The sequence below is a fragment of the Eucalyptus grandis genome, chromosome 11, assembly GCF_016545825.1.
Source record: "Eucalyptus grandis isolate ANBG69807.140 chromosome 11, ASM1654582v1, whole genome shotgun sequence".
Taxonomy (NCBI): domain Eukaryota; kingdom Viridiplantae; phylum Streptophyta; class Magnoliopsida; order Myrtales; family Myrtaceae; genus Eucalyptus; species Eucalyptus grandis.
In genome coordinates, this window is record NC_052622.1 from 8,039,394 (window position 1) to 8,111,482 (window position 72,089).

Genomic DNA, 72,089 nt, shown 5'->3' on the forward strand with positions numbered 1-72,089 from the left:
CAAGCAGCCCATTCCAGCGAATTTGGTCCAGCGAAGCCCATCAAGTTTCTGTTTTCAGTCAAGCCCAGTCTCGGAAGCCCAGCGAATTCAGCCTGCGAATCAAGTGAAGCCCAGCCCAAGTTGAAAACAAATCTCAGTTGGGCTGGGATTTGTTGGGCCCGTTTTAGGCCCGGTCCGAGAGTTCGCTGACACAGCCGAAAATTAAGATTTCGGCCGCCATCGCGTCGTCGTCGCGGTGAGCCGGTTTTCGCGATACACTGGTGAGTTTATACTCTAAACTCTTCTTAGTAGGTTATTGATGCTAAGGGGTGTTTAGATTTATTTAATTAGGAATTAGGTGGTTAGTTAGATTAAATTAATGATTTAATTATTTAATTGAGCATGTTAGGTGGTTAGCATGGTTTAGCTAAGGCCTAATTAAATTGTATTATTTATCTAGAAAGGTTCGGGAATTTTTCGAGTCTATATTGGTTATTAATTTAATGATTACGGCCTAGGTTAGTGTTTTTAGAATTTAGATTGATTTATTTAATTAATTTCAGTAATTATTTAATTATTAAATATTTTCCGAAAATCACTTGGCAACGAAGTATTTACAACCCGCCGCTTTGGTTCATCTTGTGCTGGATAAAAGAATGAACCCCTCCCTTCTCAACCACGCACGCTTGGCTGTTGTCGACAGGGTTCCACATCACCCACCAAAAGGATTACGGCGGGTAAGTAACATGAACAGTCACTATTTTATTTATCAACTTACTGGAAATTTCCCTAGACTAATACCTTAGTTAGGTACAGATCTCGTATTCAAGTCATTAGTCTCATCGTCAACGGGATTGAGTGTCAATCGAATTTCTAGAATAGCCAAGACTCCTCTAGGATTAATATTGCACAAGTCTCTAATTTAGCCATAATAGGAAGTACTTAAATTTTGCCCATGAATATGTCCGGAGTTAGAAGCAACTGAATATCTCTGACAAATGCTGATATAATTTGCTACATGTCTCGATTAATTGAGCCTATAAATAAGATCAGGGGTTGTCAATGTTGCAATCTCCTTTTTGTAAAAATGCCAGGGGTCAAGGTGGCAAATTTGACCCCTCTAAACATGGCATAATCTTGTTACATTATCGGTAAGTCAACCCATGACAAAGGTGAACCATATACGTTTCATTCGTGCCTCTTTTCTCATTTGCAATGAACTTGTTACTATAGTGTTAATTCTTCAAAATGAGCAGATACTGCATCTTTAAAAATAACAGTTCCCCTTTAAATGAGAATTCCAGAGTCCGTTTCTGTTACCAATTCGCTAACAATTTGTTGTTTCTTTCCCTTCTCATATATTTTCTGATCTCAGCGCTTGGTACGCTCCCTGTTGAAGATCGTGTCAGCTGAGAGACCAGATCGATTCATAGTTAAGCCAGAAGCTCGAGACATAGTGTACAGGGGCAGAATTTTGAAAGGTCCTGCCAATTTGGAAGAGGCTATCAATACCTTGTTGGTGGTGGCGACGCTTGTGACCACTGTGACTTTCGCAGCTGGTTTCGCAGTTCCTGGAGGATTGAACAGCTCAGACATGGCATCCAAAGATGACAGGGGCGTGGCTACGATGCTGGGCAATAGAAAGTTCCAGGAATTCGTGATTTGCAACACCTTCGCGATGTTCTGCTCAATGACCTCGGTCGTTGTCTTGATGTTAGCATACCTGGCCAACTTAAAATTATTTTACTTCAAGCTTGCACTAAAGCTACTAGGAATGTCACTCCCGGCAATGTCCTACGCTTTCTTAATTGGTGTCAACTTGACCGTTGGCAAACTCCCTTGGCTTGCCACCACGATATCAATTATCGGATCTTTTTTCATCTTCATCATCATCATCACAGGTTCTTTATCTTGGTGGGTGGTTCATGAAATATTAATCTTTGACATAGTTATCCCCTGCCTTGCTCCTTTCCGCCCTATGATACTCTGTTATTTACGCCCTTACCTTCATGTTTTACGAGTTGCGACGACGCTCGATTCGGATGACTCAGAAGAAGACAGAACGGGGAGCAAGACCTCTGCTAGTCCGCCTCTGGGTGGTGGCGGTAAAGATTGATTTTTAGAAACAAATATATATTTGCCTTGGTGGATTTGGCTTATTCTATATTTGCTTTCCTATTGCATTACATTAATGATGACTGTTGAAGTATTTAAGTTCAACCATCTCTTCCTTCAATAGCTCATATTATTAGAATAGTTGGATATAATTCCACATATATCAAAGCATAAGATTCTTAATTCAAACCTTTTCAGACCTCCTGCGTTGTATATTCTCATATGTTAGACTTGCAGCAAACTCTGACCTACTCGCAAAGAGGAGTATTAAAGTATTTGAACTAAATTATGCTTTTGGCTAAATAGTTAGTTCAAGCTGTTAAAATAACTACATTGTAATCTAACGAAACATTATAGTGGTATGTGTGTCATGCGACATGCTATCTCAGTTGAATGGATGAGTGGGTCATTTCATCTGTTTTACCACTTGGAAATCAAATCTTTAATTTTGAACATGTAGAAGGTCGCCTCTTATGAAATCGCTTGTCTAGATTGCCTGCCGTCGTCCTTGTATAGTATACTCCATTTTCCCCAGCGTCCCAGTTGAGCCCAACCACCATGCCTCTGCTTTCATTTTTTTTTTTTTTCTGAGATGGCAGCCGTTTGCCGTTTTGACGACTCATCCATGGCCGTTGGGATATCGACCTCACCACTGAGACTCGCGGTGATGGACCAGCTGTGCCATCAGACCTATCGGCATGGCTCTCGATTTGGAAGCTTGACGTTCTCCATGGCAGCACTAGTGTTTTCTTTCATTTTTCAGTTTTTTCTTCTTTTTGTTTTAAAAAAAAAAAATCAATTTCCTTTTCTCCCAAACAAATATCAGTTTTTTATGGAATTATCTTTTGTTTTTTCCACTTATCTTCTAAAGCTTCAAATTGTACTTTGGTTCTTTTATATTTCCAAATCAACCCACTGATGTATTTATTTTATTTTATAATTTTTCTTTGATTTTTTTTTGAGAATATTACTTAATGAAATTCCAATCTAAAAGATTTATTCTATCGTTCTCAATTTTTTTATTATATAAAAATCAAATTTAGGGTTAGTAATTTGAATTCCATAATTTTATTGTCCAATGATACATTTAGTACCAATAATCTCTATCTTATTTTATATGCATTTCATTATCGTAGTCTTTGGAGAAGATGTCATGCTTACATTTTATTTGCCAAACCCCAACTAATAATGGTATTCACGTATATATGAAGTTATAAATTCAAAATATTATTTTGTGAGTAGGCTCTTACTTTGGCAGAATTGATTTTTTTCGATTGAATTAGTTTTTCTTATTAAATTATTTTTTTTGTTGATCAAATCATTGATAAACAATTAATTACTTTACAAAATCAGTTCATTTTATATTTTTATCGACTCGTAAAAGTTTCTTTTTTTCATGTGAGCATATCTTCTATCTAATCTTATTCACAACCATTCATCTTTCATTGTAATCAAATCATGATATACATAAATTATGTGCTTTGTTATCGTCAATAAAATATGGAAAATAAACACTCACTACAACTGAAAGTATTTAGATGCTGATAAGTGATATCAAGTGAATTGAAATAGTTGCATTTTCTTTATTGCAATGGACATACTTGAAATTTTAGAATGGGTTATTAGTTCATCATTTAATTGAAACGCATGTGAGAGGATACGTTCTATTATGTCAGCTTTTTAATTATATATATGCTAAACCTTAATTAGTGCACAGTTTTCAGCAAATATTGCAAGCTCTTGCTTTAATTAGATTGTTTTAGAGGCCTTCCTTTCTCTGCCATGCACCCTTCGTTGATGTGCGACGCAATGCTTGGATTTTTCATTTTACTAATAGAGCCATCGCAGTCGACTAGAATATGTAAGTTTGACATTCGGGCTCACTAATCTTGGGTTGTCAAGGAGTATTTTATTTGTGTCACCTTTTTGATACACTCATGAAAACCAATAACCAAATACATATTAGAGTAGGAGATAAGATTTGATTCAAATTATTCTAATTGTGAGTTAATTGATATGATTAATTAGTAAGATCAGATATTTGGAATATAGAATAGGAAACATTATTTCATATATCTTTCCTATTGTACATCTTTCTTGTATTGTAAATAGGCTTGTAATGCATGTACAAACTTTGAGATATACACAAAACAATTCTCTCCAATATTTTTTATGTTCTATTCAGAAACATGGCATCAAAGCACGGTCATCATTGAGCCTGTCTCTTGCCTTTGGTCATCCGATTTTGGCCGACGACCACTAGCCATCTGTTTGCTTCTTCTTTGGACCCATCGTCCTTCATTAGTTTGCTTTGATTGACTTTTCTGGGCACTATCTTTTCTTTTTTTTTCCTTTTTTACATTGGTTATCATGTCTGAACAAAGCTCCCAGACTGAGGAATCCTCCAGCTACACATTGGCTCATGAATGGACCGAGAATCCGTTCTTCCTCCATGCCTCGGATTGCCCTGGTTATAATTTAGTCAGCATGGTTTTGACGGGTGATAATTATGACAGCTGGTCACAAGCCATGACCATTGTTCTATCCGCAAAGAACAAACTAGGTTTCGTCATGGGAGATATTCCAAAACCTGAATCAACCGTTGCCACATATGCCCCATGGGTTTGCGTCAACAACATGATATTATCATGGGTCCTGAATTTCATACACCATGATCTTGTCCCAACCGTGTTAACCACGGAATTTATTGCGGACGTTTGTGCTGCTCTGTGTGAACGTTTTTCACCGTCAAATGGCCCTCCAATATTCCACCTCGAGCATAAAATATGCACTCTTGAACAAGGTGAAGACGACATCACTAAGTAATAAAATATTTTGCGGCGTTATTGGGATGAGCTAAACAATTTGGATCCCTTGCCGAACTGCTCCTGCGAAGCAAGGACATTGTTTGTGATGCAAGTTGAGAATCGACGTTTTTATCAATTCTTAATGGATTTAAACCCAAGGTATCCTAATGTGGTTATTCAAGTATTGCTCATGAATCCATTAGCCACTGTTGCGTGGGCTTACTCACTTATCTTTAGGACGAATCTCAATGCCACATTCACTCGACTTGGATCTCCACATAAAACATACTGTTGACATATGGCTCCATGCGAAACATCCCGCCTCAAATGGACTTGCCACTCTCGGCTCCATCCCATAAGCACACCGAGACCGCTTCTATTCACCTTGTAAAACGCGGCCCTGCATCACGTGCTCGTGAACGTTGTGCCCATTGCGGTATACCAGGCCATTCCCGTGATGTTTGCTTTCACATCCATGGATTTCTCGCTAATTATAAGGGACAGCGTCAGGACCAGCCTCCCACCAAGCCCTCGGATAGCAAGCTTGCCACCAATCCTAAGAACTCCTCTTCCACATCTCCGCCGCCATTTACTAGTGAGCAATATAAACAAATCATGCGATTATTCCAAGAGGTGAACATTTTCAAGGCAAATCTCACAGGTACTATTCTCGACTTGATTTCTAATTCATTAAATTCTTGCACTTAAGTTGTTGACATTGGAGCTACGAATTACATTACACATAACCTTCCTAAAATCTGTAACGAAAATCTCTAACATTGAGTCAAAACCAAGCTAAATCTCTAACAAAAATCGAATCAGATGCTTAAATACACTGATCCTCCTTCCTTGTCATGGATAATGCCAACATCTCTCTATTTTTCAGATTGGCTCTTTTCAGACGAATCTAGACATCTAAGTAAGTTTTTATATGATACAACCGCTAATGATTCCACAAACGCATTTAAGAAGTCTCTTGAACTTCGCCGTTTCCTCAAATCATCATGACCACAAAATGCACCTCCCAAACGAGCACACAAGAGGGAGGTGAGGGGTTCAAATCCCCACCTTCTCAGGGGGATGGGGATAGGGACGCGTAAGTTTGAGAGTGGGTTGCGACTCCCACGCCCTGCAAGAAGCAGGGCACAAGTCTGCGAATGAGTGTAGCGTAGGAATAGAGTAAGACTGACAAAAAAAACGAGCACACAAGAGGATGTTCTCGACAATCCGATCCAGTTCTCAAACTTCCGTAGCTCAATGCCGATGGAAACAAAATGATGCAGCCAAGCTTGCTCGGCAAACCGATTCGCCTCATTGCAAGCCGAAGAAAATTAGAGACATCGACCAAATTACTTGATTCGAGCAAAGGATAAACGAACTCAGACATGCACAAACAGAAGCTAAACTGCTCGAGGAGGTGGAAGATGCAGCGAGTACGGACTCCGGCGATCCAATCGGAAACGGCGACTGACAGAGACCTCGTGGAGGGTCGCTCAATCTTCTCTTGGAGTCGCACGAACAAAAGAAGAAGAATAAGAAGAATTCACGAGCGGTGAGCTTTAGGGGGAAAAAGGGGAATGCGAAGGATTTTGTGAATCGGAACGATAGAGGTCATGCTAATGTACTCAATCCTGCGCAATGCGCACTCGTGACGTATGCAAAAATTTACAAATTTGACAGTTTTCGTTTCGTTACCGCCAATTTGTTTTTTTTTTAAATTATCTGCTTTATGACGCTAATTGATATTTATGCAATTTTTTTTATTATAATGTGTTTGAGAGTTTTATTTGATTAGTGTGAATGATGGAGACGTGCGGCGATTGTTACATTCGGAGTGAATTGATATAAAATGTAAATATGGTATATGGAAGTTCTTTATTTTATTATGGAAGTACAGGGGTATGAAAAGTAAAGTACATTCTTTCACAAATTTAACTTCTATTTGTGCAAATAATGCTTCTATAGTCTTTGAGAAAAATTTTACAACAGTTTGGTAAAAACAAAAAAAGTCTTTTGCATGTGATGACATCTTAAATTTTTAAGCAGTAGTTATGTAAATATCATCACCGATTGTCCCTATATTTTTCCTTGAAATTCAAAATTGTTGATTTAAAAAAATAGTCTTTTAGCTTTAACTCAATATGCAATGTGATTCTTAATTTTAATTTATTCAATATGATTCCCAAGATTTAGCTAAATGCGCAATATAATCCATGAGTTAATTTGTTCAACATGGTCCATGGACTTTTCGGGATCATATGTGTCATTTTTCTATGAGAAATTAATAAACCAAAATGGGGTTGGTGTTTTTATGCTCAGTAAAGAAGTTAATGCAATAAATTCTAGCAAAAAAGCGATTGTATGTTATGGTACATGTAGAATTTATTTTGAAAATGAAAAATTTACAAATTTCGATGAGTGATATGTATCGCTCATGACAATTCGACATAATATTGTGCAATTTGTGGACATTTTGAAAATGACATTCGCCCGTGGCGCAATTACATCATCCACGGTGCAATCCCAATCATTGTCAAGTCCATACCCCTGTATGCCTCCTCGTCCTAATTTGACTGGATGAGTTCGGCCCTGTTTGGTAACACCAAACAAGGTTAAATTCTGATTTTTTGTTTTCAAAATCAATTTAGGCTAAAAATCGCGTTTGGTAAAATTTTTGTTTCCGAATAAAAATTTGTTCTGAATCAAGTTTTGGACAAGAATTGAGAATAAAAAAAATTATAATTCTTCGTCCGAGAATCAAAAATAAAATCAAAACTGCGGAGCCTTATCTCCTCTCTACTCTCTCTCTCGTCCTCTCGTCTCCTCTGCTCATCAGTCTCATTCTCTCCCCTCCCTCCTCAAGAACGGCGACTGCTGCTCCTCCCTCCTCAAGAACGGCGACGGCGACGGCGACGGCTGCTCCTCCCTCCGCAAGAACGGCGACGGCGACTGCTGCTTCTTCATCGTTGAAGGGCGTCGTTCAAGGTGAGTTCCCTTCTATGGGTCGCTCGGCGAGCGACCCCTGGGCCGTCTCGGCGGGCGCCCTCGCCGAGCTGGCTGAGGGCGAGCGACGCCGAGCTGGCCGAGGGGTCGCTCGCGAATTGTGAAGTTTGCGATTCCTGTTCCCTCGTTTCCGCTTCTTCTTCTTTTTGTTTCCTTTAATTTTTAATTTTTTTTCTCACTTTTTGATGATCCTGTCTTTTCCTCTGCATTTGCTATTGGATTATGGCGGACACCGTCTTCGCGACCTACTCCCGGCTTCCCCTTCTTCTTTTCCTAAATCTTGGGAGATGGCTCGTCCCATTCGGCTCACCGACTTCAACCTCTTTTCTTTTTTCGGTTTCTTGCAGGTCTCGTCCAGCAGCGTCAACCTTTCACGCTTTCCCTCCAGCTTCAACGGCACTCCTGTCCCCACCGGATCCATTTCCTTCCAGTTGAGTCTAATCTTTCCCTTGCTCCTGTTAAATTTGCCGCTCCCGGTTTTTGTGGCCTCTAGTAACTGTCGTTGACACTATCTTTTGTCCCGAAAAAACAAAAATTGATAGGAAATCCTCTGTCAGGAGCATTCAGCCCGTTAGAGCTACCGCTGTTGATGTGCGGCCTATTGTTCTAAGTAAGAATCCTTGTAGCACATCTCAATTGGTTTTTAAAAATGGTTTGATTGGACCGGAGTCTGAGGGGTGATGTTGTCGTGCATGATCAGATGGCAGCAACAAGACAAAGATTGGAATTAATGGTATGTTCCGGGGCTGATAGGAGTTATGCTAAGTGGTGACTGTGCTTTGCCTGTAATCTCATTCCATGTGAAGTTGTGTGCTGGTATATTTAGAGGGCATTCTGGAATTGTGTTTTAACAGATACCATAGGGATTGCAAGATAGGGGCTGTTTGCAGCTGTTCTGCATATATCGGCTCAAATAGAAGAATGTCTAGAAGAATATGTAGTTGTTGCACGAGGTGTACAGTTTAAATGAAATGGGTCTGGTGGAAGTGTTTTTTGAGCGTGGTGGCATTACATTCATGCAGGATTTGGTCGAATTGGAAGATTGGTGCTTCGGATAGCAACTGCTAGGGATGATATCGATGTAGTAGCTGTCAATGATCCTTTTATCGATGCTAAATACATGGTATGTGCAGTTACCTTTTTTTTTTAATGCAAATTACTTAGTCCTTCAAGGAAATGTCACGTGGCTTCCCTCCTTTACGTGATTGAGTGGTTCTGTTGGTTATAGCATTACTGTTGTGTCACTTATGTGGTATATGGATGTTTTAATCTCTTTTATGTCTGTTATTTGGTAGTGGACTTGGAATGTCCATTGCAGTATTCTAAAAATTTCTGATTTGCTGCTAGTCTTGTTTCTGCTTTAGCTTAGAATTGGAAAATGATTGACTTGACCATTTGTTTAAGCAAGCCAGATTATTGTTTTTCTTCAATAAATGTTTCATAATTTAAATTAAGCTACTGCTGACTCATCCACCACGCTTTGGTGAATGTTTAAATCAGCCTTCAACTTAAGACGCATGAGATTTATCTTTTCCCATGTCGGCTTTGCTACCATATTAATGTCTACTGCTCAGGGTTACCTCATTTTGCTTTGCCTTTTGAAAAATCATCCTAAGATAAAACTTATAGCTGACTCTTGTGGTATTTGTGTATAATTAGCGAGCCGAGAGAATTTATAAGATGTGACAGCTTTGGAATTTTTGATCGTTGGAGGGATATCGCAACACTTTATAGCAAGTCTGCTCCTTGAGGAGATACAGGAGATACTGACATTTCTTTTATCGATCTGTCCAGGCTTACATGTTAAAGTATGACTCTACTCATGGAGTTTTCACTGGAACGATCAATGTTGTAGACGATTCCACCTTGGAGATTAATGGAAAGCAAATTAAAGTTGAAAGCAAAAGGTGTTTTCTTACTCATCCGAAAGACTATGCTTGTAGAAAAACTTACAGCAGGAAGGGGTAAAGTTTGATATTTCTTTCTTCTCAGAAATCCAGAAGAGATTCCTTTGGGTTATGATGGGGCTGAGTATGTTGTTGAATCCTCTGGAGTATTCACTACATTGGACAAGGCTTCCGCACACCTGAAGGTCACTATAATCATTTAATTTGTTCTGTGCACGCATGCCCGCTGATTATTACTGCAGGCTGGCGCCAAGAAAGTGGTCATATCAGCTCCTTCAGCCGATGCACCTATGTTTGTGGTTGGAGTAAATGAAAAGTCATACAAGTCAAACATGGATGTAGCAGATGATATATCAAATGAGGAAGCAATGGAGATAAACATGCTTCGGAGAAGTAATGCAAATCAAATGGCAAGGGATTACAATATGCCAGAGATTCAATAACTTTATGTTTACGACCTTTGTAATATTGTTTTTAATTATTGACTTATCAAAGCCAATATTCAAAGTTGAACAATGGACTACGTTACTTCATTATTCATTCATTTATGGATAAGTTGTAGTGATGAGTTTCTCGTTAAAGCCTTTTCTTTGTTTCAAAGAGTCATATTGGTTTGAAGACTTTTATCTTCTTAAACGTTGGGTGTTCGGTTTTGGGGAAGGGAATGAGAGAGAGAGAGAGAGAGAGAGAAGTAAACCAAATCTAAAATAACAACAATTTTTGTTTTTATTTGAAATATATATTTGCTGTATACAGAATACATATTTAATTTTATATTATAATTTAGTATTTATATTTATTACATATTTTGGGGATATTAGTATAGTTTATACTATGGTTTATTATTTACTATTTAATAAAAATTGATTAGTTAATATTTTTATTACCTAGTATAAAAATATAATTAATCAGTGAATGGTTTATGAAAATTCAATATCAAATTTATATTAATATAAAAGGTAATTAAAAAAGAATTGGAATAAAATTTTTATACGATTCTCAAACATGTTTATGTTTTTTTTACATTCCGAATCAAAATTTTATTCGTTATCAAACGCATTAACTGCTCGGAATCGGTTTTTGGGAACGAATAAAAAATAATTATTTCTTGTCAATACATTAGAGCAGAATCGTTCTGAGACGTCTTGTAGAGTTCGTTTGAGGGGGACCATGAGGCAAGGGAATTGCAGTGCCCAAATGAAGCTCGCTCGTGCCCGAAATCAGCGCCCCAATTGAGGAAAGACGGGTTGCCCATCGACCATCTATGGCGGTGGCGATGACGGTAGTGGCGATGACATGGGGGCTAGACAGCCATAAGTGCTTTGCCAGAGTCCCGAATATGTCGGAATCAATCGGCTTCCAATATGTGAGGAGCATGTGAAGGATCGATACACAACCTTATTAGATTCATCGTATAGTTTAAATTCATTAAAAACTTGACTAAGAAAATGTGGCTTGATAGACTTAACACAGCATTTCTCAAAAATTTGGGACTGAACAAATTGGTATGTAATTACCGGCCGTGGTGGCTCCACTGGATAGGCTCCGGCTTCTGAAGGGAGAGGTCGTGAGTTCGAAGCCCTTGCAATGCAAGTTGTCGGGAGGCTGGTGGGTCATTAGGTGACTTACTTGGTGGCATAGGGTGGTGGTTTCCCCGTGTTGTCCTCAGGTTTTATCAGTTGGCTGTTAGCTTTCGGGGTTTCTTGGATCACCAAAAAAAAAAAAAAAAAAAAAAAATTGGTATGTACCGTGACACACTTGATTTAACCTTATGGTCGATTTTGCGATGACCATTGAATCGTATCAGATTAATCAATTCTTTGAATGAAAAAAAAAATGCCTTATTTTTAAACTATCAAAGTTAATGCTTTTAAATTTATTTTTTCCGCCCCTTTCGATATCCTCCATTTTCATTTCAAAGACATTGAAAAATTAGAGATCCTCTTTTGTAATAAAATTAAAGAAAATATTGTTATGGATCGTGCGTTTTGCTAAATTCCCCAATAAGCCCGAAAATGGCAGCGAGAGGCGAGAGGCGAGAGGCGAGAATGGCGGCAGTCGCGGTCCACCAGTTCGCTCCGTGCATCACTTGCCGCACCTGGAGTCCCGACCGCTCCAGTAATCCTGCTCTTCCCTCAATTTTGCATTTCGTTTCGGATTGTTTAATTGTTTTGGAAATGCGCTGTGAAATTAGATGAGTTCTTTGTTGCTTTTTTCTGTGATTGCAACTCGATATCTGCGAAAGAACGCCTCGGTGAGTTGATAGGCTGCTTGAGGGAGCGTGTTTTGATTTTTTGTGTACTTTTGGGACCTTGGCGTTAACGAGTCGATCGAACTCAACGAAAGCCTTTGCCTATGGTAATGATCGATGAAACGGAGGGCAATGTATGACGAAGTGCGCATTTTAGAGGGTGCAAATCTCTATATCTCTTTCCCCCGATTGCTGCAAATGTTCGCCTGGTGTGTTTCCTGGTGGTCCTGTCTTTCCTATCATTCAGTGTCTATCATGGTATTGTAGTCCTTGTATTCATCAACTGTTACGGGCCAAGAAGGGGTTCCGAATTCAGGTTTTTGAAGGCAGTTCTAACAAGTAACAAAGTAATAAATTGCAGTGTGAGAAGTTAAGTATAAGCTAAGCATTCTAACGACTATGGATAGATGAAATGCATTTTGAATGGCAGGTCTAACTTCTAACAGCTCATGAGGATCTCCACCTTAGATAGATAAATAGTGGGCCATGAAATGTCCCACTTGACCAGGTAAGACGCATATTGAACTCTGAATGGGTGACCAAAGGCAATGGTGTTTGTGCCAGGTGGTGAAGTATGAGGGAATAAATTTTGAAGAAAAATAGGTACAGCAGAAGGATGACGTTTAATTTGATTTTTCATCCTGGGATCCACCACAACTTCCTGTTCTTAATCTGCTTAGAGCAGATGAAATATGAACAACAGTTTTTCATGATTCTACTAAGATGTGTAATCACTTTGTAGTTAGTAAAAGTTATCATTACTTTTTAATGCTAATTATTGCCCTTTTTATGGTTATTGTTACTTTGTTGTCAATTAGGTGTTTAATGCATGTTAGTAATATTTAACACTATTGCCTTGCATATACTAATACTTGCTTGTTCTTTAAAGACTTAAATTGTTCTGGCTTAATCTAAATAAAGTTAACCTGGTAAGTATATGCCTTGATTGTTGTTGTCAATGGTTGACAGGCTTCTTGATTGTACACAAATCTCGCATTAGTTTTTCTTCTTGTCAATACCTTGACTTAGTGTATTCTCGATATCCTACTCTATTCTTTCTAGTTGATGATCTTTTCGAATTAGAATGTTTTTCAACCAATCTTTATGGATTTTTTTACATAGAATGCTACGTATTTTATCTGTCTTCTGCACCTTGCACCTTTTCAGTTTGATATCAAGCCCATACCTTTCACGGTCTCATTTTAAACGAGGAATTTGTTTCATGTCAATGGATGTAGTTCATTGCCTCATCATGTCATCAAACATGCAAAACTAGGCCTTGAGATTCTTCTGATTTTGGATTTTCTGTTTATCTTCTTCTACTGTAATTTCTTTGAACTGTAAAATCTCTTTATATGCTCCTGCCTCTAGAGTCTCTGCATATCAGTAGACTGTATTAATGATAACTATAACATCTGCTTTCTTGTAGTGGTTGTATTCTGTCCGAACAATAGTGAAGTTCACATTTACAAACTTTCAGAAGACAAGTGGGAGCAAGTGCATATTCTTTAAAATGTCATTATTTCAGTACTTCATCCTTAAAGAGTAATTGACTTTGAATTAAAATGACTGAAACACAGGGATGCCGATATACTAAACATTATTTATGTGAGCACAGAAATAAAAGCTATAAACTATATTTATTGAAAGATAAGCAAAACCGCATTTATGTTGAGCTCTCTGATTTCTTGTCTTCGGCATGATAATTCTCCTGCCATGTTTGTTTTTCTCCAAAACTAAAGAAATAGGACCAGAAGACACTCTATTTTAGTCTTCCCACTTTTCTATTGCTTGTCTCTTTATTGTTCTTTTCTCTCTCCAGTTTATGGTATTGATGACTTCTTTCTCCACAATGTCAACTGTCATTTCTAAACAGTGATTCGATGACCACGTATGACCTGCAAGCTGGAGTTCTAACTTAAGCTCTACAATGTCTTCTTTCCCCTTGGATGTCAAGGAAATGAACTGGTGAATGATGATGCACCTTTGAAATTTGATGTTGCTTGTTTTATCTTGCTAACAAAGCTTGTCTCATCGACTAACAGATTTCCAGCATTTAATGAAAGATTCTAGCATGCACCTCACTGATGTTTCATTGCCTTAAACATGTAATAAGTACATGATGGTTCATTTTGGTCTTATCTTTTGGTCTTATCTATGCTTGAGAATTTAATTTTCCATTCTACATAACAAGATTAAATGACTAAAGTCTATGTTATGCTAATTAATTAATAGTTTAAATGAATAATTTTGTTCTTGGTGCTCACAATGGGGAATGTATTGTCACAACATGACCAAATTGATTCTGGAATAGACTGGAGTGCTGGGTCAAACAGAATAGTGACAGTGTCCCATGATCGAAATTCGTGAGTACCTAATGCAGTCTTTGTTCTTATGTAAAATTACCTAATTGGAACCACCTTCTGTTGTACCTCCTTTCTGCATATTTTTGAGTATCTAATGCAATTTTTTTTTTCATATGTAGATATGTATGGAATCATGAAGGATCAGAGTGGGTACCTACCTTAGTTATCCTTAGGCTAAACTGAGCTGCACTTTGCGTTCAATGGAGCCCAAAAGGTATGCAGCATCATTGAGTTTGAAGACAGGATGATGTTGAATGTTGCCTGTCAAAGACTTCTTAGAGTATTTACATTGTATTGAAGGAGAATAAAATTCTGTTGAAATTGCTAGGAGAATTTGGTTCAGTCAGTTGTTCTTAAAATGGCACTTGAGCTGTTAGACTCCAGGGAGCCATTTACAAATGTGAAGTACCAATAACTTTCTGCATGAATTATAATTCCTCTAATAGGTTTATTCATCTTTCATAATTAGTTAAAAAATTGCACATAGTTTTATCTTACTCGTTTGGACCTTGCAGTTTAGCTGTTTGTGGTTCTTTTTTTCTCTATAAGTAAAGACAAATTCACAACGAAGCTTCAAGGGTGCTGACCTATATATAAAAAGAGCTGAAAGCAAAAAGAATGCTCATTTACCAAACTAGTGAGTTAGTTACGATCTCTGATTGTACTTCAAATTTGAGGTCTCCCTATATTTCCAACTCTGTAATGATCCTTCTAATCCTCTCTCCCCTCTTCCTTTACTCCTCCTTCACATGTTACAGATATTTTCACTGTGGACTGCTAATTTATTCTGCTTGGTTTCCTCTTGTCAAATGGACTGAGTATGATGAGCTAATAAATACTCTCATCATTTTCTTCTTTTCCCTGCAGAAAACAAATTTGCTGTTGAAAGTGGGGCTAAGACAATGTGCATATGCTACTATGAGCAAGAAAACAACTGGCACTAGCTTCTATTTCTGGGTTTTTCCTCTTTATTGTTTCTTTAATTTATTTTCACAATCTTATTTTGGGTTGGACGTGTATTCTTCTGATGTGCTTTTTAGTAAGTCATCACTGACTGATCAAGGATTTATGGGTGATATGTTTTCCAAATTTGGGGGACAAGTTAGTTGTGTTCACTGCATTTGAACTCAATTCTTTTATGGTGAAAGCTTTTAAATTCGGGTATGAGCATTGGCCAAGCATTGTCTGCTTGAAGTTGACCTAGGTCGTTTCTGAGTATGCGATACTTGTGGATGAGCCTTATGTAGTTGTGGAAGCACATATAAATGGAAAAATGTAGAAGTTCACGATACAGGACTTTGAAGAGGAACAAATAGTATTCTGGCAGGGTTGATGCTGTTGTACTGCTCATTTCTTCAGCAGAGTTTGGAGTGCAAACTCCAATGGAGACTTCGAAGCAGTGCTGTTGCTACATATATGAATCAAATATCCCTCCTGCAGTTACTCCAAGAATTTAGCATTATGGAAATGAATTAGTCGACTTAGTTTCTGATTTTGGTAGCTCTTCAGGAGCAGTTATGAATATATGTTCTGTTGTAGGTGGGTCAGTAAACTCATTAGGAAAAGACACAAATCATCGGTAACAAGTGTCGCTCGGCATCCTAACAATGTGAGTGTGTCCTCTTTCTCACATTTTTGTGGTGTTGGACACTTGCAACAAAGCTTTGTATCTGTTGACTGGCTGCACCTGTGAATGCCTTTGTTATTTTCGATCATGCTTTCTGCGTACAATTTCTTTGGGTTACTAATAGTCACTCCGTTTGTTTGAGTGAGAGTTCATGAATTTTTTAGGGCAAAATATGATCTTATTCTCTATATATCTGCATATGAAAGCTGTTAAGAATGGTAATCAGTTTAAGCAGGAAATAGTGAAAAAAGCACAGTGCAGTGCTGGAGAAATAGATGTGAAGACAATAAAATTGAAATGGTTCACTAGTTAGACTTGTTATTCCCCGATAAGGATTTTGTACAACATGATATAAGTCTGAGAATAGACTTAGTGATTTGGAATGGGAAAAAGAGTCGTTGAGTTTTCATCGAGTCATTGATTTAGGCATTTTCTTTAGTTAATTCATGTAGTCAAAGGCTATTTTTGAGATAGGATTTGAGATTCAAAGCAGGAGAAGGGGATAAAGATGTACACGCTGACTCTTCTCCTTTCCCTTTTAATATGTAGGGCTGGCAGTCCTTGAAGTTGATAACTTTATGCATTTGGTGGTTTCATCTGCTGATGAATGATTATGACAATGTTAAAAGATTTATTTAGTCTATATTACATTTTGGTCAGTCCTAAATGAGAGGAGATGGCTTCAATGCGGATTCATGCTTGCGAGATCAAAGCTTCAATCAAAATTATCACGACTAGTTTCAGTATTGCAATATTATCTAAAATCCGCAATTATCAATCCTAGTAGTGATTAAGGTTACATCGAAGATGTCCTTATATTGAGACCAACCAAGCCCCAACCACCCTAAAATGTTTGTGCGGATGTGGTCCCTAATACGGAGCTTTTGACCCCAGATTTAGTCACAAGGATACTCAAGAAGAACGTGAAGCTATTTGTAATGACCGACTCCGGAGACGGTAATGTGTTCCATCTAGTAGCTTCTTTGAATGTTGCCCCAGAATTCAAACTCTCAGGACCAGAAACTGAGTATTTGGCCCGAGAACAAGACATGAATGGGGATCTTCCCATTCATATTGCGAGCAAGAGGGTTGTGTTGATCTAATCGAGAAGCTACTTCCGATATCAGCTCCGTATAACAAGCGAGGACAAGCCATTCTTCACTTGGCAGCAAAATATGGAAGAACTCAAGTAGTGAGATATGTACTTAGACATCCAAAACTGTGGATCATGATGCATGATAAAGATGATGCTGGAAATACACCTTCACACTTGGCAGCGTTGTATTCACAACCTGCCGCTTTGATTCCTCTTGTGCTGGCTAAAGAATTAATCCCACCCGTGTCGACCACGAAAGCTTGATTGCTCTTACCATTGCTCGAAATCTCTCCATAAGGGAGCCTACATTACGGAAGGTAGATAACATGAATAGTCACTATTTTATTTATCGACGTGCTGGAAATTTCCATGGACTAATACCTTGATTAAGCACAGATCTCGTATACAACCAGTTGATAGCATTGTTGAAGCATTGATCAATTTTCTAGGATGGCCAAGACTCCGGTAGGGTTAACGTTCCACAAATGTCTACTATAGTCTTAATAGGAGCTAATTAAAGCTTGTGGCCATGAATATGTCCACGGGTGGAAACAAGTTAAACATCTTCGAGAAATGCATAGATAAATAGTTATATATCTTGATTAATTGAGCATATAAATACGGTCATGTATAGAAGCGTGGAGTTGTGTTGCATTCTTTTTTTCTCTTTTTTTTTCCCCAAAAGCCAAGGGTCAATGGTAGGGGTGAGCATCGGTCCAAGGTCAGCGTGGACCGACCTAGACCGCCCAACCCTACCGATCTTGGTTTGGTTCCGAGGAGATTGTGTTGGTCCTTAATCCTAGAATTCCTCAACCAGCACCTTTGTGCGGGTCAATCCTCGATCTTGAAAGTTCCGGGTCGGTTCAACCTGAACCAATCCTAACTAAATATATAATATTATTTGTAATTTTTTTATATAGAGAAAACCTTAAAATAAACGACTTCAACAATATTAAACAGTTATTTAGTGAGGAATTCAAGTAATTTTACAGTATTCTTTAATAACTTAGGTTTTTAATGTTTTTTACGACGTCAATAGTCATAATTTACAAAGAAGGAAAATGTTTTTGTGAGGAGTCCTCACGGCATCCAAAAAGGCATCTTATGGCATCATTCTCTAGTATTCGTTCTCTTCCGTCTTATTTGTCCTTTTAATTTCAATTTGCTAAAATCGAAAAAAACAACTTCTCTGCTTGCCACTCGACACTCACCTCGCTCGCTTTGGGTCACTCATGCCGCTTGCCACTTGATGCACGCTTGGCTTGTTGCTCCCCGCTCTTTCTTAGCTGACCTTCCTCATCATCGAATTCATTGGGTCGATACAGTCCTCGATTGCCTTTTTAAGGAGTACAAAAATTACATAACTTTCAATTTCTGAGATTGGATTCAATTTCGTAGTTAATTTTGATCCGGCGTGATTTTAGCATGACCTAAACTACCAGGTAGCTTTTAGGAATTTTTGGTGCAATTGACCTGTGGTTGATTATTTTAAAGCCACATTGTACATCTTTGACACATTGGCGACTCTCGGTTGTCGTGAAAATCTCGAGATTTCAAATACGAGCACGTGGTACGAAAATGACAGAAAAATTTATCTAATGCCGTTCGACAGAAATTTTGCAATTAGGTAGAATTACCCACACACTAATCACATACCTCTATTGAATCAACCTATCTCCAGTTTCTAATCGATTTTGACGGTGTTGTAATAACCCTTGTAGAGTAGCACAAGTGAGAAGTCGATTCCGAGTCGAATTCTCAAGGTTATTGCATTAAAATCTCTTAACGACTTCACCTAATAGGCTAATTATCTCGTGAGGGGTCCTCTCAGAGAATAAGGCCATAAGCGCGTCGATGAAAGCTCATTTCATCTCATCGAAATCAAGCTTGAAAATCAGGATGTCACATATGTCTTCTTTATCATCTTAGTATTCAATTTGCCAAAATCAAAAGAACTCGTTGCTCGACACTCGCCTCCCTTGTTTCTGGTCGCTTGCACCACTCACCACTCGACACTTGCCCCACTCGCCACTCACCACTTGCCTCTCTTCGTTAACCTCGCTTGTCATCGAACCCATTGAGTCAGTCCGGTCCTCGGTTGCATTTTCAGGAAGTTCAACAAATGAAACAAAAAAAATTATCGATCGATCCTAGGTTGACTTTGGAACCGAACCAAATCCATTGGATCAGTCCGATCCTTGGTCCTAGGCTTAATAGGATCGGTTATTGATCTAAAAAATTGAGGACCAACATTGTGCAAATTAGTCATAGGATTAAAGGGTGGACCAGCCCAATTCGAACCATGCTCACCCTTAATTTTGACCTGAAGTTTGGCTTATAGGTGAATTGATTTCCTTGTTATTTGACATGGTATCAAAAGGAGGGTTTTGAATTCTTACTCGGGGTTATGATTTGTTATGCAAAATCAATATCACAACAACAAAGCATAAACAAGACTGGAGCAATTCAAGGATCGCGAAAGCTAGGCCAAGAAAAGTTGCTCTGATACCATGAAAGAAAGCAAGAAGCCAAAGACAAGGAGAAGGAAAAGAGAGAAAATGTGGGGATTTTTTTTTTTGTTTTTTTGTTTTTTTGTATTGCTTACAGACTCAATGTACATGCTCCATATTATAGTACAAAATGTATATAAGAAAAAGACAAAAATATAATCAACAAATCAGATCCAATATTAAATTGATCTCGATTGATTCAATATATCAATCTCAATCTAAATAATATCTGGAAGATTCACGCGTATCTTCCAACAAAGATCAGCAAAAGAAAAAAAAAAAGAAAAACAATGATTATTTGAGTAAAAGTAAATGATAAATCTCATTTTGTACCAGGATATGTTCCAATACTTGAGCCGATTAATTTCATCCAATGTAAGCAAATCTGTTCGCCCATGTGCATTAAATGAAGGCTCTATCCAGCTTAGCAACCAAGGCCAAAGCTACTATCATTGAGGTGTATTTTTGAAGCGCGAAATTTGTGTTCTTAGATTAAATCACAAATTAATCAACTAATGCTTTATGAGTTAATTAATGGTAGAGTAGATGGAAGTGGGTAGCCATGAGATGAGAGTCATAAAAGTTATAGTAGATTAGTTTATTGCAATTTAATCATTCAAACCAATTTGACATAGATTCCAAATTATTCATCGAACCATATGATGAAAAAGCTAACTTTCCCCCTTAAATCAAACAATTTCTTAAAAGGAAAAAATTCGATAACTTCGGATCTCGATTGTTCTTAATTTGAAAATAGGTACATGTGTTTTCCAAAGCATGACGATTTTCTGGATTATTCCTGTCGCTGTTGAGGTTATTATGTTTCTATCCTAATAAAGCTAAAATATTCACGTTCATCGTCTTTTGTCCCATTTGTGATTTCCCCTATTCTTATTTAAGTTTTTAATTATTTCGTCTCGATTTCTACATTTTGATTCTTATCGAAGAGAAGAAAGAAGGGGCTTCAATCGGATGGAGGCAATTAGGCTGGGCCACCTCCGTACTCGTGCAAGAGCCCACCGGAGCTTGTTCAAGCAGTGACTCCTCGCCAGATTAGATGATGCCACGTGGCTAGCCTCGCGCCGACCACATGGAAGTGGGACGTTGTGCACGATGGCGTAATTTATTATACGGACTTTCATGCACTTTTTAATTAATTAATTTTGACGATGTAATCTAAATCTTTTTATAAAATTCCAATACAATCGATTCATTTTAGTTGAAAAAGTTTTACGTGGCACTCTGTCATCGTTGGCGGGCCTCCATGACATGGCCGGTGGCCCAACGTCTAGGGTGGACAAATTTACTCGACGTCATTCTGAGTAAATTTTCTGAATTTTCTATTTTTTTTTCATTTTTCTTTGCGATGAATCATCTCCTTCTTCCTATCTTCACGGTTCATCATCTGATTAATTTTTGCTTCGATATTTCATCACCCTGCTCTATTTTCCGTTCAGGTCAGCGGCTCCCAATTCACAGCAAGCTAAGGATCTTAAGCTCCGCCGCGTCGTCAAGCTCGAGTTCAAGATATGGAGGGCTTGACATATGTTGCGGCAACGAAATCTGGAGGGCTTGAGCTCCGTCGCAACATTCTTTGACCGTCAATTCGGAGAGTGTTGCGTCTTAGCTATTCACGTTCTCTCTGTAACGAGACTTGTAGAGTTCTGCAACAAAGTGAATATTCGATTCTGCCGCCATGAAGATGTGTTCGCATCATTCTATGAAACCTGCAGTCCGGGATGAACTTGATGGGTGTTCTAAGACCACAACTTTTGAACATATAAACGACTGACGAATCGACTTCTTAATCTGGCTTCGGAGGGATAGTGAAAGGATCCTGCTCGCAGTCCAATGAAACACTAAATCGAATGGCCTGAACATGCTTTTCATGTGTTGCTATTTTGTGATGATAGGGGTCGTATTATGTGTTCCATCGAATTAACATTGGCAATTGTCACCCAATTTCTATGCATATAAATGAGTTTGTTGTTTGGTTCATGTTGATGTATAATCTAGGGAGTGGCGGACGCTGAAATCTAGTCAGGACGGAGCTAAAAAGGAGTTGCAATACGTAACTCTAGGAGAGGGGAAATTGTAGAAAAGTGACTAGATATGTAGTTCTCCTCCTCCGACCTCATTTATTACTTCAATGTTGGTTGGTATTGACTCGTCAAATGGAACTCTAATGTTATCCTTGATAGTTTTGCCTAATGTAGGTCTCGAGTAAACATGCTTCCCAACGAGGTGTTTACAGTCTCAACCCAAAAATGCCTAGGGATTTTTTTATCTCTTGCAAGGTCCTATTTTTCCTCTCAACAACACCAATTTGTTATGGTGTGTAAGGAGATTGTGCTCCATGTACTCACAAAATGATTTAAAGTCATGATTGCTTCTAATGCATGAAATGCCAAGCCCATTCTCATTTTGGACTTTCTTAGCAAGCTTAGCAAGCTTAGCAAATGCATGCAAAGCATTATTCTTATGAGGTAGGGGAAAAAAACACCCAAGCAAATCTAGAATGACTTTATAACATGTTCATACATTTTTCTTATGCAAGCAGTCTCAAAGTGGAAATATAAACCTGCTTATAGATTAGATCTTTTGCTTAAATTATGTTAAAGATATTTAGGAAATCTACTTGATTATGAATATTTCTTAGGATTATGTGATATCTCTTTTGATTGTATATATCTTGATTGATATATGTTATCTTTGATAGTCTTTCATAAAACATATAAATAGGCTATAATACCCTTTATTATGACATATCGAATCATATAGAAATTCATCAAATCTATCTTCCGCATTATTATTCTCAACTTGGTATCAGAGTCTCATTTCCTAAGTCAACTTGGTGCACTCAGTGCACCTCACACACCTAGAAATTTCTTTCTGCTTTATACCCAATGCACCCCTAATAAAACAAATCCATCCCGCCCTCGACAATGTTCACCAAAATGCCCCAATTCTCATCTGAGTAGGCACCATGGTGGTTGTGTTATGATGTTTGTAATGCGTTGCCAAGTCGAGCTTTTTTTTTTTATTTTTTTTTTCTGTAGAGGCATTTTTCAATGCCAGAAAGATGTGTCTTTGCACAATAACTTTTTGCTTATCAAAGCTTGGCTTATTCCGCTTGCTGTAACCATGCCATTTGTATTGGCCACGTTTAAGTTACCATCGTGATAGTAAAGTTAGCCACATAGGCTGCATCCCAGTAACTATTTTCCCAGCTACTTGTATAGGCCGCTTGATGCTACGACTCTAGTTGTATAGACTACATCGCTTAGTTGTTGTTTTGCAAGCTAGCCGCATCAGTGCCTTACTGTTTTCCCTTAGATTCTCACCGCTTACAACTCTTAGACTAGCTAGATTTGGAAATTTCGCCATCAACAGCTATCGGGTGCGGCCTCATCCGCTACGTCTCAACAATAGGACATTGTTTGGACTTGCATTCAAACTCAAGTTGACATCTTCAATATACCTTGAGATATTTAGGAAGTCTACTTGATTATGAATATTTCTTAGGATTGTGCGATATCTCTTTTAATTGTATATATCTTGATTGATATATGTTATCTTTGATAGTCTCTCATAAAACATATAAACATGTTGATGTACTCTTTATTATGACATATCGAATTATATAAAAATTCCTCAAATCTATCTTCCACGTTATTATTCTCAACTTGGTATCAAAGTGTCCTTTCCTAAGTCAACTTGGTGCACTCAGTGCACCTCACACACCTAGAAATTTCTTTTCCCTTTATGCCCAATGCACCCCTAATAAAACGAATCAATCTTGCCCTCAACAATGTTCACCAAAATGCCCCAATTCTCATCTAAGTAGGCACCATGGTGGTTGTGTTATGATGTTTGTAATGCATTGCCAAGTTGAGCTTTTCTTTTCTATAGAGGCATTTTTTCGATGCCAGAAAGATATGTTTTCGCAAAATAACTTTTCGCTTATCAAAACTTGGCTTATTCCGCTTGTTGTAACCATGCCATTTGTATTGGCCACTGTTGGGATATAATACGCGGAAACGCCGGGATCTTGCCATTTATGTTAACGCGAAATCACCATAAAAATAAACGAGAAAAATAAAGACATCAGAAATTTACGTGGTTCAATTCGAATATCGGTATCCACGTCCACGGGGAGAGCCAGCAGCAAATAATCCACTAAAATCGGAAAATCGAAATTTACAATTGCTTAAACACTCAAATGTTTCCCACATATAGATTTAACCCCAAACTCAAAGTGTTTATAAATAAACAACTCATTTGGATATAAACTCACGGCACAAAATTACCACGCGTTCAAGCTTAAAATACAACGCTCTACATACGCTTGGTTTGCGTACGTACGAAATCGTGTATCTCTTCAAGCTTCTCACGGAGGACTTGCGGCTTCGTTGATCGTCAAACGTGCGTCTCTACGTAGGGTTTTATTTTCCTTTTATACGTGTGCCGAGGACTCCATCTTCACACCAAAGAAGGAAATCGTGCGCCCAAAGAGAGGGCCCACCTACGCTCCTTGCTTCGGCTTCACGCTGAACTTGCGTGTGTGCCTAGAGTCAACACTTTGACTCTGGGCCCACCTATTTTCCATTCACGTGCAGACTCCATGAGGAAATTTGCTTCTCATGCGTGTGCCCACTTGGGCCCACGGCCAGATTCCTTTTTCAACTTTATTTCCTCTTCAGTAAATTCATCCCATGATCAATTATCCAAATGAATCGCATTTTACAAACGCTCAAACTCAAAATATAATTTAACAGCCACATTTAAGTCAGGGTTAATACGAAAACCCCAAACTTATGACATTTTGTGACAAATTTACCAAAACTATTTTTTTGACAATGAAAAATCCCAAACCTGAGTGAAACTTGTGACAAATTTACCCGACTAATTATAAAAAACCATAAATTGGTACATTTATGACAAATTTACCAAAACTAATTTATTCGACTGCAAAAAACCTAAACTAGTAAATTTGTAACAAATATACCCTATGCTAAATTGTATTAATACCACAAAAAAATCATAAAAATTGTAAATGTGACAAACGGAGCGTAAAATCCTAAATTGGTATACCGGTTAAGCATCACGTGTTATTTAACTTAATAATTTGAGAATAAAATTTAACAAAAACTAACATAGGGTCAATTTGTCATAAGTGTACCAGTTTGGGGTAAATTTGTCAAAGGTATACCAGTTTGAGGTTTTTGGTGGTCAAAAAAATAGTTATGGGTAAATTTGTCACAAGTGTACCAGTTTGGGGCTTTTCAGGGTATTAACCCTTTAAGTTACCATCTTGATAGTAAAGTTAGCCACATAGGCTGCATTCCAGTAACTATTTTCCTAGCTAGCTGTATAGGTCGCTTGATACTATGACTCGAGTCATATAGGCTACGTCACTTAGTTGCTGTTTTGCAAGCTAGCTCCATCGGTGCCTTACTGTTTCCCCTTAGATTCTCACCGCTCACCTCTCATAGGCTAGCTAGATTTGGAAATTTCGCCATCAATAGCTACTAGATGCGGCCTCATCCACTACGTCTCAACAATAGGACATTGTTTGGACTTGCATTCAAACTCAAAGTTGATATCTTCAATATACCTTGAGATATTTAGGAAATCTACTTGATTATGAATATTTCTTAGCATTATGAGATATCTCCTCTGATTGTACATATCTTGACTAATAAATGTTACATTTGATAATCTCTCATAAAGCCTATAAATAGGTTGATGTACTCTTCATTATAATATATTGAATTATATATAGAAATTCCTCAAATTTGTCTTCCGCATTATTATTCTCAATTGATTAAAAGAAATTACACATGTTATTCTCTAAAACCTACTCGTGTAATTAACTTTCTACACTGCTACTGTACTGAATAAAATTCTTCTGTTGGCTTTTGTACACTAATTGATCTATCAGTATAAACGTGCTATTCTATTTACTGTTTTACTCCGATAGAGGTGTCACACTATCTTGTTAATGAATTAACAATGTAATTCGTACACATAGTAACTGAAATATCAGTAATCTATAAATCATTTCATTGATTCATATTGTGCTGTGGCTGCTCTTCTCTTTATATAATTGAAAAGAAAAAATAATCATATGAAAAGGTCTCTGTTCTTGAAGTTTGACCTAGTTCAAGAGCCCGAAATGGAAGCTACCCCTTTTTAAATGGTAAAAGTCATTATTTAGGCTTAAATCTTTGATAAGAAATCCAAAGTTTTGGCAGCTGAGTACTTAGCCTTTTGTCACAAGGTGACTGTTAAATTGTGCTCGTCGTCAGCGGAAAAACAACGAATAAAGAAAGAATTACTGATTACTTAACGTGTTAATCATGCAAAAAATGTAGTGATTTTATTTATTTTCAAATCCTTATTTCAAGGATGTCACGTCCTTATATCTGAAGTATATATATATATATATATATCATGAGGTTTAGTACCCAATTGACTATATTATTCTGAGGAATTTGATTCCTTTGAATACTCGATACACAAAACTTTAATTGATTGGAGTTTGAATTGCTGAAATTGTGATAACAATTAAGTCAAAATGTAAAATATTGTGAGCTACTAATTATAATAACAATAACAGCATGAAGATAATGTTGCGCGCATGCAGATGCAATTGTGAGATAGCTGTACATTCATGTATTATATATACTTTCAGTATGTTTAACTTGAAGTTGACTTTGTCGAAACACAAATCTGTGCGTTCCTTGGGGGAAGACGAAACCTAGATTTTTAAAAAGGCGAATTTGGTTTATTGTTGCCAGATTTGTCTAAGTTGGATTTATTTGATCGCTCAAATTTTGGAGAAAAGACGAAAATTGTTTCTTTTATGTGAGCTTATGGGCAGTTGGGAATCGTAGTGTGTCGGGATCAACAGGGAATAAATAAAAATGGATAGCTTATTGTAAAAGCATATAGTTAGTTGGATCATTAAAAGATGATATTAGGGACTTTTTGTAGAAATCTGATAAATTATAGTTGTGGATATATATATATAAACTGGATCCTGAGGATGAAAATGAAACTTGCAATGGAAAGCAATGGTAGGAAAAGCGACTCAAGATCGTGTCAACTAATTGAAGATGAAAGTGAATATTATTGCAAGACCACACTTCAATTGTGAATACCCACTTCGAAGCTTCAACCTTTCATATCGACTTTCTGATTTTCCGATTTTCCCTCAAGCCATTCGATTTTCTCATTGCTAGTTGGTGATTTCTTTTGAAAGGTTATATTCTTCTTTTTAATGTTGTGGCTATCTTCTTATGTCATATTGTGTTGCAATTGACTTTTTTTTTTTTTTTTTTTTTAATGTGGCAAGAAGAACTAGGGCTTTCATCACAACAAAACATGCAAATAGCAATTGATAAGTTTCTGCGTATTAGTTTCCAAGATTAGAGCAGTTCGTGCGGAGCTAATGCGACCCATTTTTCGCTTTTAGCCGCAACAGTCCCTCTAGCACCGAACTATAATTTTTATCCTTTAAGTTTTCGTCTTTTCCAGCGCCTTCACTATGTCTGTAGTGTGAAAAAAGGACGAGAGAGAGAATGGGTGATCAATTGAGGGCCATTTCCGGACCTAGAATTGGGAGCTGACCCTGTAACTCCCGATTCCAAAATTTTGGAATCGGGAATCAGGCTGGCCAGTTCCCGAACTGCCGATTATGGTTCCCATCCAATCTTGTTCCTGGGTTACCCATGAACCGATAGAAGCATGTAGATCTAACTCAGTATTGGGTTTTAAATTTTGTCTTTATAAATATTCATTTAACTGTGTTTTTAGCTTTTATCTTTGTAATAGTAAAATTAGCTTGAAAATGACACTAGAAGTGCCATAACTTTTATACAACACTCTCTTTAGTGTCAAAACTTTTAAAGTGATCACTTAAATGTCATTCCAAAAAAAAAAAAAAAATTACATCAATATTTTTGCCGATTTGAATTCCTGAAAATTTAGACAATGTATAGACAATGTAATCTTTTAATATAAATAGTTTGACATGGCTCACTAGCAAAGTGAACTCAACATTATTTGACCTAAACGACATCCTCTAACTCATGTTCGCCCCAAATTAACAAATTGGGAACAAGTTGAGTCTCTTCTTCTAACCTAAACTCCTGTCCAAGGATTTGGAGTAAAATTACAATATGAAACTTACATTGGAGAGAAAGAGCAGGAAATGCAACTCAAGGTTGTGTTAATCAATTGAAGATGAAGGTGAATATATATTATTCTAATTTTGGGCTTAAAAGTCAAAGTATAAACAACACGTCAACTGCCGATATCCACTTCGAAGCTTCAACATTTTGTACCGACTTTCAGATTTTTCCGCTTTTTCCTCACGCCATTCGATTTTCGCCTTACTAGTTGGTGAATTCTTTTGAAAAGTTATGTTCTCTTCAATTTTGTGGGTATCTTCTTAGTTGGTGATGCTTAATTGTCAGATTGTGTTGCAATTGACTCTTTTATGTGGGAAGAAGAGAAATGAGGTTTTCATGACAACAAAACCCGCAAATAGCAATTCATAAATTTCTGTGTATTAGTTTTCAGGATTAGAGTAATTCGTGTGGAGCTAATGCTACCCATTTTGTGCTTTTAGTTGTGATAGTTCCTCTAGCACCGAGCCATAATTTTATCCCTTTAAGCTCTCGCCTTGTTGCCCCCTTCACTATTTATGCAATGTGAAATAAGGATGAAAGTGGGGGGGGAGGGTAAGGGGTAAGGGTGATCAGTTCCCAATTGGACCGGTTCTGATTTAGAATTGGGAATTGACCCTTTAATTCTCGGATCCAAAATTTAAGAATTGGGAATCGAATTAGCCTATTCCAACTCGATTTCTGAGTTACCTATGAATCGATAGAAGCATACTTATCTACTCAGTATTGATTTTTTATTTATTTTGGTCTATATAAATATTCATTTACCTGTGTTTTTAGCTTATATCTCTATAGTAGAATAATTAGTGTAAAAAGGACAAGAGAAGTACCATAATTTTCATAAAACACGTTCTTTAATATCAAAAGTTTTTGAGCAATCACTTATATGTGAAAAAAATTACTTCAATACCATTGCTAATTTGAATTGTTGAAAATTCAGATGAGGTAATTTTTTTTTTTTTAAAGACATGGTTCATTTGTAAAGTGAACTCAATATTTGACCTAAATGACATCGTCTAACTCATGTTTACCTCAAATTGACAAATTGGGAACGCATTGAGTTTCTTCTTCTTACCCTAAACTCGTATCCAAGGAATTAGGAGCAAAATTACCATATGAAACTTGCAATGGAGAACAAGAGTAGGAAAAATGACTCAAGATCATGTCAATCAGTTGATGATGAAGGTGAACATTATTGCAATTGTGGTTATAAAAGTGAAAGCATAGAGAATACTTCAACTGTGGATACCCAAAGCTTTAACCTTTCACTGTGAAAAGTCATATTCTTTTTTTCAAATTTTTGGGCATCTTCTTTGTTTGTGATGCTCAATCTCAGATTGTGTTGCAATTGATTATTTTATGCGGGAAGAAGAGAACTAGGGTTTTCATGACAATAAAACCTGCAAATAGCAATACATAAGTTTTTGCGTATTAGTTTCCAGGATTAGACCCATTCATGTGGAGCTAATGCGAACCATTTTTATGCTTTTAGCCACGATAGTCCCTCTAGCACTGAACCATAATTTTTAGAATCAGGTTCCCAAGTGGGCCGATTCGATTTAGAATCGGGCCCGACCCTTTAATTCTCGAATCCAAAATTTTAGAATTGGGAATCGAATTAGCCTATTCCAACCCGATTTCTAAGTTACCTACGAACTGACAGAAGCATACAGATTTACTTAGTATGGATTTTTTTTTTTTTAAATTTTGGTCTATATAAATATTCATTTACCTGTGTTTTTAGCTTATATCTCTATAGTAGAATAATTAGTGTAAAAGGACAAGAGAAATACCATAATTTTCACACAACACATTCTTTAATGTCAAAGTTTTCGAGCAATCACTTATATGTGAAAAAAATTACTTCAATACCATTGCTGATTTGAATTGTTGAAAATTCAGATTAGGTAATTTTTAAATATAAATAATTTGACGTGGTTCACTAGTAAAGTGAACTCAATATTATTTGACCTAAATGACGTCATCTAACTCATGTTTACCTCAAATTGACAAATTGGGAACGCACCGAGTCTCTTCTTCTTACCCTAAACTCGTATCCAAGGAATTAGGAGCAAAATTACCATATGAAACTTGCAATGGAAAACAAGAGTAGGAAAAATGAGTCAAGATCATGTCAATCAATTGATGATGAAGGTGAATATTGTTGCAATTGTGGGCATAAAAGTGAAAGCATAGAGAACACTTCAACTGTGGATACCCAAAGCTTTAACCTTTCACTGTGAAAAGTCATATTCTTTTTTTCAAATTTTTGGGCATCTTCTTTGTCCGTGATGCTCAATCGTCAGATTGTGTTGCAATTGATTCTTTTATGCGGGAAGAAGAGAACTAGGGTTTTCATGACAATAAAACCTGCAAATAGCAATACATAAGTTTCTGCGTATTAGTTTCCAGGATTAGACCCGTTCGTGTGGAGCTAATGCGAACCATTTTATGCTTTTAGCCACGATAGTCCCTCTTGCACCGAACCATAAATTTTTTTCCCTCTAAACTCTCGCCTTTTCCTACACCTACATTATGCCTGCAGTGTGAAAAAAAAGGAAGAGAGAGAGAGATCTTTATTTATAAGTGGCGTTGTTTTGTCAAGAAGAGCCAAACCATTGCCACGTTGAGCTGCCTTTTTTTTTTCATATCATAAAAAAAGCTACGCGAGAATAAAATTTTTATTAAAAAAGTCACTTGGGATGAATTGCCGGAATTTATCGCCGGAGGCAAATGATTATTTTGCTCTATCGATGCGGCACTCAAGTGATCGCTCGAAAATTTTTAGCACAAAGTGAGTGTTATACAAAAGTTATGATACTTCTAATGACATTTTCATTAAAAATTAAAACTTATTTAGAGTTGTATTGAGTTGATTTTCGTGTTTTTTTTCCTAATTTACAAATTTAATTAACAAAGTAAGAAACACAACAGCTTGAAAGGTTTATCTATCTAAACAGGAATGAGATTTAGATTATAAGTGCATATTTCTATAAATAAATTTTTATCTTTCTAGTTGTCCTTATGAAAACACTTATATTCAAAATAGTAGGAATATCAACCCGATACAACTGTAGATGAGATAACTACTTTTACTATTACAAAAATTATGAGCTAATTTACACATAAATAGAATTATTATAACAAAGATTGATTTGATTTTGCTATGAAAAATTGAGGAGTTATAGTAAACAAATTCAAAGTTTAGGAACTACATTAGATATTTAGAAATAGTTCAAGTATCACATTAAATGAATTAAATTTTCAATAATGACATTGAACATAGGGCCAAAATATGGGAACTAGAAGTGTCAGTTTCCTAAACTGAACTACGCAATAATTCGTCCATAGCTACTAAACTTTAGTATGTGATAGTACTAGAAATGAAGGATGATACTTTACGTAATTACCAAAGCTTGCTGCATAAGGCCTATATAGATATCTGGAACGTGATTCCATTTTGCTTATTTGCATTAAAGCTACGCAAAGAATAGGATCAGTTGAAACGACTCAACTCTAAAAGGAGCCGTGTGCGAGAATTTATTCACCACGAAGTTGAGCCCTTTAACGTGTTATAAAATGGCAACCGCGAGGGACGCCCAACTCGCGGCTTCGGTTCATCTTTCGTTGTATAAACAAGTTGGGTAGGGAGTTGCGATTAACGAACGCTCGACCGCTGTCGACATTGCCTTTGGATCGTTGAAGAAGCAAGTTTTCGTAATGAAAGGTAATGTATTTTATTTATTTATTTAATGATTGATATTTTCTTTCCTCTTTCATTTGCTATTGGCTAATATTTCCTTTGTTAATGTCAATCGTCTTCAATCTTGATGCTGGATCACACGCTTTTTATTATTTTCTTTCTTAATTGGTTCACTCTTACTCGATGATGTTACTAGCATATCAATATAATAGGTTTTGTTTCCTACTGCATTAGGACTACCGCTCTTTCTCTAGGCAGCCCAAAGTGCCCTTTCTTTTAATTTGCACTTTGCACGACATCGCCCGTGAGCGGCATATATCCATTGCACTTTTGAGGGCGAACCTCTAATTTACTCTATGATTCTTTTTTTCTTTTTTGAGGATTTTTGTTTGAGCACTCGTAGTCTTTTGCTTGTCTCTTTTGAAGAGTAGATACCTTGGGCCGAACCACCATGCAAATCTATGGCGTCTTATTAATTTCAAGAAAATTATCCAAAAAATCTTAAACTTACTGCATTTTTACCAATTAAGTTCTAAATCTTTTAACTTTGCTGATTCAGTCTTAAACTTTTTAATTTTTTGCTAATTGAATCCATCCGGTCAATTTAGGCATGAAAATGCTGACGTGGACACCGGTGTAGACTATCGGCGCTGACATAGATAATTTTTAATAATATTTTATTTTTCTATTAATTTTCAATATTTTTTCTTTTCTTTTCTTTTTCATTTCTTTTCTTTCTTTTCTTTTTGGCCACCTTCTTTTACTTTTCCAGTGGCTGGCCGGCCGGCAACTTTGACTGATTGGAGTTTGAATTACATAAACCGTGACCACAATTAAGTCAAAATGTAAAAGATAGTTGGCTGTTGATAATACTAATAAGAACAACATGAAGATTAGGTTGTGCGCATGCAGATGCAATATGAGGAAGTTATAAATTCATGCATTATATATGCTTTCAGTATGTTGATCTTGAAGTTGACTTTGTCAAAGCACAAATCTGTGCTAAAAGAAATAAATGAAACTCTTATTTAATAAGTTGGATTGTATAATCGCTTAAGTTTTCAAGGAAAAGAAAAAAATGTTGAAAATTAACAGGGAATGACAAAAATGGATAGCTTAACGTAAAAGCAAATAGTTAGTTGGACTTTTTGTAGAAGTATATATAACATAATAATAGTCGTAAACATATATATAGTGATTTCCAGGATTTAACTTCAATCAACCTGTCAAATCTTGTAGGGTCACTGTCTTATTGTTTAAAAAATTTAGAATGTTTGATTGTATAATGCTCCAATTGTGTTCATCTTCACACTTAAATCAATATTTGACTTAAAATTTAGACGTGAAATCTAATTAAAAGGCAAATAAGGGATTTGGAAAGATTCTTGTTATTTATCTTTCCAGAACCACCCCTATCCAATCGTTCATGAGATGCAGGTGGCTATGGTGCATCAGTCGGGTGCCCGGAAACCCGACCACTGTTCACTAAATTTTGCTATTCTGGGTAAATAAGCAGGCGCACAGTATTTATACGCGAATCTGTTTGCACCAGGGTTTAAAAACCTGAATTAGTATTTTGATTAAGCCCAACTCACGTTGGAGGATTAGAGAGCCATTAAGGGCGCGTTTGACAATCGGCCAAATAGTGAAAATTTATATTCTTTTGTTCCTGGAAGTAGATTTGGAACAGAAATTTGTTTGGTAAAATTTTTGTCATCGGGAATAGATTTGAAATAAAGTCAAGAAGTAAAAAAAAGTTAATTATTTGTTCTTGGGAGCAGTTCCGGATCAAACCAACCCATTTTTTTTTCTCTTTTCTCTTCTTGTTCTTCTTTCCTCTCCTTCTTCCACCGCCGCCACCATCAGCCGTTTCTGCCACTGCGTCCATTGCCGCCGGCCGCCGACGACTGGTGGGGTGAGGTTTGGCAAGCTCGCTGGTGGCCTGGCAACGCTCAACCAAGCCAAGGTTGGGTGAGGCTCGGCTGAGCCTTAGCTGCTGGGCCAAGCCTTGCCAGTTGGCGAGTCAATTGATGAAGCACGGCCTCCCGAGGTCAGCGACGCAGCGGTGAGGTCATTGGCCCTTGTATGGCGGGTCACTTTGGTCATTCCACGGGCGACGATCTACCAAAGCTTGAAGACAAAGGAAAAAAAAAAAGAATAAAAGAAGAAAAAAGAAAAAGTAATAAAATCATTAAAAAATTAAAAGAAAATGATTTGGATTAGAAATTTTAAGAATGATACCAAACGCAATTCTATCCACGGGAGTAGAAATTTTGGACGGAGTTACCAAACGCTTTAAAATGCTTAGAATTTGTCCTCGGGAATAGAATAAAAAAGAATAATTTTTATTATAAATTGTTTTTGAAAACAAAATGGTTACCAAACGCACCCTAAAAAAGACTTTTTCAAGAGACTCTAGTTCTACTCTTTGATTCATTTCCTGAGGATTTTGGGTGTGATTGGTGTAGGCCTCTTAGGGTGCGCATGACTCAATTTCTATTTCAAAAATTGAGAAGTTAAAAATTAGGTTTTGATTTTTTCTTCAAATCTATTTATGGAATAAAAATCCGTTCCAAAAATAGAAAAATCAAATTGCGTTACCAAACGGATTTTTGTTCCAAATCTGTTTTTGGGAACAGAGAAACAGAGAAATAAAGAAATAGAAATTTTATTATGCACGCCCTTACTTTTGTTGACCATATATACGCCAATTACTTTTGGGGAGTGAACCGGAAGACAGATAACCTTGTCTTCTTACACAACCCTTGTTCCCTTGTAATAACCACATCACTTGAATGGTTTAGTTTTGATGGCTGAGGTAAAGCTATCTATAGGAGGGGAGGACGTTGGCATGAACAACTCGATGGAGTACAAGAACGATAAAGGAGCTTCCATGGAATTTTTGGGGGATCAAAAGGATTCTTCTAAAGAAGAAAATATCTGGATTTGTCGGCGTCAGAGAATGACTCATGCATTCGAGTTTGGGCGAACCGCAGAGGGACCAGATTCAGCAGAAATAAAGAAAGCTGCTCAAACACTTGTTGAGGTCATCAAAGGCGCCAAAGTCGAAGAATTTATTTCAGCAATCGAATGGCTGAAATGGCTTGTCGAACGAATTGATCGATCTAGCATTTTAAATTTCCGTGGCCAATCGGGTTGCTCACTGCTCCACGTTGCAGTAGCCAGCAGCAAGGACGACATCCTACAGCTTCTGCTTTTTGATGCCGATGACCAACTCATGGCCACCCAAAATGATTGGGGAGATACCCCCTTCCACACCGCAGCTAAGACCGGGAACTCAAAAGCGGTCGAGATGTTGATTCGCCGGGCGAGGAAACCCCTCAACGACAAGCGCGAGAATCAGATTCTGACGATGAAGAACAAACATGGAAACACTGCTTTGCACGAGGCTGTGCTCAATCGTCACGTTAACGTGGTGAGCCTTTTGTTGAAAGAAGATTTGGAGCCCGTGTACTTGGAGAACGAGGCAAAGAAATCTCCCCTGTACCTGGCCCTTGACACAGGCAACTCCGAGATACTTGAGATTTTACTTTCATACTCGCCCGAACCATCAAAGATAAAAGGCTTGCCGCCCGTTCATGGTGCCCTTGTGCGTCCTGACTATGGTAAGAACCTAAATCTATATGTGGGAAATATCTATGTATGCGTAAACTGATCTCATCCCAAATCTGTGCAACAGCTTTCTAATAATACCTGAACCATTATGGGTTTTTACATGAAATTTCAAACCCCGCTTAGTTGGATACCCAACCAGCCATATGATTCTCTTAATAAAAAAATTATTTCACATTAGAACACGAAAGATCAGCTTAAATTGACAAACAAACCAACTTGCTAAAACTTATTTATTGTTGATCTTATATTAAAAAAAGTACAAAGTACAAATATAAGATCGACAATCATGAAAATCTAGAACGTAACAACGACGGAAGGAGAAAGATACACTTGCAATGATGATTGTTGATGATTAGATTACAATTCATCTTTTTTAAAGGTTCACTAAAATAAATAGTTTTGTAACAAAGCAAATATAGTTTGATAAATGATTTATTGTATTCTGGTTTTGGATTTACCCGTCAAGTTAATTTCAAAATCATCTTAAATCCTTATAGAGTTAGAATATGCATACTTACTGATTAAATCGCCACAAAATCTCATTACTTCAAAGTAAATAAATCCTAAATGTTAACAGTGAATCGTTAGGTGTAGGTTATTTCTACAGAATTTGTGCGTATTTGCACGTATCCGTATGCAAATGAGGACACAAAAAGCATATTTGATTTTTGAGAATGAGTGTCACATATCAAACTAAACTTAAAAGATCAAGAGTGAGAAAGTGCAAAGGGAATAGCAAGGTATGGCATTTGATAATTAATAGACGTTAACATAAAATTGTTCTTGTTTAAGAAAAATTCATCGATCTACGTGTTTATCAATATCAATGTACAATAAGGATAAGTTTTTTATTTCATTTTTGGAAGAAAGAAGGAAGAGATTCCTTGAAAAATTCATCGATCTACACGTTTGTCAACATCAATGTTCTTGTGTATCATAACAATTTGAGATATATTTTAGTAACTTTAGATTAATTATGTTGACTATATAATTGCATTAAGATACGGAATTACATGCAAGATTTGTGACCTAAATATTGGTGTTACTATAGTTTCCTAACACTAATTTGTGAGTAATTTGAATAAAGTCTTTGCACATGTCCTAATTTCAAGGATGGACCTTGTTAATATAACAATCTTTAGGCTACTGTAAGAATAATAACTTGTTGTGAGTCATTTTTTTTTTTTTTTTTTTTGAAAGAGTGTATCCCATGAGAATTGATCTTTTGTAATTCGACGAGACTGTTACTCTAATGGTAAATTAAAAACTATCACCCAAATATTTTTTTTCTTTCAAGAATATGGTTCGTATACTAAAGGAAATTTTTTTTATATGGCCTCACAAATTATTTCGGGACTAAGTTGGCAAAGAGCAAGAAACATACCATGTTTGAAGCAAATGAGAGTCGTGAACCAAAATGAAAAAATGAAAGTTTGGGGCTTGACCTTTAAACTAGTAGCATACTCATATGCTACATGGGCATGATTTTTATTTGTGTAAAATTGAAATATGTTTTCTATCATAAATAATTCATTGAATTCTATTCTATTTCATATCAATCTTCCTCTTTTGAATAGGACAAATGTGAAATTCTTAATTCATGTTATATATTGATGGAAAATATAAGGGACTAGGTAACAATTAGAAAATTCTCAATTATCGTTGTGATATGACATAGGGAAAATTAATATGTACTCAACGGATATTATTATACTTTATAGGAAATATTAAAGAAGATGTTAGAATTTTCATTGCTCATTTGTTAGAATTTTCAATTATTGCTCGTTTGCTATATTGCAACTCATTAGAACTAATTTCATTAAGATTAATGTCTTTCTTTTGTTGAACAACCGTCATAATATTGAGTGAGTCAAACATAAATACCATTTTGAAGCAAGATAAGTGTAGAGTGCAAGAAAGCACTCTTTGCAAGCAAATTAACCAATTTCTTACAAAGTAGAGGTTTACATGTCACTGTAGAGGCGAATCCGTTAGGAAGGACTTCTTATTATATATTAGCATAGGTGTTTCGGCACTCCTAATTAATTTTCTGGCAGTCGAAGGAGACTTGTTTTGTTGTCCGTCACTGTTTTTATGTCATCACAGATCAACGCTGTGGTTGTTAGAACTTTGGATTTATATGATTACACGCAACACACGTACAAGATAGAACAAATTATGTAATTGGCACACGCCCATGCGTGTAGTTACATGGCTATGGGAAAAGATAGAGGTAAGTGGGTCGTTATGGGTGTCATGTAAGGATAAATTGCGAAATACAAAAGCGAGAGAAATGCCACTTTCCCAGGATACAAAATAGTCTCACAGGTTATGTATAATGTGCTACATGTATTAAAGTTTCATTCAAAAAATCTTACTAAATGATATGGCATATGTCATGTCATTCATTATGTGAGGATTAAGTCAGAATGATGCAATGAAAATTAGAACGGAGGAAAAGCCATGAATTGAGCAAGATCAAAGCTTTCCTGTTCTATTATTTTTCCTTTGTTGAGTAGCAAAATCCCTGAGGCTTTCCGCATATTATTTAATCTTCTTTATGAGCACCTGTAAATTTTTTACATTTGGGGCCAAAACTTCTTTGGTTGAGCTTTTTTCTATCTGTAATTTGTAATTTATAAGCTGCACCTTTTTCGATCTTAGAAAGAGATTCTGGTCATATATTTTACTTATGCGAATGTGGTCCCTAATTTGGAGCTCCTGATCACAGATTTACTACGATATATATACAATAAAAACCAAAAGCTATTTGAAATGAAGGACGATAGAGGTGGCAATGTATTCCATTTAGCAGCTTTCCTGAATGAGCCTCGAGTATTCAAGCTCTTACCATCAAGAAATTCATATTTGTTCCAAGAAGGGGACGAGATGGGGATCTTCCCATTCATATCGCGAGCAAGATGGGTCATGTTTTACTAATCAAGAAGCTATATCGGGAATCACAATCGGTAAACAAGCGAGGACAGACCGTTCTTCATTTGGCAGCAAAGTATGGGAGAGCTTCAGTAGTGAGATATATACTCAGAGATTCAGAACTGGGGAAGTTAATAAATGAAAGAGATTATGATGGAAATACAGCTTTGCACTTAGCCGTGATGCATTCACAACTTGCCGCTTTAATTCCTCTCGTGCTGGATACAAGAATTGACCCCCGTCTTCTGAACCACAGAGACTTCACTGCTTTTGACATCGCCCTAGATCGCATCAGAAAGGAGTATACGTTTCAAAAGGTAGGTACCATGAACAATCACTATTTTATTTATCAGCTTACTGGAAATTTCATGAGCTAGTACATTAGTTGAGCGTAGATCTTGTATTCAAATCGTTATGTCTTGTAGTCAACAGGATTGTTAAATTATCAATCAATTTTCTAGAATAGCCAAGACTACTCTGGGATTGATATTGTAATGGTCTCTAATTTAGACTCAATAGGAGCTACTCAAATTTGCCCATGAATATGTCCGCGGTTAGAAACAAGTGAATATCTCTGACAGCCGCTGAGATAAATTGTTATACGTCTCGATTAATGGAGCCTATAAATAAGGTCAGGGGTTGTTAATGTTGCAATCTTTTTTTTTTTTCTTAAAAAGCCAGGTTTCAATGTGGCAAATTTGACCACTCTAAACATCATGGCATAGTCTCATTACACTGTCAGTAAGTCAACCTATGATAAAGCTGAACCGTATACACTTCATTCGTGCCTCTTTTCTCCTTTGCAATGAACTTGTTACTCTGGTGTTAATTCTTCAAACTGAGCAGACACTGCATCTTTAGAAGCAAAAGTTTCCCTTTACATGAGGACTCCAGAGTTCGTTCGCGTTATCGATTCACTAACAATTTGGTCGTTCTTTCCTTTTCATATGTTTCCGATCTCAGCTACTGGCATTCACGCTGTTGCGAAGCGTGTCACCTAAAAGCTCAGCAGATCAAATCATACTTAAGCGGGAAGCTCGACATGAAGCGTTTCCAGTGTTTTTTTTTATTGGCCTTAACGAAAAGTTGTCAGACCTGAACCAACTGAGGGATGATGTCAATACCCGCCTGGTGGTGGCAACACTTGTCACCACTGTGACTTTCGCAGCTGGTTTCGCAGTTCCTGGAGGTTTTAACAGCTCAGACACGGCCTCCAAAGATTACCGGGGCATGGCTACAATGCTGGACAAGAGAATGTTCCAGAGCTTCGCTATTTGCAACACCATCGCGATGTTTTGCTCAATGACCTCGGTCGTCAACCTCATGCTGGCACACCGGAGCGACGCCCACTTAGCAAATGCTGCATGCTGGCGTGCAACAGTGTCGCTGTCAATTGCACTCCCGGCAATGTCTGCTGCTTTCTTAACTGGTGTCATTTTGACCGTTGACAAGCTCCCTTGGCTTGCTACCACGATATTAATTCTGGGATACGTTTTCCTCCTCATTATCACAGGTGGTTCATTATCACAGTTTTTTGCTCCATTTATACAGTGCTTTCCCTTCTTTTGGAGACGCCTTCCCCCTATTCGTCCTCTGCTATCCTGGTTTTTTCTCGCTTCCATTTTTTTTCTTGGAGGTGAGACGAGCATTTCGGATGACTCGGAAGTGGACAAAACGGCGAGCGAGACCTCTGCTAGTCGGGCTCTGGACGGTGGCGGTGAAGATTGATTTGCAGAAACAAATATGTGTTATATATATTTGCCTTCGTGGATTTGGCTCGTCCTGTAGTTGCTTTCCTATTGCATACATTAATGATGACTGTTGAAAGTATTAAGTTTAACCATCTCTTCCTTTAATAGCTCATATTATTAGAATAGTTGGACGTAGTTCCATAACATTGACATGATATCAAAATTGGAGATTCTCAATTCAAACACTTTTAGACTTCCTACGTTATATACTCATATTTTAGACTTAGAGCAAAGTCCAGCCTACTCGCAAGGAGTTTTAAAAGTATTTGAACTAAATTATTCTTTGGGCGATAAATAGTTTAAGCTTTTAAATAATTGAGTTGCAATTTAAATATGGTAGCGACACATGTGACATGCCGTGTTAATCGAATGGATAAATGGGTCAATTCATCCATGTCACCGTTGGAAACCAAATCTTTAGTTTTGAACATGTAGAAGCCTGTCTCTTATGAAATCGCTTGTCTAGACCGGCCAAGGACAATTTATCCTAGACCAGTCCAATTTGCCGAAGACTTTAAGTCACAACATCCTAGGCGCTCACTCACATGTGTCGTGGGTAAAGAAAATAATTCTCCTCTTCACTCCTCACGAAAAGCATGTTTATGCCGCTCGATTTGGTGTTTATACTGCTAGAAGAAGAATCCGTTCACATCCCTTTAAGCCATATTAAGAAGTCTGTCCGTCGTTCGCATGTATGCACAAATGGCTTCGGTCTTCAAAACACTCGTCAAAGTTCATTCAAGTTCCACAGTCCATCGTCGTCCTTCTAGTATGCTCCATTTTCCCGGTTAAGCCCAACCACCACGCCTCCGCTTTTGTTTTTTCTTCTTTTATGAGTTGTAGCCATCTCCCGTTTCGACGACTTGTCCATAGCTGTCGGGATATCGACCTCACCGTTGAGGCTTGCAGTGATGGACCGGCTGTACCGTCAAATTAATAGGCGTGTGTTGATACTTAAATTTTGATTAGGTTCTTTAAATTAGGCCTTAGTCTCTTTTAATCTTTGTTTTTCCTTTTTTTTCCGATTATAAATAATAAATAAAACAAAAAATAGTAAAAACAAAAGAAAGAAAAAAAAAAAAAAAAAGCAGAAGCAGCAGCTATTGGGGCTAGGCCTTTTTGCGCCCAGCCCCCTCTTCCTTCCCTCTCGTGGGCCCTCACGGCCCAGCCCAAGCCACTCAGCCCGGCCCTCCTTTCTGCCCCCTTTGTCTTCTTCCTCATCGGTCTTCTTCTCCATCCGGATAAGCAGCACGCGCCGGAGAGACGAGGACGCGCGCAACGTCGGAATGGAGAGGGAGACGGCAGCGTACGATGGAGCGGACGCGTCTTCAATGCAAGGCGGCCTAGCTAGAGCTACCTCGGCGGATGGGATGCCGGTTCGGCCGGCGGAGGCCGTTCGGCGTGCGAGGACCGGCGGTCGAAGCTCCGTCGACCGGCCACCCCCTCGCCTATAAATAGCAAGGCCGCAAGCTCCGTCGAAGGACACAAGCACAGCGAACTCCGAGAGCTTCCCCTTGAGAGACTATCGAAGAGTGAGCAAGGGGGCGAAGGATCGAGTCGCAAGCTAAACGACCTCCCACCGAGAGACATCGGGGGAGGCCGGCGGCAAGCGAACCCAGATCTGCGAGCAGTCGAGGCCAGAAGAGAGGAGAGGGTTCCAGATCCGCGAAGAAGGGCTGGAGAGAAGAGAAACCAGAGAGAGCCGCTTCGAGCCGTGCCCGACGCCACCGCCGCTCCAGATCTGCGAAGCTGAAGGTCCGTTGTCGCCGCCGTCGCCGCCGTCGCCGCGACCTCTGCTCTACTACTCCGCCACCGACGACTCCAGCTGATTCGGTAAGCAGGGCTCGGTTTTCTTTCCGTCGCGCACAGACAACGCTGAACTCGTGGCCGTTCGCTTCGCGGGCTCTCTGATACCGACGGCTTCAACGTCGCTTACGCCGCCGCCTGGCGTCGTCTGCTCCGGCGATGACCCTAACTCCATCCTTGTTGACCCACCACGATCCCCCGCCGAGCTGAGTCCGTCACTGAATACCTCACCGCCGCGACCTCCGATTTCTTTAGCGTCGCCCGCGCCGGATCCATCGTCGTGGCTGCGCGTCATCGCCGTGCCGCTTGGAGGGCCGCAGCAACCAAGTCTCAGGCCAACTGCCGCCGCTTGTCGCCGCTAGCCCCGTCGAACGTCGCGGGGGAAGCGGAGGCTGCAAGCTGGGTCGCGGCCGCGATCCGGGTCGGGCACAGGTTCGCGTCCGGGTAGGGTTTCCCGGGTCGGGCTTGTGCGCGTGGGCTAGGTAGACGTTGGGCTGGAAATTTTTCTAAAGCGGGCCAAAATGGGTTTGGGTTCTTAAGTTTAAAAAAAATCCGGGCCGGGCCCGCGTTGCGGGCCGTTCGAGTCTCGGTTGACGACCCGGGTCGGACCCAACCCGGGGATCCGACCCGGGTCGCCTTAATATTATAATATAAAATAATAGTTTTAAAATAAAAAAATCAAAAATCATTTATTTTCCAAAAAAATCAAAAATATTCATATTTTCCCCAAAAAGCCAAAAAAAAAGTAAGAAAAAGCCAAAATAATTTATAATTTCAGAAAAAGATAAAAAAAAAAAAATACCTTTTATGTCCAAAAAATGAGAAAATGACCAAAAATATTTTTCCTCCAAATGTATGGAAAATCCCTCAAAAATTCAAAAACCCTTAAGATTTAAACAAGATTAGCTACCGGAAAGGCATTACTAAATAACTAGTGTGATCAAGTCCCCAACCAAGTTTCTACTAGTTGCACAGGAGTGAATATTCCTTTCGATATTTCGTTTGGGTTTCTAATCGACTCACCCCAAATTAATTAGTGGCGACTCTTTTTAAATTAACTTACGGGTTAAAATACTTTGACTATTAAGTCGTGAATTGGTGGATTTGGGAGAGTTCGGGTTAAAATAAACCTAGCCGAACCATTAGCCATGACAGTGTGTTTCTCGATTTGGAGGAAAAATTACCAAAAAGTCATAAACCTATTGCAATTGTGTCAATTCAATCATAAACTTTTCTTTTGGCCATTTTAATCCTAAACATTTTACAATTGTGCCAATTTAATTTATCTTATTAAAATTGGCTAACTAATGTTGACATGGACACCTACCTACAACAACGAGCTAGTGAACGCTAATGTGGCAATTTTTAAAATTTTTAAAAAATTTTTCTTTTTTTTTTTCCCACATTCTCCTTCCTCTAGCCGGTGAAGTTAGCTTCACCGGCCCACCGGCAAAGGTAAGCCTCGCCTAGCGATTGTGAGGTCAACCCTCGCCGGTTGCCACTGAGGCTGCCATCGCCGGATCTAGCGAGGCTCGCTCACCTAGGGACGGCAAGGCTCAACCTCGCCATGGCTGGGCGAGGCCGAGCCTAGCTAGATGTGGCGACGGCGGCCTCGCTAACGCTGGCGAGGCTCACCTTCGCCGGGCCGGCGGGCTAGCCTCGCTAGTGGCTAGCGAGGCGACCTTCTGCCGCCCTCGCCTCCGGTCGGCACAATTGCAATAGATTTAAGATTTTTTTGGTAATTATCCCCAATTTAGAAGCTTGACGCCCTCCATGGTAGCACTAGTGTCTTCTTCCTTAAAAAAAAAAAAAAAAAAAAAATCAATTTCCGTTTATCCCAAACAAATATCAGATTTTATAGAATTATCTTTCATTTTCCACTTAATCATTTGAGTTCAAATTGTACTTTGGATCTTTTGTATTTCCAAATCAAACCCATTAATATATTTTTTATTTTTTTATTTTTCTTTGATTTTATTTTTGTGAGATTATTACTTCATGAAATCCAAATTTAAATGATTTATGCTATTGTATGAAAATCAAATTTAGGATGAGAAATTTGAATTCTATGATCTTATCATCAAATGATACAATTAGTACCAATAATCTCTATCTTATTTTTCCACCAAAACGAAAAAAAAAAAAAGATCTATCTTATTTGCTATGCATTTCATTATTGTGGTGTATAGAGAAGATGTCATGCACACACTTTATTCGCCAAACCCCTACTAATAATGCTATGCACGTACATATGAAGTTATAAATTCTATATATTATTTTGTCGATACACTCTTAATTTGGTAGAATTGATTTTTCTTGATTGAATTAGTCTTTTCTTACTAAGTTATTTCATTTTTTAAAACTAAGAGGAATGAAAGTAAGTCTCATAACGACATTAGTTTTTCTTGATCAAATCGTTGATAAACAGTTAATTTCCTTTAAAAAAATTAGTTCATTTTATTTTTTTTCTCAACTCACAAAAGTTTCTTTTCTTCATGCGAGCATATCTTTCTATCTAACTTTATAAGCAATCATTAACAATATTTGTCTTTCTTTGTAATCAAATCAATATTCGAGAGTCTCTTTCACAAAAGTAGGTGTCTTTTTTAAGCACCAAATTTGTGTTCTCAGGCTAAGTCACGATTAATCAACTAATGATTTATGAGTCGATTAATTGTAGACTAGTTGGAAGTACGAAGCCGTGAGATGGGAGCCATAAAAGTGATAGTGGATTACTTTCTTGCAATTGAATCAGTCTAACCAAAGCTTCTTTTTTGCAAGCCCATTTTCATGTTCTATTAGCATAGATAAACTCAAATAGGATTACTTAGTTATGCTCTTGTATTAACAATTAAGGTCTTATACAAGAGAAAAAAAAGGAACTGTAATATCTTCTGACGAAATTCATTTGATTGAAATTATTTACCAATTTGATATAGATTCCAAATTATTCATTGAATCATATGATGAAAAAATTCCCCCGAATCAAACAAGAACTTCTTGATCTTGATCATCCTCGATTTGAGAACAGGTGCAAGTTTTTTTTCAAGGCATGGCAGTTTTCTAGATGTAAATGATGATGTATTTATGCGGATGGACTATTCGTGTTGCTCTTGAGGCATTAAAGTTTATATCCTAATATTCCCAAGATCATCTCTGCTCATGCTTGAACATTCGTGGACGCGAGTCATCAGCTATGAAACTCATGTTCATTGTCTTTTATCCCATTTGTCCCTATTCTGATATTAATTATTTTGGCTCGATTTCTACATTTTACTTCTTATGGAAGAGACGAAAGAAGGGGTTCAACCAGGTGAGGCAATTAGGATGGGCGGTGAAAAAGGCTAATGGGCTACCACCATATTCATGCACGAGCCCACATGAGCTTGCCCACGCAGTGACTCCTTGTCGATTGGATGATGCCACGTGGCTAGCCCCACGCGACCGCACTGGAAAGAGGCGCTTTTCCCACGTGACAATAACACTTGATGGAATCGGGGTGTAAACGTTCGGTTCGGTTCGGTTTTTGAAAACCGAACCGAACCGAACCGTTAGAAAATCTTCCCGAACCCGGCAGAAAACCGAACCGAAATTTGCCCGGTTGGTTCGGTTCTGGGCCGATTTTTCGGTTTTCGGTTTTCGGTTTTTAGCCTTTGGTTTTCGGTTTTTGTTTTTTTTTTTTTTTCTGTTAAACTTAGATTTCTCCATTTTTACTTGTTGGTTCGGTTCGGTTCGGTTAACCGATAAAACCGAACCGAACCGAACCGAACCGAAAATTTTCGGTTTTTAATGAAACCGGTCGAATGAAAACCGAACCGAAAACCGAATTTTCGGTTCGGTTCGTTCGGTTTTTCGGTTCGGTTCGGTTTTCGGTTCGGGAATTGACACCCCTAGATGGAATGACCCAATAAAAAGGGAGAATTTTGATATTAAATTTTTAAAGTCAAATAGAGAACGCTTGTCATGCAAGCAATGTGATTAGTTGGTTAGCCATGTTGGTTGTGTGATTGACACAAAATTTCACAAAGATATATGTGTGATGCGAAATGTTGTGTAAATTGAATGGCCAAATGGCTCATTTAAGCCGTTTTACTACTCTGTGATAAGATTGTTAATTTTGAACATGTGAAAACTCACGATTTCGTGAAATTGCTCGTCTAGAGCAACCGAGAACGATTTACCTTGGACCAATTTGACTTGCGACACTCTCAAGTCACAGCATCCTAAGCACTCACTCACATGTCCCATGTGTAAAGAGAATAATCCTCATCCCATATTCTCTTAATCGATTGATTGGTGAAGAAAACCATATAAAAAAATTTAGAAATTTCTCTTCACTCCTCACAAAAATTCGAATGCTAGCGCAACTTGTCGCAGCCCTTTCATTTCCCCCACTTCTCTCAAACCATGAGGAGCTTTGGCATAGCGAATCTTGAATGAACTTGATGAGTTTTTAAAGAACAAGCAATCTATGCATATATACGACCAATGATCTAACTTCCTAATCTTAGGGGGATGCGAATGGATTTTGCTTGCAGTTTAATTTAGTATCTGACAAATAAATAAGTAACATCTTATGAGTTAATTAATGGTAGAGTAGATGGAAGTGTGAACTTGTTCTAGGAAGATGATAGTCAGTAATAGTTGGCATAACTAATTTGGAAGAGGATGACTCAGCGTCAGGTAAAGTAAGGCCCATTTGTCTCTTTTCTCTTGTGTAACCAATAGTGATCTTACATAAGAGAAAAAGAGAAAATTCTACTTCTCTTATGACAAAATACATTCAATTGATAATATCTACCGATATGATGAAGAAACTAAATTCGTTTCCCGAACTGAACAAATTTTTAAAGAAAAAATTTTGATTGCTTTTTTAATGATCCCTCTCCACAGATTTCAAAATGGGTACAAGTTTCTTTTCAAAATATATGGTTTTCTAAGGATTTAAGTGATAATATCTGTTCAATGAATTATTTCTACAGCTCTTGAAGTATTGAAAATTTCTATCTCAGTGTTCCCAAAAGCACGTGCCAATTGAAGAGACTCGTACGCTTGAAGGCACCTCTTATCTCTGTCCATGCTTAAATATTCGTGTTTGGGAGTCATCAGCTACGAAATTCAAGTTAATTGTGTTTTGTTCCATTTGTGATTTCCCCCATGCTTACTATAATTTTGATTTCTTTAGCTCAAATTTCTACATTTTGAGTTTTATAGAAGAAGGGGTTCATTCGGGTTGGGCAATTAGGTTGGACGGTGAAAAATCAGCCTGTTCCCACAGCAATTATGCGCCAATTGAATGACGCCATGTGGCTAGCGCCACGCGGGGCCGCACAGAAAGGAGACGTTTTCTTATTCTCGTTCTTGATGTGATTGGGCAGGAGGAGGTAGTTTGTGCCCCAGGACTGTAATGTATAATTCAATCAGCCGATAACGAGGGACAGTTTCGAAATTTTAAAAAAATCCGATAGAAAACGCATATTATACAAGCAATTTGATCGGTTGGTTAACCACATTGATTCTGTGATCGTTACATAACATAGTTTCTAGTGATTGGAGCCCATAAACCTGTAAAAATTAGTCTTTGTGAGCTTTTGATGAAGCCAAGTAACATTCTAGTGACACGTAAATTAAAGGGAAAATAATATAAATAATTCTTAAACTTTTGTTAGATTTGCAATGTCATTTTTGGACATTTTACTCATTTGATGTAATTCTTGAACTATTTATAAATGTTCAATTTAGGCCTTAAACATTAAATTTGTTCAATCTAATCCTAAAAATTTCCATGTCAAAGTCTAATTATCATTCCGTACTATTCACAGTTTACATAATTACACTATTACCTAAAACTCTCGCCTTCACTATGTTTGCAATGTGAAAAAGGGACTGGAGAGATCAATTTCCGGGTGGTCCAGTTTTTATCATATAACCAGGAACTGATGTTTTAACTCTCAATTTTAAAATTTTGAAATCAAGAATCGGATCAGTCGGTTCTAATGCTACCAATTACAGTAATCTTTAGTTCCAATCCAATTCCCAAGTTACTTGCGAACCGATAGAAGTATACGGATCTAACTCGGTATTGGTTTTACATTTTTTTTTTGTCTATATAAAAATTCATTGAGCTATGTTTTATGCTTATATATCTATAATAGTAAAATTAACGTAACAACTAGAAGTATCATAACTTTGATATAATAATCTTTTAAGTGCCAATCTTTTCAAGCAATCACTTAAATATCACTTGGGAAAAAAATTACTTCGATTCTATCGCCGATTTGAATTGCCAAAAATTTAGGTGGGGTAATTTTTGTGGGAGAAGTGTTAAAAAAAGTCCTAAACACTTTGTATTTGTACCAATTTAATCATAAACCTTTTTTTGTGCCAATTTAATCATAAACATTTTTATGTTGTGCCAATTCAGTTCTTTCCGGCCAATTTGGGCTAGATTTTGCTAACTAGACATCGTCGACTGACGTTGACAACTTTTAATAATATTTTAATATTTTTGAATTTTTCTTTTTCTTTTTCCCTTCTCCTCCCCTTTCCTCCAGCCGCTTACCCAAATCTCGACCACCGACCAGAGGTAATGGCCGATGAGGTCGAGTTGACCTCGTTGGATCTAGCAAGGGTTGAGCCTCGCCCATGACCGATGAGGCTCGACCTCACTAGCCTGGTGCAAGGCCGCCCTCGCAGCTTGCCGCCCAAGCCTTGAGGGTGGCCTCGCCAGCTCGACGCGAGGTCGCCCTCGCGGCTTGGGCGACCTCGCAGCCATTTGTGAGGTGGTTGGCGAGGTCAACCTCGACCTCGCTGGCCATCACCTTTGGCCAATCACCGAGGTCTGGCAACCAACCGGAGGAAGGAGGAGGAGAAAAGAAAAAGAAAAAGAAAAATTCAAAAATATTATTAAAGGTTATCCACACCAAAGACCGATCGTCACGTCGTCGATCAAGGCGTCAAGTCAGCAAAATCCAGCCAAAATTGACGAGAAATGACTGAATTGGCACAATGTAAAAATGTTTAGAACTAAATTGGCACCAAAAAAAGTTTAGGACTAAATTGGTACAAATGCAAAGGATTTAAGACTTTTTTAACACTTCTCCTGTAATTTTGTTAATATAAGTAGTTTGACGTAGCTCAGTAGCTAAGTCAACTCAACATTATTTGACCTAAATGATGTTGTCTTACTCATGTTTGCCCCAAATTAACAAATTGGGAACAAAATAAATCTCTTCTTCTAACCCTAAACTCATATCCAAGAATTTGGAGCAATATTGCCATATGAAACTTGCAATGGAAAGCAAGAACGGGAAAAGCAACTCAAGATTGTGTCGACCAATTGAAGATGAAGGTGAACATTATTGCAATTGTGGGCTTAAAAGTCAAGTATAGACAACACTTCAACCGTAGATACCCATTTTGAAGCTTCAACCTTTCGTACCCACCTTTAGGTTTTTCCTCTTTTTCCTCACGTCATTCAATTTTTTCATTGCAAGTTGATGATTTCTTTTGAAAAGTATGTTGTGCTTTTTAATTTTGTGGGTATCTTATAAATTCGTGATGCTCAATCTTCAGATTGTGTTGGAATTGATTCTTTTACGTGGGAAGAAGAGAACTAGGATTTTTATGACGACAAAAATGTAAATAGCAATTCATAAGTTTTGCGAATCGTAGCCACGATGAAAGCAGCTCGTGTGAAGCTAATGTGACCCATTTTGCGCTTTTAGTGATAGTCCTTCTAGCACCAAATCATAATTCTTTCCCTCTAAGCTCTCACCTTTTCCCGTGCTTCACACTGTCTACAGTGTGGAGAGAGAGAGAGAGAGAGATTTCTTCATTTACAAGAGCCCTCGTTTTGTCAAGAAGAGCCAAATCATTGCCACGTCGAACCCCTTTTTTTATCATAAGAAAAGCTACATAAGAATGAAAATTTTATTAAAAAATTCATTTGAGATGGATTGCCGGAATTTATTATCGAAGGCACTTAATTGATTATTCTTTACTGATGTGGCGCTCAAGTGAACTTTTGAAAAGTTTTGACACTGAAGTCAACGATATAAAAAATTATGGCACTTCTAATATCTTTTTTTTAATTATTAAAAGTAGAAACTTATTTCGAGTTGTAAAGGTTGATTTTCGTGTTTGTTTTCCTAATTTACAAATTCAATTAACAAAGTAAGAAACACAAAAGCTTGAAAGATGTATCTAAATAGGAACAAGGTTTAGATTATAAGTACAGATTTCTCTAAATAAAATTTTTATCATTTTTAATTGTCCTTATGAAAGCACTTACTTTTAAATGGTAGGAATATCAACACGATACGGCTGTACATGAGCTTACTACTTTTACTATTATAAAAATCATAAGCCAAATTATATGTAAATAGAACTATCGTAACAAAGTTTGATTTGATTTTGTTATGAAAAATTGAGGGTTTATAGTGAACAAAATTAAAGCTTAGGTCCTTACCAAAAAAAAAAAAAAATTAAAGCTTAGGGACTATATTAAACATTTAGAAATAGTTTAAGTACCGTATTAAATGGATTTAAAATTCTAATAAGAATATTGCACATTGAGCCAAAGTATGGGGACTGTAATTGTCACTTTCTTAAATTGAAATGTGGAATGATTTGTCCATAGCTACTAAACTTTAGTATGTGACAGTACTAGGAATGAAGGATGATCCTTTACATAATTACCAAAGCTTGCTACATAAGGGCTACGTAAATATCTGGCACGTGACTCCATTTTGCTTATTTGCTTTTAAGCTACGCAAAGGATTGGATCAGTTGAAGCGACTCAACGCTAAAAGGAATTATGTGCGAGAAATTATTCGCCACGAAGTTGAGCCCCTAATGTATTATAAAATGGCAACCGCAAGGTATGCCCAACTCGCGCTTTTGTTCATCTTTCTTTGTATAAACGAGATGGGTGGGGAGTTGCAATTAGCGAACGCTTAACCGCTCTCGACATCGCATTTAGATCGTTGAAGAAGCAAATTTTCATATTGGAAGCTAATGTAGTTTTTTTTTTTTAATGATTAAAATTTCCTTTTTTTTTTAATGTTAATCCTTTTCGATCTTGATGCTGGATTACACACTTTTCATTATATTCTTTCTTAATCGGTTCACTTTTTAATCAATAATGTTACTAACATATCAATATAATAGTTTTTATTTCCTACTGCATTAAATTTAAGACTACCATTCTTTCGCCAATGAGCTCAAAGTGTCCTTTCTTTTCGCTCCTTTTGGCTTCCGCACCCCACTGGTTGATCGGGCTGATTTGAATTTGCACTTTGCACGACATCGCCCGTGAGCGGCGATAGATGCACGGAGCGACCGATCTCTGGCCCAACGAAATAGGAGGAAGTAAAGGCCCTGCTAAAAATGCGCCCAGTGGCGGCAACACTTGTGACCACGGTGACTTTCTCAGCCGATTTCACCATTCTGGGACTCGAATTTGAGCTCACGAATTAAACTAATACGAAGTCCTGTTATGTGATATAATTTAGGAACGTCTTCATTGGACTTTTGGCTGACCGAACATACGAAGTAACAATATATCCTTGTTGGATTTTTAGTTTGGGTCGGCAAAAAGGAAAAAAAAATCCTGTTCTGGATACAAATATCATATACAAGAGATGGTTTTTCGTTTTAGCATGTAAGAGCAAATAAGAGGAGTGTTAGTATGTTCTCTCTGAGTTTTCTGACTGAGTTCTTTAATGAGAGATGGTCAGAAAACACTTATGAATAACCTATAAAGTTTACTAGCAAGTCAATTGTTTTTTAACAATTTGTGTCTGTATGGCCCCACGACACCGAAATTTGGGCGATCCAATTCATTTGTTGCATTAACAAATTGGAGATTAATTTTTAACCCCTAAACAAAAATATTAAAATTAATTTGCATAACATACAGTTTTAGGAGCATTTATTATTTTATTTATCTATATTTTTATTATTATTGCGTTTACATTGGACTGGTGGCGGAGGAGTTTTAATCCGATGGCCGAAAATCAATTGTCAAGAATGACAAGTCAGAATATTGATATATTTCGGAAAAGACTCATATTATTCTTCCTATATTCAATGATATGGTGGTGGATCTTTCATATATTCATGCAATATATGGAAAATAAAGGTAGCAAAAAATAAAAGGAAGGTGCGCTAAGGCATTATCGGTCGACATGGGGCATATATTTGGTGATATTCAATAAGTATCAATGTAAGGAAAGAATTATTACGGGAGGAATGCATGATTCCCTAGATATATTTCGCAATATATTTCTTTCCTTCCCTTGCCGTCCTCATCTATAAAAAGAGAGAGGCCACACGTATTGATAGACGGATTGAGTCAGCAAAATCTTTTTCAGAGCACACGATAGAGAGACACACTTGAGAGAGAGAGAGCTGAACGAGTCACGGTCTAAACCCCTTCACGGCCGTGACTTTGCCAAGTTCATGGCCACGCCTCGACGCGAACCCTGCTGCCGGTCGTCCACTGCACTGACGACGATCACTCGCCAACGAGCCCCTCGTGCCAACGAAGACGATCGAGAAGACTTCGCTGGATTACTTCAAAGGAAAGCCCACGACAATCAGATTTCGTGGCCTTCACAAGGATCCACTTGGCGGCACTTGGAAATCAACAAGGAATGAGGGAGAGAAAAATATATATTGCTGAACAATAGCAAAATTCTCACCCAATAATTTCTGGGCACATCTGCTCTTGCACTTCGATACTCGAAATCTCCGCAATCTGCAGCGAACTCAAACAATTTTGCAACGCTAGTCCATCTCTGTCTGACATGTATTGACAGTTCAGCCGCGCTTGACGATTTTCTTACAGATTTTCCAGGTTTTCCTCGACCGTGCGCCACAAGCAGTCAAGTTGAACCGAGGTGACTCCCCGGGGCCACTGGCCACCTGTGAGCCACGTACCACCATCGTCACCACTCGCCACCGCGAATCGCCGCTAGTCATTTGCTGCCGTGTTGCTGCATGGTTGCAATCCCGGTCCGAATGCGTTCAAATTTGAAAATAATATTCTCAAATTAGTTAACATGCACATTTCTAGTATATTTACAACATTTTACTTATATTATGCAATTGTTTGATATATTCTATTAGATGTTAGAATATTCTGTTAATATTTACTTAAATAATATAATTCACAAAAATCCTAAGATACCCCCTCAAGTTAGGAAATTTTTCTAATTTAACAACATACATGAGATACGATGATTGGGGTACGGATAATCTTTCATCCTATCCATAACTATTTGGATACGATCGTTGATTACCCATTTCCAAATTTGAACGGATAACCTTCCATCAATATCCATAACCACTTGGATATGATCGTTGATTTATTTCATGTCCTTATTGAGATATATAACGTAAAATTATGGATTGCATTATTTGATTGCTTTCCTTAAAAAAAGAAAACCCAATAAATATCTTTGAATTAAATTAGATTCTTGCTAGAATATTGCTTGTTTTAGACTAGATTACATGTTTAGATTAGGCATCTTATTTATTCCGGTTTTTTTTTTTAAATAAAAAAGTCAAAAACATTAATTTAGGATATTAGAATCTCTTTTCATTAATTTAAATTGCATGTTCAATTATTAGGCAATGTTAATTTCGAATTTTATAAAAAGAAAAGAAAACATAAAAGATATCATGCATGTGTCACATAAAATTAGGTCATCCCTTGAACTTCATTTAGTCATTGCATGGTTAGGATCATTTCAATGTGCAACATGTTAGGATAGTTTCATTTAATATTTATCCGTCATTAGATTATGTCATTTAATTAATATTGCTTGACACATATATAGTTTTCATATTAGGTTTATTTTAATTGTATGTTGCATGTCATGTTAGTATAGTACATTTTTACAAATCATTGCATCGCATTGCACATATATTAGGTTTCATTTTATAAGAAAAATTTTAAAATATTGAGTGACAGCGTGTTAATTAGAAATCATATTTAGGACTATTGATGTGAATTCTGAGTTAATATTGCAGATGCTTGTAATTTATTTATTATTTTATTAGGTGTTAAATTGGTAGATTACATACTCGTATGGTCACCTAGGGGTGAGCATTAGTCCAGGGTCAACCCTAGACCGAACTTGGACCAACCCAACCCTGTCGATCCTGGTCCCAAGGAGACTAGGTCGGTCCTTGGTCATAGAGTTCCTAGACTAGCACTGTACAAGTCGGTCATCGGTCCTGAGAGTTCTAGGTCGGTCTAACCCGGACCAACCTTGATTATATATATAATATTATTTATATTTTTTTTTATATAGAGAAAACCTTAAAATAAACGACATCAACAACATTAAACAACTGAGTTCAAGTAATTTTACATTATTATTTAATAACTTAGGTTTTTAATGTCTTTTACGGTGTCAATAATCATAATTTGCGAACGAGGAAAATATTTTTGTAAGGAATCCTCACGGTGTCCAAAAAGGCACCTTATGGCATCTTCCTAGAGTATTCATTCTCTTTTGTCTTATTTATTCTTTTAGCCTTCAATTTGCCAAAATCGAAAGAAACAACTTCTCCGCTTGTTACTCAACACTCGCCTCGCTCGCTTTGGGTCACTTGTGCCACTCACCACTCAATGCTCGCTTGGCTTGTTGCTCCCCGCTTGACATTCGATGCTCGTTCTATTCAACGCTCACCCCACTTGACCCTCACCACTTGCCTTTCTTAGTTGACCTCGCTCATTATCGAACCCATTGGGTCAATACAATCCCCGGTTGCCCTTTCAAGGAGAACAAAAAATAAAATAAAAAATTATTGGTTGGTCCTAGGTTGACCTCGAAACCGGACCGAACACATTGAGTCACTATGGTTCTCAATTACTTTTTTAAGGAGTACAAAAAATGAAATAAAAAATTATTGGTTGGTCTCGAGTTGGCCCTGAAATCGGACCGAACCCATTGAGAAGCTACTTCCGATATCAGCTCCGTATAACAGGCAAGGACAAGCCATTCTTCATTTGGCAGCAAAATATGGAAGAACTCAAGTAGTGAGATATGTACTTAGACATCCAAAACTGTGGATCATGATGCACGATAGAGATGATGCTGGAAATACACCTTTACACTTGGCAGTGAAGTATTCACAACCTGCTGCTTTGATTCCTTTTGTGCTGGATAAAAGAATTAATCCCACCCGTGTTGACCACGAAAGCTTGATTGCTCTGACCATTGCTCGAAATCTCTCCATAAGGGAGCCTACATTACGTAAGGTAGGTAACATGAAGAGTCACTATTTTATTTATCGACGTGCTGGAAATTTCCATGGACTAATAGCTTGATTAAGCACAGATCTCGTAGACAACCAGTTAATAGCATTGTTGAAGCATTGATCAATTTTCTAGGATGGCTGAGACTCCGGTAGGGTTAACGTTCTGCAAATGTCTACTATAGTCTTAATAGGAGCTAGTTAAAGCTTGTGGCCATGAATATGTCCATGGGTGGAAACAAGTTAAACATCTTCAAGAAATGCATAGATAAATAGTTATATATCTTGATTAATTAAGCCTATAAATACGGTCATGTATAGAAGCGGGGAGTTGTGTTGCATTTTTTTTCCCCAAAAAGCCAAGGGTCAATGTTAGGGGTGAGCATCGGTCCAAGGTCAACCATGGACCGACCCTAGACCGGCCTAACCCTGCTGGTCCTAGTCCGGTTCCTAAGGAGATTGGGTTAGTCCTTAGTCCTAGAATTCTTGAACCAGCACTGTGCAGGTCAGTCATCGGTCTTGAGAGTTTCGGGTCGATCCAACCCAAACCGATCCTAACTATATATATAATATTATATGTAATTTTTTTTTAATATAGAGAAAACCTTAAAATAAATGACGTCAACAATATTAAACAGCTCTTTAGCTCTTTAGTGAGGAGGTCAAGTAATTTTATATTATTCTTTAATAACTTAGATTTTAAATGTCTTTCACGACGTCAATAGTCATAATTTACAAAGAAGGAAAATGTTTTTGTGAGGAGTCCTCATGGCATCCAAAAAGGCACCTTATGTCATCATTCTCTAGTATTCATTCTCTTCTGTATTATTTGTCATCTTAATTTCCATTTGCTAAAATCGAAAAAAAAACAACTTCTTTGCTTGCCACTCGACACTCGCCTTGCTCGCTTTGGGTCACTTGTGCCGCTTGCCGCTTGATGCTCACTTGGTTTGTTGCCCCTCACTCGACATTCAATGCTCATTCTATTCGACACTCACCCCACTTGACCTCATCACTTGCCTTTCTTAGCTGATCTTGCTCATCATCGAACTCATTAGGTCGGTACGGTCCTCGGTTGCCCTTTCAAGAAGTACAAAATATACAGAACTTTCAATTTCTGAAATCGGATTTAATTTTGCAGTTAATTTCGATCTTGTGTGATTTTAGCGTGACCTAAATTACCGGGTAGCTTTTAGGAATTTTTGATGCAATTGACCCGTGGTTGATTATTTTCAAGCCACATTGTACATGTTCGAGACATTGGCGACTCTCGGTTGTTGTGAAAATCTCGAGTTTTCAAATACTGGCATAAGGTACGAAAATGACAGAAAAATTGGTCTAGTGCCGTTCGACATAAATTTTGCAATTAGGTGGAATCACCATACACTAATCACATACCTCTATTTTGAATCAACCTATCTCCAGTCTCTGATCGATTTTGATGGTGCCGTAATGACCCTTGTAGACTAGTACAGTTGAGAAGTCGATTCTGAGTCGAATTCTCAAGGTTATTGCGTTAAAATCCCTCAACGGCATCTCATTGAAATCAAACTCAAAAATCAGGATGCCAAATATGTCTTCTTTATCATCTTAGTATTCAATTTGCCAAAATCAAAAGAACTCGTTGCTCGACACTTGCCTCCCTCGCTTCTAGTCGCTTGCACCATTCACCGCTCGACACTTGCCCCACTTGCACTTGCCACTTGCCTCTCTTTGTTAACCTCGCTTGTCACCGAACCCATTGAGTCAGTTCGGTCCTCAGTTGCATTTTCAGGAAGTACAAAAAATGAAACAAAAAAATTATCGATCGGTCTTAGGTTGACCTTGGAACCGGACCAAATCCATTGGATCAGACCGGTCCTTGGTCCTAGGCTTAATAGGATTGGTCCTTGATCTCAAAAATTGAGGACCGACATTGTGGGTTAGTCATAGGATTAAGGGGTGGACCAGCTCAACTCGAACCATGCTCACCCTTAGTTTTGACCTGAAGCTTGGCTTATAGGTGAATTGATTTCCTCGTTATTTGACATGTTATCAAAAGGAGGGTTTTGAATTCTTACCCGGGGTTCTGATTTGTTATGCAAAATCAAGATCGCAACAACAAAGTAGAAATAGGACTGGAGCAATTCAAGGATCACGGAAGCTAGGCTAGGAAAAGTTGCTCTTATACCATGAAAGAAAGCAAGAAGCTAAAGACAAGGAGAATGAAAAGAGAGAAAATGTGGGGAACTTTTGTTTGTATTTTTGTATTGCTTACAGACTCAATGTACATGTTCCATATTATAGTACAAAATGCATATAAGAAAAAGACAACAATATAATCAACAAATCAGATCCAATATTAAATTGATCTCGATTGATTCAATATATCAATCTCAATCTAAATAATATCTGGAAGATTCACGTGTATCTTCCAACAAAGATCAGCAAAAGAAAAAGAAAAACAATGATTATTTGAGTAAAAGTAAATGATAAATCCCATTTTATACCGGGATATGTTCCAATATTCGAGTCGATTAATTTCAACCAATGAAATATGTTCACCCATGTGCATTTTAAATGAAGGCTCTCTCCAGCTTAGCAACCAAGGCCAAAGCTACTATCACTGAGACTTGATGTATTTTTGAAGCACGGAATTCATGTTCTTAGATTAAATCACAAATTAATCAACTAATGCTTTATGAGTTAATTAATGGTAGAGTAGATGGAAGTGGGAAGCCATGAGATGAGAGTCATAAAAGTTATAGTAGATTAGTTTATCGCAATTTAATCAATCAAACCAATTTGACATAGATTCCAAATTATTCATCGAACCATATGATGAAAAAGCTAACTTTCCCCCGTAAATCAAACAATTTCTTAAAAGGAAAAAATTCGATAACTTCATGATCTCGACTGTTCTTAATTTGAAAATAGGTACACGTGTTTTCCAAAGCATAATGATTTTCTGGATTATTCCTGTTGCTCTTGAGGTTATTATGTTTCTATCCTAATAAAGCTAAAATATCCACGTTCATTGTCTGTTGTCCCATTTGTGATTTCCCCTATTCTTATTTAAGTTTTTAATTATTTCGGCTTGATTTCTGCATTTTGCTTCTTATCGAAGAGAAGAAAGAAGGGGCTTCAATCGGGTGGAGGCAATTAGGTTGGGCCACCTCCGTACTCGTGCAAGAGCCCACCCGAGCTTGTTCAAGCAGTGACTCCTCGCAGATTAGATGATGCCACGTGGCTAGCCTCCCGCTGACCACATGGAAGTGGGACGTTGTGCATGATGGCGTAATTTATTATACGGACTTTCATGCACTTTTTTAATTATTTAAGTTTGACGATGTAATCTAAATCTTTTATAAAATTCCAATACAATTGTTTCGATTCATTTTAGTTGGAAAAGTTTTACGTGGCAATCCTGTCATCGTTGGCGGGCCTCCATGACATGGCCGGTGGCCCAACGTCTAGGGTGGACAAATTTACTCGACGTCATTCTGAGTAAATTTTCTGAATTTTCTATTTTTTTTTTCATTTTTCTTTGCGATGAATCATCTCCTTCTTCCTATCTTCACGGTTCATCATCTGCTAATTTTTTGCTTCGATATTTCATCACCCCGCTCTATTTGCCGTTCAGGTCGGGCGGCTCCCAATTCACAGCAAGCTAAGGATCTTAAGCTCTGCCGCGTCGTCAAGCTCGAGTTCAAGATCTAGAGGGCTTGACATATGTTGCGGCAACGAAATCTGGAGGGCTTGAGCTCCGTCGCGACATTGAGCTGGAGCCCCGAGTCTGATGGCTTTGACCGTCAATTCGGACAGTGTTGCCTCTTAGCTATTCGCGTTCTCCCTGTAACGAGACTTGTAGAGTTCTGCAACAAAGTGAATATTCGATTCCGCCGCCATGAAGATGTGTTCACATCATTCTATGAAACCTGCAGTCCGGGATGAACTTGATGGGTGTTCTAAGACCACAACTTTTGTGAATATAAACGATTGACGAATCGACTTCTTAATCTGGCTTCGGAGGGATAGTGAAAGGATCCTGCTCGCAGTCCAATGAAACACTAAATCGAATGGCCTGAACATGCTTTTCATATGTGTTGCTATTTTGTGATGATAGGGGTCGTATTATGTGTTCCATCGAATTAACATTGGCAATTGTCACCAAATTTCTATGCATATAAATGAGTTTGGTGTTTTGTTCATGTTGATGTATAATCTAGGGAGCGGCAGACGCTGAAATCTAGTCAGGACGGAGCTAAAAAGGAGTTGCAATACGTAACTCTAGGAGAGGGGAAATTGTAGAAAAGTGACTAGATATGTAGTTCTCCTCCTCCGACCTCTGTTTTTACTTCAATGTTGTTTGGTATTGACTTGTCAAATGGAACTCTAATGTTATCTTTGATAGTTTTGCCTAATGTAGGTCTCCAGTAAACATGCTTCCCAACGAGGTGTTTACCGTCTCAACCCAAAAATGCCTAGGGATTTTCTATCTCTTGCAAGGTCCTATTTTTCCTCTCAACAACACCATTTTGTTACGGTGTATAAGGAGATTGTGCTCCATGTACTCATCACAAAATGATTTAAATTCATGATTGCTTCTAATGCATGAAATGCCAAGCCCATTCTCATTTTGGACTTTCTTAGCAAGCTTAGTAAGCTTAGCAAATGCATGCAAAGCATTATTCTTATGAGGTAGGGGAAAAAAACACCCAAGCAAATCTAGAATGACTTTATAACATGTTCATACATTTTCTTATGCAAGCAGTCTCAAAGTGGAAATATAAACCTGCTTATAGATTAGATCTTTTTGCTTAAGATTATGTTAAAGATATTTAGGAAATCTACTTGATTATGAATATTTCTTAGGATTATGTGATATCTCTTTTGATTGTATATATCTTGATTGATATATGTTATCTTTGATAGTCTCTCATAAAACATATAAATAGGCTATAATACCCTTTATTATGACATATCGAATCATATAGAAATTCATCAAATCTATCTTCCGTATTATTATTCTCAACTTGGTATCAGAGTCTCATTTCCTAAGTCAACTTGGTGCACTCAGTGCACCTCACACACCTAGAAATTTCTTTATGCTTTATACCCAATGCACCCCTAATAAAACAAATCCATCCCGCCCTCGACAATGTTCACCAAAATGCCCCAATTCTCATCCGAGTAGGCACCATGGTGGTTGTGTTATGATGTTTGTAATGCGTTGCCAAGTCGAGCTTTTTTTTTATTTTTTATTTTTTTCTGTAGAGGCATTTTTCAATGCCAGAAAGATGTGTCTTTGCACAATAACTTTTTGCTTATCAAAGCTTGGCTTATTCCACTTGCTGTAACCATGCCATTTGCATTGGCCACGTTTAAGTTACCATCTTGATAGTAAAGTTAGCCACATAGGCTGCATCCCAGTAACTATTTTCCCAGCTACTTGTATAGGCCGCTTGATGCTACGACTCTAGTTGTATAGACTACATCGCTTAGTTGTTGTTTTGCAAGCTAGCCACATCAGTGCCTTACTGTTTTCCCTTAGATTCTCACCGCTTACCACTCTTAGACTAGCTAGATTTGGAAATTTCGCCATCAACAGCTACCGGATGCGGCCTCATCCGCTACGTCTCAACAATAGGACATTGTTTGGACTTGCATTCAAACTCAAGTTGACATCTTCAATATGCCTTGAGATATTTAGGAAGTCTACTTGATTATGAATATTTCTTAGGATTATGCGATATCTCCTTTGATTGTACATATCTTGACTAATATATGTTACATTTGATAATCTCTCATAAAGCCTATAAATAGGTTGATGTACTCTTCATAATAATATATCAAATTATATATAGAAATTCCTCAAATTTGTCTTCCGCATTATTATTCTCAACTGATTAAAAGAAATTACACATGTCATTCTCTAAAACCTACTTGTGTAATTAACTTTCTACACTGCTACTGTACTTGAATAAAATTCTTCTGTTGGCTTTTGATACACTAATTGATCTATAAGTATAAACGTGCTATTCTATTTACTGTTTTACTCCGACAGAGGCGTCACACTATCTTGTTAATGAATTAACATTGTAATTCGTACACATAGTAACTGAAATATGAGTAATCTATAAATCATTTCATTCATTCATATTGTGCTGTGGCTGCTCTTCTCTTTACAGAATTGAAAAGAAAAAATAATCATATGAAAAGGTCTCTGTTCTTGAAGTTTGACCTAGTTCAAGAGCCCGAAATGGAAGCTACCCCTTTTTAAATGGTAAAAGTCATTATTTAGGCTTAAATTTTTTTTTTTATAAGAAATCCAAAGTTTTGGCAGCTGAGTACTTAAGCCTTTTGTCGACAGTGTGACTGTTAAATTGTGCTCGTCGTCAGCTGAAAAGCAACGAATAAAGAAAGAATTACTGATTACTTAACGTGTTAATCATGCAAAAAATGTAGTGATTTTATTTATTTTCAAATCCTTGTTTCAAGGATGTCACGTCCTTATATCTGAAGAAGGGCCATTAACTTAACTGAGATTATTTTATTATTTTTTGCCTTATTATATATATATATATATATATATATATATATATTATGAGGATTAGTACCCAATTGACTATATTATTCTGAGGAATTTGATTCCTTTGAATACTCGATACACAAAACTTTAATTGATTGGAGTTTGAATTGCTGAAATTGTGATAACAATGAAGTCAAAATGTAAAATATTGTGAGCTACTAACTATAATAACAAGAGCAGCATGAAGATTAGGTTGTGCGCATGCAGATGCAATGTGAGATAGTTGTACATTCATATATTATATATACTTTCAGTATGTTTAACTTGAAGTTTACTTTTTCGAAACACAAATCTGTGCGTTTCTTGGGGGAAGACGAAATCTAGATTTTAAAAAAGGCGAATTTGGTTTATTGTCGCCAGATTTGTCTAAGTTGGATTTATTTGATTGCTCAAATTTTGGAGAAAAAGACGAAAATTGTTTCTTTTATGTGAGAGATTATGGGCAGTTGGGAATCGTAGTGTGTCGGGATCAACTGGGAATAAATAAAAATGGATAGCTTAATGTAAAAGCATATAGTTAGTTGGATCATTAAAAGATGATATTAGGGACTTTTTGTAGAAATCTGATAAATTATAGTTGTGGATATATATATATATATATAGAGGATTTAACTCCAAATATTCTCTCCAACTTTGTAGGATCACTGTCATATTGTTTCCAATAGTACTCATCTTCACACTTACATTAAGATTTGACCTAAAGTTAAAGCATGAAAATGTATAATCATAAGGTAAATAAGGGATATGGAAAGATTCTTCTTATTTATGGTTCAAAGAGCCACCCCTATTCAATCGTTCATGAGACGCGGGTGGCTGTGGTGCATCAGGCGGGCGCCCAATGTTGAGGACAATAACTGGATCCTGAGGATGAAAATGAAACTTGCAATGGAAAGCAAGGGTAGGAAAAGCGACTCAAGATCGTGTCAACTAATTAAAGATGAAACTGAATATTATTGCAATTGTGGGCTTAAAGACCACACTTCAATTGTGAATATCCACTTCGAAGCTTCAACCTTTCATATTGACTTTCTGATTTTCCGATTTTCCCTCAAGCCATTTGATTTTCTCATTGCTAGTTGGTGATTTCTTTTGAAAGGTTATATTCTTCTTTTTTATGTTGTGGCTATCTTCTTATGTCATATTGTGTTGCAATTGACTTTTTTTTTTTTTTTTTATGTGGCAAGAAGAACTAGTTCATCACAACAAAACATGCAAATAGCAATTGATAAGTTTCTGCGTATTAGTTTCCAAGATTAGAGCAGTTAAGTGCGGAGCTAATGCGACCCATTTTTCGCTTTTAGCCGCAATAGTCCCTCTAGCACCGAACTATAATTTTTATCCTTTAAGTTTTCGTCTTTCCAGCGCCTTCACTATGTCTGTAGTGTGAAAAAGGACGAGAGAGAGAATGGGTGATCAATTCTCAGGAGGGCCATTTCCGGACCTAGAATTGGGAGCTGACCCTGTAACTCCCGATTCCAAAATTTTGGAATCGGGAATCAAGCTGGCCGGTTCCCGAACTGCCGATTATGGTTCCCATCCAATCTTGTTCCTGGGTTACCCGTGAACCGATAGAAGCATGTAGATCTAACTCAGTATTGGGTTTTAAATTTTGTCTTTATAAATATTCATTTAACTGTGTTTTTAGCTTTTATCTTTGTAATAGTAAAATTAGCTTGAAAATGACACTTCATAACTTTTATACAACACTCTCTTTAGTGTCAAAACTTTTAAAGTGATCACTTAAATGTCATTCCAAAAAAAAAAATTTACTTCAATATTTTTGCCGATTTGAATTCCTGAAAATTTAGACAATGTATAGACAATGTAATCTTTTAATATAAATAGTTTGACATGGCTCACTAGCAAAGTGAACTCAACATTATTTGACCTAAACGACATCCTCTAACTCATGTTCGCCCCAAATTAACAAATTGGGAACAAGTTGAGTCTCTTCTTCTAACCCTAAAATCCTGTCCAAGGATTTGGAGTAAAATTACAATATGAAACTTACATTGGAGACAAAGAGCAGAAAATGCAACTCAAGGTTGTGTTAATCAATTGAAGATGAAGGTGAATATATATTATTCTAATTTTGGGCTTAAAAGTCAAAGTATAAACAACACGTCAACTGCCGATATCCACTTTGAAGCTTGAACATTTTGTACCCACTTTCAGATTTTTCCGCTTTTTCCTCACGCCATTCGATTTTCGCCTTACTAGTTGGTGAATTCTTTTGGAAAGTTATGTTCTCTTCAATTTTGTGGGTATCTTCTTTGTGACATCCAGAATTTTCAGTATTGTTTTCTATTAAATTAATCGGGCATTTCATTGACGTGTCTATAGGGTTGTTCTCGAGCTGATCACTCGAGATAACTAGACTAAATATGCCATTAAAGAATATTAAGGCAATAGACTTGAGAATTCGACCCAGGAAACGGCCGACCGTGTTCATCTTTAGAGGTCATTACTTGCACAAAGAAAGATCGAATTGAGATCGAGATAGGTTGGTTCGGCGAGATGTGTGGCGATCGTGGGTGACTCCACTAAATTGGAAAATTCTCGTCGACCGGCACTAATTTGATTTTCCGTCGTTTTGGTACCCCGTGTTGGTAATCGAGCCCTCGAGATTTTCACGACACTTGAGAGTCGCCAATGTGTCGAGTGGGTTCATTGTGGCTCGAAGAAAATCGACCACGAGTCAATTGCCCTAAAAAGTTCTGAAAACTACCCGGTAGTCTAGGTCACACTAAAAGCACGCCGGAGTGAAATTAACCGTCGATTTGAGCCAGATTTCAGAAATCGAAAGTTCAGTGATGTCACAAGCTATTTTAGGAACGTCAATTCGGTCTCGAAGATTTTTCTAAGTCCCGAGATTTTTACGGAAATTGGGTTCGGACGTCGTGGAAGTTTGGCCGAAGTTCGGATTGGCTAAATTAATGGGAAATTTGACTTTCGGGTTGAGCCGTTGTGTGTCGGGAATTATAGAAAATCATTTGGGATTTTTCTACGTCAAAATGGACTTCATTTGGAGAATGGTTGTGCGAGTTGCCCATCTCTCCCAAATTCTCGTGTACCCCCACCTGGCCCACAACCTTTCGACCACCTTGGCCTAGAAAGGTGTTTTGATGACTATCACGCCAAAGATTAATATCACACTAAGAATGGGCTTTTAGGAAGATATTTTCGCTAAATATCCAAGAAGTGGGCCAACTCTTCCTCATCCATTCCTCTCTATCTTCGCACGTCTCCCTCAGCCAGTGCTCACAGCATTCGTCGACCTCTCCTACTGCTGCTTTTGTCTTGCTTTCATTTTCATCCGAAGAGGCACCGCCTGCAATTCCTCGATCGTTTGCTGCTTCTTCCGTCCGTCCATGATCGAAGCCGCACGTCACCGAGCCATCTTCCTCGCGTCTTCAGCCCATCTCAGCCGTGCGATTGGTCAACTGCAGCGCTCATTGAAGACCATCAAAGCTGCCTTCTTCCGTTCGCTTTTCTAGCAGCGTGTTTTCGGCCCATGTTCCACGAAGCTACTCCCTCTCCGCACGTTCGCGCCACTTGTCCAAGCACCGCGGTTCTTCGGTCAACAGCAGCAAGTTTTCTCCCATTTTGTTGACCACCGAGCGAAGCCGAAGCAGCCCTGTCCGCGTGGTCTTCAGCTGTTGCTTCATGCGGCCTCGACGTCCAGCTCCAGCATCCCTCGGTCAACACCTGCAAGAACGAAGCAGTTGGTTGACCGTTTGAAGCCACTCCTCCGTCCGCCAGCGAGGCCACGATCTACCGAAGCTCCACCGGGTGCAGACGTCTTCAGCCACGCGTCTCCACCGAATCAAACTCACGCGGTCAACCGTTGAAGACCACAGCAAGCGCCGAAACCATTTTGTTGACTGAAGCTCCTCACCGCTTCGTGCGTCCAGCGGAGCAACGTCCGCGAGCAGCTTCCGTCGTCAATCTTCTCCAGCACGTTGGCCCAGCGAAGCCAGCAATCTCGGATCAAATTTTCAGTCTTCAAGCCCAGCGAATTTTAGTCTAGCTGGGCCCAATCACCCAGCAGCTCAGCCACTTCAGTTCAAGTTGCAGCCCAGTAATTTGAGGCCCAATTCAGCAGAATTTTATTGAGGCCCATCTCCTGCAGTCTTCAAGCCCAGTCCAATCCAAGTGAAGTAATTAGTCCAGCCCAGTTCAGCAGCCCATCAACTGAAATTGCAAGCCCAAATTCCAGCAAAGAAATTTGAAGCCCAAGTGAAGTCAGCCCAGAAATTTCAGCAGGCCCAATTCAATTTGGGTCTGGCCCAAAAGCAAGAAACAAATCTCAGTTGGGCTGAGATTTGTTGGGCTAAGCTTAAGGCCCGGTCCAAGTACGCCGGTGTCGTCGAAAGTCCGATTTCGGCCGCCGTCGCGTCGCCGTCGCGGTGTTCCGATACCCGCTTTTGATCAAGTGAGTTTTACTCACTAATGCTTTATTAGTTTGCTAAATTCGTTTAGGGGTTGGTTAGATTTAATTAAATGCAATTAGGTGGTTAGATTAGTTTAGATCAATTAAATTAGAGACTTAATGATGCATGTTAGGTGGTTAGAAATAGACATTAGCAAGTAGGCATGCCATGTTATTTATGGAACGAGTCTCGAAATTTTCCGGGTTCGTATCGGCTTCCAATTAGGCTATAACGGGCCAAGTTGGATTTATTGCATTTATTTAATATTTTCCGTAATTATTTAATTATTTATTTATTTTCCTGGAAATTAGTCAGGATAGCCACGACCGAAATTTTGTGCTGATTCCAATGGTACTCTCTTTTATTTATTCGAGGATCGTATTGTGAAATTTCGGTGAAATTGGTGAATATGAGAATTTGTCCCAAAATTAGAAAATGCCGGTACTTGAAGGGAAAGTAACCGTGTGAGGTTGTGAGTTGGATTAATTATTGCCGGAGTGGGGCCGTGATGCCACCAAGTTAAGCACATTTGCCGTGGGGCCGTGATGCCACCAAGTTAAGAACATTTGCCCGTGGGGCCGTGATGCCACCAAGTTGAGAAAATTGCCGGGTGGGGCCGTGATGCCACCAAGTTAAGAACATTTGCCGGTGGGGCCGTGATGCCACCAAGTTGAGAAAATTGCCGGTGGGGCCGTGATGCCACCAAGTTGAGAAAATTGCCGGGTGGGGCCGTGATGCCACCAAGTCTAGAAAATTTGCCGAGTGGGGCCGTGATTCCACTAAAAATAAATTATGCCTATAGGGTCGTGATTCAGAGTCAAGAATGAAGAGTCGGGATGACTATGTGATATTTTGATGACATGTAATCGACTGAGTCGATTGATCGTTAAGTCGATCTGATTGATTGGATGCTATGATTGCGTATTTATTATTTGAACCGACTTGGGGAAGGAAACCGAGGCCAAGGTAAGTCCTCTAACCCATGATGTGCTTAGGCACCCCTCAAGGCGTATTTTCTTACTAATCGGGTCTTAGGGGTAGAACTCGGCGAGACGTGGTCTCATTGGTTATTGAATAACCATTTCGGGACCCCGAGGAGAAGCTAAGGAAGAGGAACCTCGAGGGAGAAAGACTTTTGAAGGAGAAGAAGATCTAGAGAGGATCTTGAATATAACCCGGATGTGGATTGAGATCCCATCCCTTTTGTGAACCCCGTCTTGGTATAGATAGGTGTGAGACTTTATGCTGTAAATAGTATTGTAAATATACTATGAGTGGTGCTGTTAATGAAAGTGTGGTTGTGAATTTCAATATGAAAAATATGGCCTCGCTTCCTATCCCATTGTTTTATTGTCTCGGGGATTTATAATCGCTTCCGCATGTGCTTAATAAAATAAAGGGTCGGCGATACATAGTCCTGGGATATCGCATTATAAAATCGACCAAGTAGAAGGATGTGCGCGAGTCCGAGGATCGGGGCGTGACATTCCCTTTTTGTGGTATCAGAGCGAAGGTTAAGATTGGAGTGATAAGGAGCGTTGACCATGGGATAGTTAATAGGAAAGGCCTTTAAATTCATGCTGTTGCATGTCTGTGTTAGCTGAGTGCTAAAATTGTTTGTTATTTGAATCGCTCCGCTTCTAATTCAGTGTTGAATTGGAAGTAGGTGTCAGTTCTTTAAAGCGACACTATGAGCGATCAGGAGCCGAGGACTCCCGCAAAGAGGGCCAAGAGGGGCCGTGACTCGGCGGAGCGCCGACTAGAGTCGGTACCCGAGGAGGCCGTGGTCGAGCGCCGCTGCACAAAGCTAGCGCGAGTGGAATGATTCCACCGGTTGTAGAGGCTAGAGTAGCACCACCTCCCGTTGGTCTTTGCCGGGGTAGCGCCCCTGGGTGAGCAAGGGACTGTCGGAATAAACCAGCTCTAGATGCTATGCGGGAGATAATGGGGCAACAGGGCCGAGATCGATCGCGCTTTACTGCCGGGCCGGAGCCGCCGCCACGCCGCCGCAATGCTGCCGTTACTGCCGCATTGTACCTGTCGCCGCACCGCCGCACTCAGGCCGAAGGTCCACCCGAATAGTGGTCGGGAATGGACCACCCATCGCTTGGTAGAACAATTTACGAAGTTGAATCCGCCTCGCCACGGGATCGGAGACCCCCGAAGCCGCGCTTCATGGATCAAGAAATTGGAGAAAGCTTTCAGACCGCTAATGTGCAATGAGACCGAAAGGTACTACTTGCAACTTACCAGCTGGATGGAGTTGCGGATACTTGGTGGAAGACAACCCGAGAAACCATATTCCCGGAAGGCGTTGTTCCAGAGTGGAACACCTTTCGAGAAGCTTTTAATGTTAAATATTTCTCGAAACGCAAAGAGGTGAAGATGGCGAAATTCCAACGTCTTCGCCAGGTTCCTAACTCGTCGATCAATATGAGGCGAAGTTCGCCGAACTTTCGCAATATGCTCCCGACCAATTGCGAATCCAAGAACCGAGCGAGGAGGTTTAGAGAAGGATTCAAGCCGACTTAAGAAGTACATTGGTTTCCCGAACCCGAGAACTTACAATGACCTTTATGAGAGAGCCCAGGATGATCGAGAGAGATCGTAATGAGAGAGCCGCCTCATCTGGGTCACGGTTTAATTCCAGCAGAGATGTAATACGACATGGAAAGAGGCCCATGGTTGGAGGAAGATTCCAGATTCCACCCAATAGAAAGAGTGGAATTAGCAAGTTTGGGCCTAACCAGAATGGAGTATGTCGCTGGTGTGGAAGGCGACACGGATCTGCCCCATGCCAATCTAGGCCGGGCACTTGTTTTGAGTGTGGCCACCGGGTCACATGGCCGGAATTGTCCGAAAGGATGAGAGGACAACCACAATTACCGCCGCCACCACCGAGAGGGGACGGAGATAAGAGGGTATGCCCCTCGAATGTGCCGCAAGGAGGACAACGAGACCTCCAACTCAAGGCACTTTGTATGCAATACACAAGGTCAAGCGAAGGCGCTAACGTGATAACAGGTATGGTTTCGCTCAACGACCAACCCGCTATGCTTTGTTTGATCCGGGGAGCAACTCACTCATTTATTGCTTTGAACAATATGTTAAGTTGATAGGAGTCAGTCCTCTATTATTGGAGTCGGCAATGTGCATATCTACACCCTTGAAAGATAAAGTTATTACTGCTTTGGGTTGTTTGGGGGTGCAAGTTAGTGATTGGTGAGCGAGAGGGGAAAATAGATCTTTTAGTCCTAGCCATGTATGACTTTGATTTAATAATTGGCATGGACTGGCTCACCAAGAAAAGAGCTAAAATGGACTGTTATCGTAAAACGATTCAGTTTGACCCGATAGAAAGTGAGAGCTTCGAGTTTGTAGGAAGTCGGGGAGGACCCTCGATTGTCCTAATCTCGTCGCAAGAGACAACTCGCTCCTCCTGACGAGGGTTGTCAAGGTTACTCGGCAACCGTCGTAGATACGACGGTTGAGGAGCTGAAAGTGGAAGACATTCCGAGTTCAAGAATTTCCAGATGTTTTCCCAAAGGAATTGCCAGTCTACCGCCGAAGAGAGATTGAATTTGTGATTGAACTAGCACCGGGGGGACAACCGATCTCAAAGGCACCGTACGTAATGGCATTGACGGGGTGAAAGAATTGAAAGTACGTATGCAGGAATTATTAGACAAAGGATTTATTCGTCCTAGCGCATCACCTTGGGGAGCGCCGGTTTTGTTTGTAAAGAAGAAAGATGGTTCATCATGCGGTTGTGCATTGATTATAGACAACTCAACCAAGTGACCATTAAGAATAAGTATCCACTCCCAAGGATTGATGATCCGTTCGATCGCTACAAGGAGCATCAATATTCTCGAAGATTGATTTGAGAACGGGATATCATCACCGAGAATTAAGAAAGAGGATATTCCTAAGTCAGCATTTCGTACTCGGTATGGTCACTATGAGTTCACAAAGGATGCCATTCGGGTTGACGAATGCTCCACCGCCTTCATGGATATGATGAATCGAATATTCAAGGAATATCTAGATCAGGTTTGTGATCGTGTTCATTGATGATATCTTGGTCTATTCGAGAAGTGATGAAGAGCATGAGAATCATCCGAGATTAGTGCTCCAGGACTTTAAGGACGCATCGCTTGTATGCTAAGTTTAGCAAATGCGAGTTTTGGTTGACTCGTGTCGCGTTCTTAGGTCATGTGATTTCGGAGAAGGAATCTCCGTCGACCCGAGCAAGATAGAAGCCGTAATCAATTGGCAGAGACCGACATCGGTGATGTAAATCGAAGTTTTCTGGGATTGGCGGAGTTATTACGACGGTTTGTAGAAGGTTTCTCGGCGTTAGCATCGCCTCTAACTAAGCTCACGAAGAAAGACGAGAGTTCATATGGACACAAGTGCGAGCGTAGTTTTCAAGAGCCGAAGGAAAAGCCGACTACCGCACCGTGCGACAATTCCATCGGGTCCTGAGGATTCGAAATCTATAGTGATGCGTCATTTAAGGGGTTGGGTTGCGTGCGATGCAACATGGTAGGGTTGTTGCGTACGCCTCCCGTCGCCTGAGACCTCATGAATTGAACTATCCGACGCATGACTTAGAGCTCGCGCAATTATCTTTGCCCCGAAGATTTGGAGACATTACTTGTGCGGGGAAAAGTTTCAAATCTTCACGGACCATCAAAGTCTCAAGTATTTATTCTCTCAAAAGGAGTTGAACATGAGACAGCGCAGATGGATGGAACTGCTAAAAGACTACGACTGTGACATTTTGTATCACCCAGGAAAGGCGAACAAGGTCGCCGATGCTTTGAGTCGAAAGTCTTCAGTGGCTCATATACTGATTAAGGAGTGGAACTTAATCGAGAGAGCTCGGGATTCGGTTTTCAAATTTGAGGTAGGCCACCTCTCGAGTTTTATGGCCATCCTTAGAATTGAACCAGATGTCCAGGTCAGAATTAAACAACTTCAACCGACAGACCCAGATGTACAAAGAATTCTTCAGGAAGACGCAGAGAAAAGAAAGGCTGATTTTCAGATTTCTGATGACGGGACACTAAGATTCCAAGGACGATTGGTTGTACCTGACGATGTAGAGCTTAGAGAAGAAATTTTATCTGAAGCACATCGTAGCGATTCTGAGATTCATCCTGGAAGCACTAAGATGTATCGAATCTGCGTCAACACTATTGGTGGTCGTGTATGAAGGCGGATATCGCCAAACATGTGGCCAAGTGTTTGACATGTCAACAAGTAAAAGCTCGGCATTGCAAGCGGGAGGACTCCTCGCAACCTCTCGCGATTCCGGAATGGAAATGGGAGCATATCACGATGGATTTCGTGACCGGACTACCAAGGAGTCGAGAGGGAATGATTCGATCCGGTAGTAGTCGATGTTGACAAAGTCGGCTCACTTCATTGCGGTTCGAAAGGACCTCGCTTGGATAGGCACGCACCTATATGTGCGCCAAGTAGTTCGAAGGCATGGAGTGCCTACGATAACATCCGATAGAGATCCGAGATTTCTTTGCTGCTTTTTGGAAGAGCTTGCGAGTGCTCTTGGTACAAAGCTTCGATGCAAGTGACGGCATATCATCCTCGGACGGATGGCCGTCCGAGAGGACAATTCAGACCCTCGAGGACATGCCGAGAGCGTGTGTTATAGACTTCAAAGGAAGTTGGGAAGATCGGCTTCATCTGTAGAATTCGCCTACAATAACGCTATCGCCAGAGTATTCGGATGGCTCCATTTGAAGCATTGTATGGCGGAAAGGCGTGCGTAACACCCGTATGTTGGGATGAAGTCGGGAAAGAAAGATAACGCAGGCCCGGAGTTGGTTCAAGAATAGATGCCGTGATAAAGTGATCGAGACAGATTAAAGACAGCGCGCGAGCGGGCAGAAAAGTTATGCGAGATAAGCGTCGAAGGTCTTTGGAATTCCAAGTTGGTGATCACGTTTCGAAGGTGTCACCAATGAGGGGAACTTCGCTTTGGTAAGAAAGGCAACCGAGTCCGAGGTACGTGGTCCGTTTGAGATTCTTGAGAGAATCGACCTTAGCGTATCGTCTTGCGTTGCCGCCAAGATTGGCGCAAGTGCATGACGTCTTTCAC

General features: G+C 38.6%; 3 protein-coding genes across 5 annotated transcripts; all 3 read left to right on the forward strand.

Moving 5' to 3' along the window:
• Window positions 1–4,464: 4,464 nt before the first annotated feature.
• LOC104414216 (glyceraldehyde-3-phosphate dehydrogenase GAPCP2, chloroplastic) lies at window positions 4,465–10,353 on the forward strand. Its single transcript, XM_039305025.1, has 8 exons — window positions 4,465–4,716; window positions 8,252–8,334; window positions 8,447–8,514; window positions 8,605–8,637; window positions 8,927–9,027; window positions 9,699–9,811; window positions 9,897–9,996; window positions 10,054–10,353. The coding sequence occupies exons 1-8, from the start codon at window positions 4,465–4,467 to the stop codon at window positions 10,252–10,254; spliced, it is 951 nt and encodes a 316-aa protein (XP_039160959.1). The 3' UTR covers window positions 10,255–10,353.
• Window positions 10,354–31,466: 21,113 nt separating this feature from the next.
• LOC120289501 (protein ACCELERATED CELL DEATH 6-like) lies at window positions 31,467–39,947 on the forward strand. Of its 3 annotated transcripts, none has more exons than XM_039304480.1 (3): window positions 31,467–31,583; window positions 34,364–38,446; window positions 39,093–39,947. In XM_039304480.1, the coding sequence occupies exons 2-3, from the start codon at window positions 38,117–38,119 to the stop codon at window positions 39,855–39,857; spliced, it is 1,095 nt and encodes a 364-aa protein (XP_039160414.1). In that variant the 5' UTR covers window positions 31,467–31,583; window positions 34,364–38,116; the 3' UTR covers window positions 39,858–39,947. The 3 variants fall into 3 exon arrangements, with proteins under 3 accessions (XP_039160414.1, XP_039160415.1, XP_039160416.1); XM_039304481.1 differs by having other exon boundaries at window positions 31,472–31,583; window positions 34,384–38,446; XM_039304482.1 differs by having other exon boundaries at window positions 31,472–31,583; window positions 34,394–38,446.
• On the forward strand, window positions 34,369–35,235 carry LOC120289704 (E3 ubiquitin-protein ligase MIB2-like). The gene has a single exon (XM_039305026.1). It carries the CDS (start codon window positions 34,369–34,371, stop codon window positions 35,233–35,235), a length of 867 nt encoding a protein of 288 aa, XP_039160960.1.
• Window positions 39,948–72,089: the final 32,142 nt, after the last annotated feature.

Bases quoted from the DNA above. Each gene is read 5' to 3' on its own strand.
- LOC104414216 (XM_039305025.1), top strand. From the start codon at position 4,465: ATGTCTGAACAAAGCTCCCAGACTGAGGAATCCTCCAGCTACACATTG. The intron at 8,515-8,604 runs GTAAGAATCCTT...GTGCATGATCAG, and splicing joins TGTGCGGCCTATTGTTCTAA to ATGGCAGCAACAAGACAAAG. The intron at 9,028-9,698 runs GTATGTGCAGTT...CGATCTGTCCAG, and splicing joins TTATCGATGCTAAATACATG to GCTTACATGTTAAAGTATGA.
- LOC120289704 (XM_039305026.1), top strand. From the start codon at position 34,369: ATGGCTGAGGTAAAGCTATCTATAGGAGGGGAGGACGTTGGCATGAAC.
- LOC120289501 (XM_039304480.1), top strand. From the start codon at position 38,117: ATGGGTCATGTTTTACTAATCAAGAAGCTATATCGGGAATCACAATCG. The intron at 38,447-39,092 runs GTAGGTACCATG...TTCCGATCTCAG, and splicing joins AGGAGTATACGTTTCAAAAG to CTACTGGCATTCACGCTGTT.